At 44.7% G+C, this 72089-nt stretch overlaps 2 protein-coding genes across 5 annotated transcripts in view; both read right to left on the reverse strand.

The window, feature by feature from the left end:
* Nucleotides 1-2202: 2202 nt before the first annotated feature.
* Nucleotides 2203-34879, reverse strand: LOC123993770 (protein FAM193B-like). Its single transcript, XM_046296251.1, has 11 exons — nucleotides 34575-34879; nucleotides 31693-31971; nucleotides 28390-28576; nucleotides 27447-27659; nucleotides 22826-23609; nucleotides 18158-18347; nucleotides 8648-8884; nucleotides 7900-8145; nucleotides 3830-5078; nucleotides 3043-3118; nucleotides 2203-2851 (listed from the first exon to the last, which is right to left on the reverse strand). Exons 1-11 carry the CDS (start codon nucleotides 34719-34721, stop codon nucleotides 2755-2757), a joined length of 3705 nt encoding a protein of 1234 aa, XP_046152207.1. The 5' UTR covers nucleotides 34722-34879; the 3' UTR covers nucleotides 2203-2754.
* Nucleotides 34880-51956: 17077 nt separating this feature from the next.
* LOC123993771 (PRELI domain-containing protein 1, mitochondrial-like) overlaps nucleotides 51957-72089 on the reverse strand; it is a 23542-nt gene continuing 3409 nt past the window's right edge. For all 4 annotated transcript variants that reach the window (XM_046296252.1, XM_046296255.1, XM_046296254.1 and 1 more), the window contains 4 exons: nucleotides 68453-68678; nucleotides 66266-66379; nucleotides 57552-57630; nucleotides 51957-54445 (listed from right to left, as the gene is read on the reverse strand). In XM_046296252.1, coding sequence (XP_046152208.1) covers nucleotides 54321-54445; nucleotides 57552-57630; nucleotides 66266-66379; nucleotides 68453-68678 — 544 coding nt within the window. In that variant the 3' untranslated portion in view covers nucleotides 51957-54320. The remainder of the gene's footprint in view (nucleotides 54446-57551; nucleotides 57631-66265; nucleotides 66380-68452; nucleotides 68679-72089) is intronic.

The following is a 72089-nucleotide window of genomic DNA, read 5'->3' on the forward strand; positions in this document are numbered from 1 at the left end:
ACCAACCCACACATGGTGGTGGTGTCTATGACAGTATGGATAACCAACCCACACATGGTGGTGTCTATGACAGTATAGATAACCAACCCACACATGGTGGTGGTGTCTATGACAGTAGATAACCAACCCACACATGGCGGTGGTGTCTATGACAGTATGGATAACCAGCCCACACATGGTGGTGTCTATGACAGTACAGATAAACAACCCACACACAATGGTGGTGTCTATGACAGTAGATAACCAACCCACACATGGTGGTGGTGTCTATGACAGTATAGATAACGAACCCACACATGGTGGTGGTGTCTATGACAGTAGATAACCAACCCACACATGGCGGTGGTGTCTATGACAGTATGGATAACCAGCCCACACATGGTGGTGTCTATGACAGTACAGATAAACAACCCACACACAATGGTGGTGTCTATGACAGTAGATAACCAACCCACACATGGTGGTGGTGTCTATGACAGTAGATAACCAACCCACACATGGTGGTGGTGTCTATGACAGTATAGATAACCAGCCCACACATGGTGGCGGTGTCTATGACAGTATAGATAACCAACCCACACATGGTGGTGGTGTCTATGACAGTATGGATAACCAACCCACACATGGTGGTGTCTATGACAGTATAGATAACCAACCCACACATGGTGGTGGTGTCTATGACAGTAGATAACCAACCCACACATGGCGGTGGTGTCTATGACAGTATGGATAACCAGCCCACACATGGTGGTGTCTATGACAGTACAGATAAACAACCCACACACAATGGTGGTGTCTATGACAGTAGATAACCAACCCACACATGGTGGTGGTGTCTATGACAGTAGATAACCAACCCACACATGGTGGTGGTGTCTATGACAGTAGATAACCAACCCACACATGGTGGTGTCTATGACAGTATGGATAACCAGCCCACACATGGTGGTGTCTATGACAGTACAGATAAACAACCCACACACAATGGTGGTGTCTATGACAGTAGATAACCAACCCACACATGGTGGTGGTGTCTATGACAGTAGATAACCAACCCACACATGGTGGTGGTGTCTATGACAGTATGGATAACGAACCCACACATGGTGGTGTCTATGACAGTATGGATAACCAGCCCACACATGGCGGTGTCTATGACAGTATAGATAACCAGCCCACACATGGTGGTGGTGTCTATGACAGTATGGATAACCAGCCCACACATGGTGGTGTCTATGACAGTATGGATAACCAACCCACACATGGTGGTGTCTATGACAGTATGGATAACCAGCCCACACATGGTGGTGGTGCCTATGACAGTATGGATAACCAACCCACACATGGTGGTGTCTATGACAGTATGGATAACCAGCCCACACATGGTGGTGGTGTCTATGACAGTATAGATAACCAGCCCACACATGGTGGTGGTGTTTATGACAGTATAGATAACCAGCCCACACATCTTGGTGTCTATGACAGTATGGATAACCAGCCCACGCATGGTGGTGTCTTTGACAGTATGGATAACCAGCCCACACATGGTGGTGGTGTCTATGACAGTATAGATAACCAGCCCACACATCTTGGTGTCTATGACAGTATAGATAACCAGCCCACACATGGTGGTGGTGTCTATGACAGTATAGATAACCAGCCCACACATGGTGGTGGTGTCTATGACAGTATGGATAACCAGCCCACAGATGGTGGTGGTGTCTATGACAGTATAGATAACCAGCCCACACATGGTGGTGTCTATGACAGTATAGATAACCAACCCACACATGGTGGTGCCTATGACAGTATGGATAACCAGCCCACGCATGGTGGTGTCTATGACAGTAGATAACCAGCCCACGCATGGTGGTGGTGTCTATGACAGTATATTGTGTTTTAACAGTTTTTTTTAAATGCCCGTGTCCTCCACACCATAAATCAGAAACCTTGTTAAAAACCTTGTAAAATAATTCAGAGGCGATCCATCATCTTAACAGTGCCTATCCACAGACACAGACAGATATCCACAGGGTCGTGCGTTGAGGGAGAGATACCCTAAACCTCGTGGGTCAGTGCCTATCCACAGACACAGACAGATATCCACAGGGTCGTGCGTTGAGGGAGAGATACCCTAAACCTCGTGGGTCAGTACCTTTGGAGAACAGAAGCACCAAATAAAACCAACCAATGACAATCCAAGAGGTTTTCAACCATGTTAAAATGTGCCACAATTGCAATAAAAAGACATTTTTTATTGTATAAGGTAACTGTTTTCCATACTACATAGTGAAGTACACAGTAGATTAGATCTGATAAACTAAAGGGTGTCAGTTCTCCATGTTTCAACCTGGATCTCTTCTCCCTCGTTGCAAAACAGCAAAGTCTAGTCTCAGTCGCCCCTGTGTGTGAATGATCCCTAGCTGTTAGCCAATAGCAACGCAGTATCGCAGTCCTGAATGGAAAATGGTGTTGCACCCAGGGTCCCTCGGCTTGGTGAGGAAAACGAGGAGGAGGACGAAGAGTGGGAATGAGAGAAGGCCTCAGGCCGTCGCGGTTGTGTGGACATAGTTGTGTTGGGGGGGGGGGTTCTGCATTCTAGAAGCCGTCAGTTACTGGGCTGGTTCTGCATTCTAGAACCCCGTCAGTTACTGGGCTGGTTCTGCATTCTAGAACCCGTCAGTTACTGGGGCTGGTTCTGCATTCTAGAACCCGTCAGTTACTGGGCTGGTTCTGCATTCTAGAACCCGTCAGTTACTGGGCTGCGTTGGAAGGAACCTTTTTGAGGGTAAAGTTGGACCAGTTTACTGCAACCTTCTGGCGGGGCTGTTTGGCAGAGTCGAGGCAAAACCTACAGAGAGACGAGAGGTATATCAGTATCTGGTTCAATGAACAGGAGGCTGGTGGAGGTAAAACAACAAACAAAACAAGGGCCAGTTTCCCAGACAAAGACCAAGTTTAGTCTTCTTAGGCTAAGAATCACTTGTCTGCTTGGTAAAGCGGCACTAAATATTTCGGATTGTCACAGAGGCTGAGCGTTACCTTTTAAAGTATTCCACCTCACGATCAATCTCATCCATTTCTTTTGGGTCCACGTCTTTAGGGAGAAACACATCGTCTGGGGAAGAAAGAAACAGGACAGAAACATCACAACCAACGAACGGTCACAACCAGAGACAGACAACTAGAGGGTTATCTAAACTAACGTACCTGTCTCCTCTCCGACAACATGTATAACACAAGAGACAGACAACTAGAGGGTTATCTAAACTAACGTACCTGTCTCCTCTCCTAAAACATGTATAACACAAGAGACAGACAACTAGAGGGTTATCTAAACTAACGTACCTGTCTCCTCTCCTAAAACATGTATAACACAAGAGACAGACAACTAGAGGGTTATCTAAACTAACGACAACTAGAGGGTTGTCCTACCTGTCTCCTCTCCTACAACATGTATAACACAAGAGACAGACAACTCTAAAAACGTACCTGTCTCCTCTCCTACAACATGTATAACACAAGAGACAGACAACTAGAGGGTTGTCTTGTCTCCTCTCCTACAACATGTATAACACAAGAGACAGACAACTAGAGGGTTGTCTAAACTAACGTACCTGTCTCCTCTCCTACAACATGTATAACACAAGAGACAGACAACTAGAGGGTTGTCTAAACTAACGTACCTGTCTCCTCTCCTACAACATGTATAACACAAGAGACAGTCAACTAGAGGGTTGTCTAAACTAACGTACCGTCTCCTCTCCTACAACATGTATGACAGACAACTGGTTTTCTCTCCCTTGTTCTTGTTCTTCTTATTCTTCCCCGATGTTGCGGCTGGTTTTCTCTCCCTTGTTCTTGTTCTTCTTATTCTTCCCCTTGGGTTGCTGCTGCTGCTGGGCTTGGTTGTGATTGGTTGAGGTGACAGAGTGACCTTTGGCCTCTTGCTCCTCCCCCTTCCCTCTTTGGGTGCTGAGAGCACCAGAGCTACTCACTGTCCCGTTGATGGCCTGCTGACGGGTGGGTCTGGTCTCCTCCGCCCTCCTTGCCCCGGTTCTCTGGCTCTCAGCCGAGTGAGGTGGTGGTTTGGAACCAGAACCAGCCTTAGAACCCACAGCATCAGAACCAGTTTTCTGCGACTCCGCAGCTGCTTTGGATCCGGGTCTGGTCTGGTTCTGTTCTGGAGGCAGCTGGTCCTGACGTTGCTGCTTCTTGCCCTTCTTCAGCTTACCAGCCCCAACATTAACCCCAGACCCAGGAGTAGCAATGTTCTTACCAGCCCCAGCATTAACCCCAGACCCAGGAGTAGCAATGTTCTTACCAGCCCCAGCATTAACCCCAGACCCAGGAGTAGCAATGTTCTTACCAGCCCCAGCATTAACCCCAGACCCAGGAGTAGCAATGTTCTTACCAGCCCCAGCATTAACCCCAGACCCAGGAGTAGCCATGTTCTTACCAGCCCCAAAATTAACCCCAGGAGTAGGGGTAGTAATGTTCTTACCAGCCCCAACATTAACCCCAGGAGTAGGGGTAGTCATGTTCTTACCAGCCCCAACATTAACCCCAGGAGTAGGGGTAGTCATGTTCTTGAGCTCCGCTGGGGTCTCCTCTTTAGGCTTAGCTACCTTAATAGAGGCCTGGGTCTGGATCGAAGCAAGGGCATGGTGTTTATTCTCAAGCCTAGCAGAGGGGCACCTCTCTGGGGAGCGCACCCGGATCAGCTTGGAGAGGCTGGGGGTGGTGTGGAGCCTCTGAACATCCTTCGCCCCAGTACCAGCCGCAGCCCATGGTCCCCCTACTCCAGGTACAGTAGCACAAGCTGGGGGTGAGATGGGGCCGATGGGGGAGTTGTCCCGGGGGTGGGCCTCCTCCCAGCCGCTGACCAGGTCCAGATGGCTCTTGAAGGTACCCAGGGAGAGAGGGGCCAGGTCGAGGTCTATCTGCTGCAGGTCAGAGCAGGAGGAGCCGTTGAGGTGGGAGAGAAGATGGTTGCCCTCCAGAGTAGCCGCTTTTTTGGGGAAGTCATTCACATCCAGGTTGAGGTCGTACATGGAGAACGAGGCCCGGATAGAGTCCTGCAAGGTCAACGGTCAACATTTTTATTTTAAGAAAAGCGGCAATAAGTTTAATAAACCAACATTTAAAACAGCTAAAAATGCCTCAAACCATAGACTAGTGTCCTGTCCAGGGGGTGTCAAGCTGCCTCAAAACAATAGGCCCTGCCATAGACTAGTGTCCTGTCCAAAACAGACAGGGGCATTCCCGTGTTAGCATCATCGCTAACGGCTACACAAAATGGTAGAAAAACAGACAGGGGCATTCCTGTGTTAGCATCATCGCTAACAGCTACACAAAGTGGCAGAAAAACAGACAGGGGCATTCCTGTGTTAGCATCATCGCTAACGGCTACACAAAGTGGAAGAAAAACAGACAGGGGCATTCCCGTGTTAGCATCATCGCTAACGGCTACACAAAGTGGCAGAAAAACAGACAGGGGCAAATCATGCTAACAGCTACACAAAGTGGAAGAAAAACAGACAGGGGCATTCCCGTGTTAGCATCATCACTAACAGCTACACAAAGTGGCAGAAAAACAGACAGGGGCATTCCTGTGTTAGCATCATCGCTAACAGCTACACAAAGTGGCAGAAAAACAGACAGGGGCATTCCTGTGTTAGCATCATCGCTAACAGCTACACAAAGTGGAAGAAAAACAGACAGGGGCATTCCTGTGTTAGCATCATCGCTAACAGCTACACAAAGTGGTAGGAAAACAGACAGGGGCATTCCTGTGTTAGCATCATCGCTAACGGCTACACAAAGTGGAAGAAAAACAGACAGGGGCATTCCTGTGTTAGCATCATCGCTAACGGCTACACAAAGTGGAAGAAAAACAGACAGGGGCATTCCCGTGTTAGCATCATCACTAACAGCTACACAAAGTGGCAGAAAAACAGACAGGGGCATTCCTGTGTTAGCATCATCGCTAACAGCTACACAAAGTGGTAGGAAAACAGACAGGGGCATTCCTGTGTTAGCATCATCGCTAACAGCTACACAAAGTGGTAGGAAAACAGACAGGGGCATTCCTGTGTTAGCATCATCGCTAACGGCTACACAAAGTGGTAGGAAAACAGACAGGGGCATTCCTGTGTTAGCATCATCGCTAACGGCTACACAAAGTGGTAGGAAAACAGACAGGGGCATTCCTGTGTTAGCATCATCGCTAACGGCTACACAAAGTGGTAGGAAAACAGACAGGGGCATTCCTGTGTTAGCATCATCGCTAACGGCTACACAAAGTGGCAGAAAAACAGACAGGGGCATTCCTGTGTTAGCATCATCGCTAACGGCTACACAAAGTGGTAGGAAAACAGACAGGGGCATTCCCGTGTTGCCTCTTCAGAAAGTTGAAGGACAATACGCATCACTGATGAATTTTGTCCATGTCTTGTCATAATCTTGGGTAAATTAATACATTTTAAAATAAATTCAATACATTTATACTGAACGAAAATATAAAAACGCAACTTGCAACAATTTCAAAATATTTTACCAAGTTTACATTTCATATTCAGTCAATTTAAATAAAATCATTAAACCCTGGATTTCAATTGACTGGGCAGTGGCGCAGACATGGGTGGGCCAAACCATTGAGGAGCCAGGCCAAACCATTGAGGAGCCAGGCCATTGAGGAGCCATGTCCAGCCAATCAGAATGAGTTCTTCCCCATAAACAAGGCTTTATTACAGACAGAAATGCTCCTCAGTGTCATCAGCTGTCCAGGTGGCTGGTCTCAGACGATCCCGCAGGTGAAGAACCCGGATGTGAAGGTCCTGGACTGGTGTGGTTACAACGTGGTCTGCGGTTATGAGGCCGGTTGGACGTACTGACAAATTCCCTAAAACGATGTTGTAGGCGGCTTATGGTAGAGAAATGAACATCAAAAACCAACAGCTCTTGCTGTCATTCCTGCAGTCAACATGACAATTGCACAAGCCGTCAAAACTTGAGCCATCAGCAGCATTCTGTTCTGTGACAAAACTGCACATTTTAAAGTGGCCTTTTACTGTCCCCAGCACAAGGTGCACCTGTGTGATAATCATGATGTTCAATCAGCTTCTTTGATATGCCACACCTGTCAGGCGGATGTTAACAAATTTGTGCAGAAAATTTGAGAGAAATGAGCTTTATCTGCATATGGAACATTTCTGGTATCTTTTATTTCAGTTCATGAAACATGAGACCAACACTTTACATGTTGTGTTTATATTTATGTTCAGTACAGTTGATTTCCTACTAAATTCGATCAAAAATGTTATTGAATTCCTTCCGCCTTCCGGATTTTATAGTGCCCTACATATGGACAACGATCATATGAGTCCCAGATGGCTCCCGGACAACGATCATATGAGTCCCAGATGGCTCCCAGACAACGATCATATGAGTCCCAGATGGCTCCCAGACAACGATCATATGAGTCCCAGATGGCTCCCGGACAACGATCATATGAGTCCCAGATGGCTCCCAGACAACGATCATATGAGTCCCAGATGGCTCCCGGACAACGATCATATGAGTCCCAGATGGCTCCCGGACAACGATCATATGAGTCCCAGATGGCTCCCGGACAACGATCATATGAGTCCCAGATGGCTCCCGGACAACGATCATATGAGTCCCAGATGGCTCCCGGACAACGATCATATGAGTCCCAGATGGCTCCCGGACAACGATCATATGAGTCCCAGATGGCTCCCGGACAACGATCATATGAGTCCCAGATGGCTCCTTATTCCCTATATAGTATTAGTATTAGTTTTGCCCATGGGCCCTGGTTAAAAGTAGCGCACTATTTAGGGAATAGGGAGTTATTTGGGACGCAGATATCCTTACCTTGATGGTGTTCTTGATCTCCTCTAGCCGAGAGGTCAGGAAGGAGTTGACCCTCTCTAGTTCCAGCTGGGGCCACTCCAGCAGCCGACTAGCCTCCGGGCCCTCACCGTACTCCCCATCCACATCCTCCTCCTCTTCCTCCTCCAGGCTAAGGTGGTCTGGGTCCTCACTGGGCTCTGGAGGGGTGGAGGGGGGGTCGCTACCAGCTCCCTCACCATCACCACTACCCGCCTGGGTCTGCTTCTCCTGAGGTGGGGAGAGACAGACAGATGGTTCGATAGGAGGCTGTCATTGTAAATAAGAATTTGTTCTTAACTGACTTGCCTAGTTAAATCAAGGTTAAACAGGACAGACAGTCTCACTACAGAAACAGGAGATAGACTAGTGTCCTGTCCAGGGGGTGTCCTGTAAATCAAGCTGTCTCACTACAGAAACAGGAGATGGACTAGTGTCCTGTCCAGGGGGTGTCCTGGTACATCAAGCTGTCTCACTACAGAAACAGGAGACAGACTAGTGTCCTGTCCAGGGGGTGTCCTGTAAATCAAGCTGTCTCACTACAGAAACAGGAGATGGACTAGTGTCCTGTCCAGGGGGTGTCCTGTACATCACGCTGTCTCACTACACAAACAGGAGATTACTACTGATATTACTTACACAAATACATATTTAGATGTTCTGAACAAATACCAATACTTTAATATGTATTAACTGTATTGGTGACTATTCCCACCACGTCATGTGACATCACCTTCTTCTTCTGTTTATGGCGTGCCCGCTTGGCAGCCTTAGCGCTGTTGGCTGGTTTGTGCTCTGAGGAGTTGATGAAGTCCAACAGCTCGTCCACGTCTCGGTGATCGATGGAGGTGGACACGGCCGGGTCAGAGTCCCGTCTCTGGGGAAGACACTCCTCCTTGCGACGCGTCAGACGGGACCGGAGCTTCTCTCGGATCTCTGTGTAGTTACGGCTGGTCGGAGCCGCCGGGGGCTAGAGGGAGGAGAGATTACCCTTATTTAATAGGATGTGTTTCATTTCAATGACTTGCTGCCTTCCTTTGCCCTTTGTTCAACCCCCTTAGGTGACAGAAACAGAAACAAGCCATCTCAGATTTAGGGGAAGGATGGCAGACGGGAGGAGAGCATCTTTATGGATTGAAACCCAGCCACAATCTGATTTAGCTTTTTGTATGTTTATTGGCTAGAGAGAGAGAGACCGAGATGAAAGGTAGGGCAGAGAGTGCTGAAATAGCTGTCTGATTCCAACCCATGCTGGCAGTGGTATATCGTCCATGTCCTCCACGGGTAGCAGCTTAGACTGCTAGACCACCCCAGGTCACCAGATTTCACTATCCTTTATTTAACCAGGCAAGTTAAGAACAAATTATTATTTACAATGACGGCCTTGTTCAGGGGAAGAACGACATATTTTAACCTTGTCAACTCAAGGATTCGATCCAGCAACCTTTCAGTTACCGGTCCAACTCACTAACCACTAGGCTACCTGCCGCCTCTACACTCTAACCACTAGGCTACCCTGCCACCTCTACACTCTAACCACTAGGCTACCTGCCGCCCCTACACTCTAACCACTAGGCTACCTGCCGCCCCTACACTCTAACCACTAGGCTACCTGCCGCCTCTACACTCTAACCACTAGGCTACCTGCCTCCTCTACACTCTAACCACTAGGCTACCTGCCTCCTCTACACTCTAACCACTAGGCTACCTGCCTCCTCTACACTCTAACCACTAGGCTACCTGACACCTCTACACTCTAACCACTAGGCTACCCTGCCACCTCTACACTCTAACCACTAGGCTACCTGACACCTCTACACTCTAACCACTAGGCTACCTGCCTCCTCTACACTCTAACCACTAGGCTACCTGACACCTCTACACTCTAACCACTAGGCTACCTGCCGCCTCTACACTCTAACCACTAGGCTACCTGCCGCCTCTACACTCTAACCACTAGGCTACCTGCCACCTCTACACTCTAACCACTAGGCTACCTGCCACCTCTACACTCTAACCACTAGGCTACCTGCCACCTCTACACTCTAACCACTAGGCTACCTGCCACCTCTACACTCTAACCACTAGGCTACCTGCCACCTCTACACTCTAACCACTAGGCTACCTGCCGCCCCTACACTCTAACCACTAGGCTACCTGCCGCCCCTACACTCTAACCACTAGGCTACCTGCCACCTCTACACTCTAACCACTAGGCTACCTGCAACCTCTACACTCTAACCACTAGGCTACCTGCCACCTCTACACTCTAACCACTAGGCTACCTGCCACCTCTACACTCTAACCACTAGGCTACCTGCCACCTCTACACTCTAACCACTAGGCTACCCTGCCCCCTCTACACTCTAACCACTAGGCTACCTGCCACCTCTACACTCTAACCACTAGGCTACCTGCCACCTCTACACTCTGACCACTAGGCTACCTGCCACCTCTACACTCTAACCACTAGGCTACCTGCCACCTCTACACTCTAACCACTAGGCTACCTGCCGCCTCTACACTCTAACCACTAGGCTACCTGCCTCCTCTACACTCTAACCACTAGACTACCCTGCCGCCTCTACACTCTAACCACTAGGCTACCTACCTCCTCTACACTCTAACCACTAGGCTACCTGCTGCCTCTACACTCTAACCACTAGGCTACCCTGCCGCCTCTACACTCTAACCACTAGGCTACCTACCTCCTCTACACTCTAACCACTAGGCTACCTGCCACCTCTACACTCTAACCACTAGGCTACCTACCTCCTCTACACTCTAACCACTAGGCTACCTGCCACCTCTACACTCTAACCACTAGGCTACCTGCCGCCTCTACACTCTAACCACTTTTATTGCGAATCGATGTTCCAAACAGGCCTACGAGGACCCCCCGGGTGACTAATTATTGGGGGAAAAGCCCAAATGTAAACGAAAATCTGTTTTTGTGGGAACATTACATTTACATTTAAGTCATTTAGCAGACGCTCTTATCCAGAGCGACTTACAAATTGGTGCATTCACCTTATGACATCCATTAGCGAGCTAGCTAGTAAATGTTGTAGTATAAAAGTTGTCATTGACAATCATTTTGGGCAACAAGTAGCCTCGGGGAGGTATACTGCTCATAAAAACAGGTTTCTTACATTTCTTGATGAAAAGTGAACCCAAATACATTAACAGTATTTCAATAGTTCTGAATGATTTTAGATTTCAGGTAGCAAAGTAATCAATATCCTATTCTACAACTTCCTGTCATTATCGGTCATTCTGAGCCACGTCCCATTTCTTGCAGGCCACTTGCCTTTCCTCCTAGATGGAAAAAAGCAACACAAAGCGTGTGCGTGTGTGTGTGCGTGTGTGTGCGTGTGTGTGTGCGTGTGTGTGCGTGCGTGTGCGTGCGTGTGTGTATATATAAAAACCACAGACGATGCTACTGCGCACCACTGTACCAATGTCAACCATCTCTCACCTTCCTCCCTTCGTAACCACAGAAGGATGTCCACATTTGACCAAGTAGAGGGGACAGTGTAGTAAACTAACACAGAGGGACTTCTTTTTGTTGGCGAGTGCTCCAACTCATTTCTACCTCGAATGAATCCTTCTGGAAGTTTTTCCTTGGTAAGCCCGTCACACAATACATTAATAAAACTAAAATCAGGCCTTCACTACCTGCTTGTATTTTGTTGTCTCCTGACCCCTCCTGTCTCAGCCTCCAGTATTTATGCTGCAGTAGTTTATGTGTAGGTGGGCTTGGGTCAGTCTGTTATATCCGGTGTCCTGTGTGAATTTAAGTATGCTCTCTCTAATTCTCTCTTTGTCTCTCTCGGAGGACCTGAACCCTAGGACCATGCCTCAGGACTACCTGGCCTGATGACTCCTTGCTGGCCCCAGTCCACCTGGCCCTAGGACCATGCCTCAGGACTACCTGGCCTGATGACTCCTTGCTGTCCCCAGTCCACCTGGCCCTAGGACCATGCCTCAGGACTACCTGGCCTGATGACTCCTTGCTGTCCCCAGTCCACCTGGCCCTAGGACCATGCCTCAGGACTACCTGGCCTGATGACTCCTTGCTGTCCCCAGTCCACCTGGCCCTAGGACCATGCCTCAGGACTACCGGGCCTGATGACTCCTTGCTGTCCCCAGTCCACCTGGCCCTAGGACCATGCCTCAGGACTACCTGGCCTGATGACTCCTTGCTGTCCCCAGTCCACCTGGACGTGCTGCTGCTCCAGTTTATAATTATTTGACCATTTCTAGGGAGTTTTTCCTAGCCACCGTGCTTCTACACCTGCATTACTTGCCGTTTGGGGTTTTAGGCTGGGTTTCTGTACAGCACTTTGAGATATCAGCTGATGTACGAAGGGATTTATAAATACATTTGATTTGATATTGTTCAAGGTAGGCTATAGCCCCCGTTGCTGGAATGACAGTACTATTGAAGACAAGCTGCTCTAGCTAACGTTAGCCTAAATGCTTCACTGCCTATTTCACCAGCTGTGGTATTCTTCATCCCTGTATCCCACAAAACAAAATGAGCTAGCTAACAAGTTCATGTTAATTCATTGAGGGAGATAGGAAGAGAATCCCCTTCGTCTGTGTGTGCGTGAAAACATTTTTAATCTCTGTGACAATTTACTTTATTGAAGAGCCAAATAAAAAAGACTGATGAAGTACTGTAAGATGTTTTTGGTGAAGGGCAGAGGCTCATAATGTATAATATGGCTGATGTGTAGCTGTATAACATGGAGCCAGGCTCATAGATCTGGTGTCCAGCACTGGATCCAAGATGGCCGTCACCATGGAACCCTCAGCTTAGGTAAGAGCGATGACCTAGTGGTTTGTAAGTGATCTCTGTGTTCGTTTGTCAAAGAGAGCTCTGTCAGGTCGCTGCTATTTTCAGGTCTCCCCAGAGACGTTCGATCGGGTTCAAGTCCGGGCCACTCAAGGAAAACAGTCCTTTAGGTGCCTTTTGGTAAAACTCCAAGCAGACTGTCATGTGCCTTTTACTGAGGAGTGGCTTCCGTCTGGCCTGATTGGTGGAGTGCTGCATAGATGGTTGTCCTTCTGGAAGGTTCTCCCATCTCCACAGAGGAACTCCATAGTCTTCCTGGTCACCTGACCAGCCTTCTCCCCTGATTGTTCAGTTTGGCCGGGAGGGCCAGCTCTATAAATAGTCTTGGTGGTTCCAAACTTCATCCATTTAAGAATGATAGCTGTACATAGTCCATCTGTAAATAGCCCATCCAATCTACCTACCTAATAATAATAATAATATGCCATTTAGCAGACGCTTTTATCCAAAGCGACTTACAGTCATGTGTGCATACATTCTACGTATGGGTGGTCCCGGGAATCGAACCCACTACCCTGGCGTTACAAGCGCCATGCTCTACCAACTGAGCTACAGAAGGACCATGCTACCTCATCCCCATATTGTTTTTATTTACTTTCTGCACACCGGTATTTCTACTTACACATCATCCTCTGCTCATCTATCACTCCAGTGATAATCTGATACATTTTAATTACTTTGCTACTATGGCCTATTTATTGCCTTACCTCCTCACACCATTTGCACACATATAGACTTCACTCTATTGTGTTGACTGTATGTTTGTTAACTCCATGTGTAACTCTGTGGTGTCACACTGTATATAGACTTTCTTTTTTCTATTGCGTTATTGACTCTACATTTGTTTATGTGTAACTCTGTGTCGTTTCTGTCGCAGTGCTTTGCTTTATCTTGGCCAGAGGTCTCAGTAAATCAGAACTTGATCTCAACTGGCAAAGGAGATCTGATCTACCTGGTTAAATAAAGGTGATCTGGTTAAATAAAGGTGATCTGATCTACCTGGTTAAATAAAGGTGATCTGGTTAAATAAAGGTGATCTGGTTTAAATCTGGTTAAAAAGGTGATCTGATCTACCTGGTTAAATAAAGGTGATCTGGTTAAATAAAGGTGATCTGATCTACCTGGTTAAATAAAGGTGATCTGGTTAAATAAAGGTGATCTGGTTAAATAAAGGTGATCTGATCTACCTGGTTAAATAAAGGTGATCTGGTTAAATAAAGGTGATCTGATCTACCTGGTTAAATAAAGGTGATCTGGTTAAATAAAGGTGATCTGGTTAAATAAAGGTGATCTGATCTACCTGGTTAAATAAAGGAGATCTGGTCTACCTGGTTAAATAAAGGAGATCTGGTCTACCTGGTTAAATAAAGGTGATCTAATCTACCTGGTTAAATAAAGGTGATCTGGTTAAATAAAGGTGATCTGATCTACCTGGTTAAATAAAGGAGATCTGGTCTACCTGGTTAAATAAAGGTGATCTGGTTAAATAAAGGTGATCTGATCTACCTGGTTAAATAAAGGAGATCTGGTCTACCTGGTTAAATAAAGGTGATCTGGTCTACCTGGTTAAATAAAGGTGATCTGGTCTACCTGGTTAAATAAAGGTGATCTGGCCTACCTGGTTAAATAAAGGTGATCTGGTCTACCTGGTTAAATAAAGGTGATCTGGTCTACCTGGTTAAATAAAGGTGATCTGGCCTACCTGGTTAAATAAAGGTGATCTGGCCTACCTGGTTAAATAAAGGTGATCTGGTCTACCTGGTTAAATAAAGGTGATCTGGATCTGATCTACCTGGTTAAATAAAGGAGATCTGGTCTACCTGGTTAAATAAAGGTGATCTGGTCTACCTGGTTAAATAAAGGTGATCTGGTCTACCTGGTTAAATAAAGGTGATCTGGCCTACCTGGTTAAATAAAGGTGATCTGGTCTACCTGGTTAAATAAAGGTGATCTGGTCTACCTGGTTAAATAAAGGTGATCTGGCCTACCTGGTTAAATAAAGGTGATCTGGCCTACCTGGTTAAATAAAGGTGATCTGGCCTACCTGGTTAAATAAAGGTGATCTGGCCTACCTGGTTAAATAAAGGTGATCTGGCCTACCTGGTTAAATAAAGGTGATCTGGCCTACCTGGTTAAATAAAGGTGATCTGGTCTACCTGGTTAAATAAAGGTGATCTGGTCTACCTGGTTAAATAAAGGTGATCTGGCCTACCTGGTTAAATAAAGGTGATCTGGCCTACCTGGTTAAATAAAGGTGATCTGGTCTACCTGGTTAAATAAAGGTGATCTGGTCTACCTGGTTAAATAAAGGTGATCTGGTCTACCTGGTTAAATAAAGGTGATCTGGTCTACCTGGTTAAATAAAGGTGATCTGGTCTACCTGGTTAAATAAAGGATATCTGGTCTACCTGGTTAAATAAAGGATATCTGGTCTACCTGGTTAAATAAAGGATATCTGGTCTACCTGGTTAAATAAAGGTGATCTGGTCTACCTGGTTAAATAAAGGTGATCTGGTCTACCTGGTTAAATAAAGGTGATCTGGTCTACCTGGTTAAATAAAGGTGATCTGGTCTACCTGGTTAAATAAAGGTGATCTGGTCTACCTGGTTAAATAAAGGTGATCTGGTCTACCTGGTTAAATAAAGGTGATCTGGTCTACCTGGTTAAATAAAGGTGATCTGGTCTACCTGGTTAAATAAAGGTGATCTGGTCTACCTGGTTAAATAAAGGTGATCTGGTCTACCTGGTTAAATAAAGGTGATCTGGTCTACCTGGTTAAATAAAGGTGATCTGGTCTACCTGGTTAAATAAAGGTGATCTGGTCTACCTGGTTAAATAAAGGTGATCTGGTCTACCTGGTTAAATAAAGGTGATCTGGTCTACCTGGTTAAATAAAGGTGATCTGGTCTACCTGGTTAAATAAAGGTGATCTGGTCTACCTGGTTAAATAAAGGTGATCTGGTCTACCTGGTTAAATAAAGGTGATCTGGTCTACCTGGTTAAATAAAGGTGATCTGGTCTACCTGGTTAAATAAAGGTGATCTGGTCTACCTGGTTAAATAAAGGTGATCTGGTCTACCTGGTTAAATAAAGGTGATCTGGCCTACCTGGTTAAATAAAGGTGATCTGGCCTACCTGGTTAAATAAAGGTGATCTGGCCTACCTGGTTAAATAAAGGTGATCTGGTCTACCTGGTTAAATAAAGGTGATCTGGCCTACCTGGTTAAATAAAGGTGATCTGGCCTACCTGGTTAAATAAAGGTGATCTGGCCTACCTGGTTAAATAAAGGTGATCTGGCCTACCTGGTTAAATAAAGGTGATCTGGTCTACCTGGTTAAATAAAGGTGATCTGGTCTACCTGGTTAAATAAAGGTGATCTGGTCTACCTGGTTAAATAAAGGTGATCTGGTCTACCTGGTTAAATAAAGGTGATCTGGTCTACCTGGTTAAATAAAGGTGATCTGGTCTACCTGGTTAAATAAAGGTGATCTGGTCTACCTGGTTAAATAAAGGTGATCTGGTCTACCTGGTTAAATAAAGGTGATCTGGTCTACCTGGTTAAAAAAGGTGATCTGGTCTACCTGGTTAAATAAAGGTGATCTGGTCTACCTGGTTAAATAAAGGTGATCTGGTCTACCTGGTTAAATAAAGGTGATCTGGTCTACCTGGTTAAATAAAGGTGATCTGGTCTACCTGGTTAAATAAAGGTGATCTGGTCTACCTGGTTAAATAAAGGTGATCTGGTCTACCTGGTTAAATAAAGGTGATCTGGTCTACCTGGTTAAATAAAGGTGATCTGGTCTACCTGGTTAAATAAAGGTGATCTGGTCTACCTGGTTAAATAAAGGTGATCTGGTCTACCTGGTTAAATAAAGGTGATCTGGTCTACCTGGTTAAATAAAGGTGATCTGGTCTTACCTGGTTAAATAAAGGTGATCTGGCCTACCTGGTTAAATAAAGGTGATCTGGTCTACCTGGTTAAATAAAGGTGATCTGGTCTACCTGGTTAAATAAAGTTGATCTGGTCTACCTGGTTAAATAAAGGTGATCTGGTCTACCTGGTTAAATAAAGGTGATCTGGTCTACCTGGTTAAATAAAGGTGATCTGGTCTACCTGGTTAAATAAAGGTGATCTGGTCTACCTGGTTAAATAAAGGTGATCTGGTCTACCTGTTTAAATAAAGGTGATCTGGTCTACCTGGTTAAATAAAGGTGATCTGGTCTACCTGGTTAAATAAAGGTGATCTGGTCTACCTGGTTAAATAAAGGTGATCTGGTCTACCTGGTTAAATAAAGGTGATCTGGTCTACCCGGTTAAATAAAGGTGGAATAAATAAATAAATAGAACCCCCAATCTACACACAGTATCCCATAAGGATGTAGTGAAAACAGGTTTTTAGAATTATTTGCAAATATATATATTTTTTTAAGAAAGTTTATTTACGTAAGTATTCAGACTCTTTGCTATGATACTCTAAATTGAGGTCAGGTGCTTCCTGTTTCCATTGATCATCCTTGAGATGTTTCTACAACTTGATTGGAGTCCACCTGTAGTAAATTAAATTGATTGGACATGTATAACATGGCTGATGTGTAGCTGTATAACATGGCTGATGTGTAGCTGTATAACATGGCTGATGTGTAGCTGTATAACATGGCTGATGTGTAGCTGTATAACATGGCTGATGTGTAGCTGTATAACATGGCTGATGTGTAGCTGTATAACATGGCTGATGTGTAGCTGTATAACATGGCTGATGTGTAGCTGTATAACATGGCTGATGTGTAGCTGTATAACATGGCTGATGTGTAGCTGTATAACATGGCTGATGTGTAGCTGTATAACATGGCTGATGTGTAGCTGTATAACATGGCTGATGTGTAGCTGTATAACATGGCTGATGTGTAGCTGTATAACATGGCTGATGTGTAGCTGTATAACATGGCTGATGTGTAGCTGTATAACATGGCTGATGTGTAGCTGTATAACATGGCTGATGTGTAGCTGTGTAACATGGCTGATGTGTAGCTGTGTAACATGGCTGATGTGTAGCTGTATAACATGGCTGATGTGTAGCTGTATAACATGGCTGATGTGTAGCTGTATAACATGGCTGATGTGTAGCTGTATGTATTTCCCCATCACTACTATAATGACATCACAACACCCCATAATGACATCACAACACCCCATAATGACATCACAATACCCCATAATGACATCACAACACCCCATAATGACATCACAACACCCCACAATGACATCACAACACCCCACAATGACATCACAACACCCCACAATGACATCACAACACCCCACAATGACATCACAACACCCCACAATGACATCACAACACCCCTCCATCACTACTATACATACCGCGTTGTGTCCGAAGAACTCACAGTAGCAGCAGTCACAGTACTTCCCATCCTTCTGGTTGTTTGAGGAGGAAGCACAGGAGCTCCTCTCAGAACTAGAGTCCTCGTCTTCTCCCTCCTCCAGCTCCGAAGGGGGGTGACACAACCCCCCCGCCCCGTTAGACAGCTTATGTCCTTTACACGCCTGGTCCCTGGAGCATGGACACGGGATGCAGAGAACAGACAGACCATGCTTAGTGAGGTGACATTTTTAATTGAGGAGACAGCAGACAGTGATGACAGGTAGAACACAGACCATGTCTCATCACTACATTCTAGAGCAGTGATGACAGGTAGAACACAGACCATGTCTCATCACTACATTCTAAAGCAGTGATGACAGGTAGAACACAGACCATGTCTCATCACTACATTCTAGAGCAGTGATGACAGGTAGAACACAGACCATGTCTCATCACTACATTCTAGAGCAGTGATGACCGGTAGAACACAGACCATGTCTCATCACTAGATTCTAGAGCAGTGATGACAGGTAGAACCACGACCATGTCTCATCACTAGATTCTAGAGCAGTGATGACCGGTAGAACACAGACCATGTCTCATCACTACATTCTAGAGCAGTGATGACCGGTAGAACACAGACCATGTCTCATCACTACATTCTAGAACAGTGATGACAGGTAGAACACAGACCATGTCTCATCACTACATTCTAAAGCAGTGATGACCGGTAGAACACAGACCATGTCTCATCACTACATTCTAGAGCAGTGATGACCGGTAGAACACAGACCATGTCTCATCACTACATTCTAGAACAGTGATGACAGGTAGAACACAGACCATGTCTCATCACTACATTCTAGAGCAGTGATGACCGGTAGAACACAGACCATGTCTCATCACTACATTCTAGAGCAGTGATGACAGGTAGAACCACGACCATGTCTCATCACTACATTCTAGAGCAGTGATGACAGGTAGAACACAGACCATGTCTCATCACTAGATTCTAGAGCAGTGATGACCGGTAGAACACAGACCATGTCTCATCACTACATTCTAGAGCAGTGATGACAGGTAGAACACAGACCATGTCTCATCACTAGATTCTAGAGCAGTGATGACAGGTAGAACACAGACCATGTCTCATCACTACATTCTAGAGCAGTGATGACAGGTAGAACACAGACCATGTCTCATCACTACATTCTAGAGCAGTGATGACAGGTAGAACCACGACCATGTCTCATCACTACATTCTAGAGCAGTGATGACCGGTAGAACACAGACCATGTCTCATCACTACATTCTAGAGCAGTGATGACCGGTAGAACCACGACCATGTCTCATCACTAGATTCTAGAGCAGTGATGACAGGTAGAACCACGACCGTGTCTCATCACTATATTCTAGAGCAGTGATGACAGGTAGAACCACGACCATGTCTCATCACTACATTCTAGAGCAGTGATGACCGGTAGAACCACGACCATGTCTCATCACTACATTCTAGAGCAGTGATGACCGGTAGAACCACGACCATGTCTCATCACTAGATTCTAGAGCAGTGATGACCGGTAGAACCACGACCATGTCTCATCACTAGATTCTAGAGCAGTGATGATCGGTAGAACCACGACCATGTCTCATCACTAGATTCTAGAGCAGTGATGACAGGTAGAACCACGACCATGTCTCATCACTAGATTCTAGAGCAGTGATGATCGGTAGAACCACGACCATGTCTCATCACTAGATTCTAGAGCAGCAGCGATATTTCACTCTTTATTTGTCATTAAAACAGTCTCCATATACAGTATACTTCCCATTCATTTTATTCCCAAATGGTACCGGGGGACAATCAGGGGCACAGAAATCGACTCTCGGGTGTAAAACAGCATGATCATTACACAGGTGGACCTTGTGCTGGGGATAATAAAAGGCCCACTGAAATGTCCAGTTTGTTCTCACAACACCACAGATGTCTCATGTTTTGAGGGAGCGTGCGATTGGCATGCAGACTGCAGGAATGTCCACCAGAGCTGTTGCCAGAGATTTTATGTTAATTTCTCTACCATAAAATGTTGTTTTTGAGAATTTGGCAGTGTGTCCAACCGGCCTCACAACCGCAGACCATGTGTAGCCACGCCAGCCCAGGACCCCCACATCCAGCTTCTTCACCTGCGGGATCATCTGAGGAGTATTTCGGGAAAAACTCATTCTGATTGGCTGGGCCTGGTAAAATCTTTGAAATTGTTGCATGTTGCGTTTTTATTTAGTGTATAATCAACTTCCATGATTATACTAGACAAGGTGTCTATTACTGTACATTCCATGAAAACAACCTATCAACGGAACACCATTACCGTAGAAACATCAACGGAACACCATTACCGTAGAAACATCAACCTATCAACATAACACCATTACCGTAGAAACATCAACCTATCAACGGAACACCATGACCGTAGAAACATCAACCTATCAACAGAACACCATTACCGTAGAAACATCAACCTATCAACAGAACACCATTACCGTAGAAACATCAACCCATCAACGGAACACCATTACCGTAGAAACATCAACCTATCAACGGAACACCATTACCGTAGAAACATCAACCTATCAACGAAACACCATTACCGTAGAAACATCCACCTATCAACGTAGAAACATCAACATCAACATTAACCGTAGAAACATCAACCTATCAACGAAACACCATTACCGTAGAAACATCAACCTATCAACAGAACACCATTACCGTAGAAACATCAATCTATCAACGAAACACCATTACCGTAGAAACATCAACCTATCAACGAAACACCATTACCGTAGAAACATCAACCTATCAACGGAACACCATTACCGTAGAAACAACAACCTATCAACGGAACACCATTACCGTAGAAACATCAACGGAACAACATTACCGTAGAAACATCAACGGAACACCATTACCGTAGAAACATCAACCTATCAACGGAACACCATTACCGTAGAAACATCAACCTATCAACGGAACACCATTACCGTAGAAACATCAACGGAACACCATTACCGTAGAAACATCAACGGAACACCATTACCGTAGAAACATCAACGGAACACCATTACCGTAGAAACATCAACGGAACACCATTACCGTAGGAACATCAACGGAACACCATTACCGTAGAAACATCAACGTATCAACAGAACACCATTACCGTAGAAACATCAACGTATCAACGGAACACCATTACCGTAGAAACATCAACCTATCAACAGAACACCATTACCGTAGAAACATCAACCTATCAACGGAACACCATTACCATAGAAACATCAACCCATCAACGGAACACCATTACCGTAGAAACATCAACCCATCAATGGAACACCATTACCGTAGAAACATCAACCTATCAACGAAACACCATTACCGTAGAAACATCAACCTATCAACAGAACACCATTACCGTAGAAACATCAATCTATCAACGAAACACCATTACCGTAGAAACATCAACCTATCAACGAAACACCATTACCGTAGAAACATCAACCTATCAACGGAACACCATTACCGTAGAAACAACAACCTATCAACGGAACACCATTACCGTAGAAACATCAACGGAACAACATTACCGTAGAAACATCAACGGAACAACATTACCGTAGAAACATCAACGGAACACCATTACCGTAGAAACATCAACCTATCAACGGAACACCATTACCGTAGAAACATCAACCTATCAACGGAACACCATTACCGTAGAAACATCAACCTATCAACGGAACACCATTACCGTAGAAACATCAACGGAACACCATTACCGTAGAAACATCAACGGAACACCATTACCGTAGAAACATCAACGGAACACCATTACCGTAGAAACATCAACCTATCAACAGAACACCATTACCGTAGAAACATCAACCTATCAACAGAACACCATTACCGTAGAAACATCAACGTATCAACAGAACACCATTACCGTAGAAACATCAACGTATCAACGGAACACCATTACCGTAGAAACATCAACCTATCAACAGAACACCATTGCCGTAGAAACATCAACCTATCAACAGAATACCATTACCGTAGAAACATCAACCTATCAACAGAACACCATTACCGTAGAAACATCAACCTATCAACGGAACACCATTACCGTAGAAACATCAACCTATCAACAGAACACCATTACCGTAGAAACATCAACCTATCAACAGAACACCATTACCGTAGAAACATCAACCTATCAACGGAACACCATTACCGTAGAAACATCAACCTATCAACAGAACACCATTACCGTAGAAACATCAACCTATCAACAGAACACCATTACCGTAGAAACATCAACCTATCAACAGAACACCATTACCGTAGAAACATCAACCTATCAACGGAACACCATTACCGTAGAAACATCAACCTATCAACGGAACACCATTACCGTAGAAACATCAACGGAACACCATTACCATAGAAACATCAACCTATCAACGGAACACCATTACCGTAGAAACATCAACCTATCAACGGAACACCACTAAGAGCTGTCTTATCACTAGATAGATACTATCACTACATTTTATGAACCTACATAGTTTCACAGGAATCTGGATGGAGAAGAACAATCTATCAAACTACCAACCTGCAGGCGCCAGCAGTCAGGTGTTGCCCAGCAGTCAGGTGTTGCCCAGCAGTCAGGTGTTGCCCAGCAGTCAGGTGTTGCCCAGCAGTCAGGTGTTGCCCAGCAGTCAGGTGTTGCCCAGCAGTCAGGTGTTGCCCAGCAGTCAGGTGTTGCCCAGCAGTCAGGTGTTGCCCAGCAGTCAGGTGTTGCCCAGCAGTCAGGTGTTGCCCAGCAGTCAGGTGTTGCCCAGCAGTCAGGTGTCCCACGTTGGGAGAGGGCAGCGCCCCCCCACTGTGGCCATTACAGGGGTGGTTACAGCCCATCTGGGAGGGGCCCAGTTTGCTGTGCTGGCCGTTCACGGGAGGAATGTGTGAGTTCTTACATGCCAAGGGCTTATGGAGGGCCGCTGCTGAGCAGTCAGGGCCACTCAGGGCCCCCAGCTTGGCCCCTGTTGGGCAGTCAGGGCCACCCAGGGCCCCCAGCTTGGCCCCTGTTGGGCAGTCAGGGCCACCCAAGGCCCCCAGCTTGGCCCCTGCTGAGCAGTCAGGGCCACCCAGGGCCCCCAGCTTGGCCCCTGCCGCGGGGACGTGAAGGTTTGGTACCAGCGGGGAGAAGGGGGCGTGAGCAGCTAGACCGGGAGAGGAGGAGGAGGATGTGACATGGCCGTGCTGCTGCCCTCCGGAGCTCTGCTTGAGGGGCAGGAGAGAGGAATGCTGAGAAGAGGAGGAGGAGAGGCCAGTGGGGCTGTTGGGGGGGACAGACAGGTCTGAGTGTTGGTGGTGGTCGCTGGGGTGGAATGCTTCACCTGGAGGAGAGACAAAAGTGTTGAGTGGAATATTGGACAAATATATTTGTGATTCCCGGTGGATACAGATGTCTGCTTCTCTCTAGATTAAAAATCCATGGGCCATATCTCTGCTTCTCTCTAGAGGTGTAATCTATGGGCCATATCTCTGCTTCTCTCTAGAGGTGTAATCTATGGGCCATATCTCTGCTTCTCTCTAGAGGTGTAATCTATGGGCCATATCTCTGCTTCTCTCTAGATTAATAATCTATGGGCCATATCTCTGCTTCTCTCCAGAGGTGTAATCTATGGGCCATATCTCTGCTTCTCTCTAGATTAATAATCTATGGGCCATATCTCTGCTTCTCTCTAGATTAATAATCTATGGGCCATATCTCTGCTTCTCTCTAGATTAATAATCTATGGGCCATATCTCTGCTTCTCTCTCTAGAGGTATAATCTATGGGCCATATCTCTGCTTCTCTCTCTAGAGGTGTAATCCATGGGCCATATCTCTGCTTCTCTCTCTAGAGGTGTAATCTATGGGCCATATCTCTGCTTCTCTCTAGAGGTGTAATCCATGGGCCATATCTCTGCTTCTCTCTAGATTAATAATCTATGGGCCATATCTCTGCTTCTCTCTAGAGGTGTAATCTATGGGCCATATCTCTGCTTCTCTCTAGAGGGGTAATCTATGGGCCATATCTCTGCTTCTCTCTAGAGGTGTAATCTATGGGCCATATCTCTGCTTCTCTCTAGAGGTGTAATCTATGGGCCATATCTCTGCTTCTCTCTAGAGGTGTAATCCATGGGCCATATCTCTGCTTCTCTCTAGAGGTGTAATCTATGGGCAATATCTCTGCTTCTCCCTAGATTAATAATCCATGGGCAATATCTCTGCTTCTCTCTAGATTAATAATCTATGGGCCATATTTCTGCTTATCCCTCTAGAGGTGTAATCTATGGGCCATATCTCTGCTTCTCTCTAGAGGTGTAATCTATGGGCCATATCTCTGCTTCTCTCTAGAGGTGTAATCTATGGGCCATATCTCTGCTTCTCTCTAGATTAATAATCTATGGGCCATATCTCTGCTTCTCTCTAGATTAATAATCTATGGGCCATATCTCTGCTTCTCTCTAGATTAATAATCTATGGGCCATATCTCTGCTTCTCTCTAGATTAATAATCTATGGGCCATATCTCTGCTTCTCTCTAGATTAATAATCTATGGGCCATATTTCTGCTTATCCCTCTAGAGGTGTAATCTATGGGCCATATCTCTGCTTCTCTCTAGAGGTGTAATCTATGGGCCATATCTCTGCTTCTCTCTAGAGGTGTAATCTATGGGCCATATCTCTGCTTCTCTCTAGATTAATAATCTATGGGCCATATCTCTGCTTCTCTCTAGATTAATAATCTATGGGCCATATCTCTGCTTCTCTCTAGATTAATAATCTATGGGCCATATCTCTGCTTCTCTCTAGAGGTGTAATCCATGGGCCATATCTCTGCTTCTCTCTAGAGGTGTAATCTATGGGCCATATCTCTGCTTCTCTCTAGAGGTGTAATCTATGGGCCATATCTCTGCTTCTCTCTAGAGGTGTAATCCATGGGCCATATCTCTGCTTCTCTCTAGAGCTGTAATCTATGGGCCATATCTCTGCTTCTCTCTAGAGGTGTAATCTATGGGCCATATCTCTGCTTCTCTCTAGATTAATAATATATTGGCCATATCTCTGCTTCTCTCTAGATTAATAATCTATGGGCCATATCTCTGCTTCTCTCTAGATTAATAATCTATGGGACATATCTCTGCTTCTCTCTAGAGGTGTAATCTATGGGCCATATCTCTGCTTCTCTCTAGATTAATAATCTATGGGCCATATCTCTGCTTCTCCCTCTAGAGGTGTAATCTATGGGCCATATCTCTGCTTCTCTCTAGATTAATAATCTATGGGCCATATTTCTGCTTCTCTCTAGAGGTGTAATCCATGGGCCATATCTCTGCTTCTCTCTAGAGGTGTAATCTATGGGCCATATCTCTGCTTCTCTCTAGATTAATAATCTATGGGCCATATCTCTGCTTCTCTCTAGATTAATAATCTATGGGCCATATCTCTGCTTCTCTCTAGATTAATAATCTATGGGCCATATCTCTGCTTCTCTCTAGAGGTATAATCCATGGGCCATATCTCTGCTTCTCTCTAGAGGTGTAATCTATGGGCCATATCTCTGCTTCTCTCTAGATTAATAATCCATGGGCAATATCTCTGCTTCTCTCTAGATTAATAATCTATGGGCCATATCTCTGCTTATCCCTCTAGAGGTGTAATCTATGGGCCATATCTCTGCTTCTCTCTAGAGGTGTAATCTATGGGCCATATCTCTGCTTCTCTCTAGATTAATAATCTATGGGCCATATCTCTGCTTCTCTCTAGAGGTGTAATCTATGGGCCATATCTCTGCTTCTCTCTAGAGGTGTAATCCATGGGCCATATCTCTGCTTCTCTTTAGATTAATAATCTATGGGCCATATCTCTGCTTCTCTCTAGAGGTGTAATCTATGGGCTATATCTCTGCTTCTCTCTAGAGGTGTAATCTATGGGCCATATCTCTGCTTCTCTCTAGAGGTGTAATCTATGGGCCATATCTCTGCTTCTCTCTAGAGGTGTAATCTATGGGCCATATCTCTGCTTCTCTCTAGAGGTGTAATCTATGGGCAATATCTCTGCTTCTCTCTAGATGAATAATATATGGGCCATATCTCTGCTTCTCTCTAGATGAATAATCTATGGGCCATATCTCTGCTTCTCTCTAGATTAATAATCTATGGGCCATATCTCTGCTTCTCTCTAGAGGTGTAATCTATGGGCCATATCTCTGCTTCTCTCTAGATTAATAATCTATGCGCCATATCTCTGCTTCTCTAGAGGTGTAATCTATGGGCCATATCTCTGCTTCTCTCTAGTGGTGTAATCTATGGGCCATATCTCTGCTTCTCTCTAGATTAATAATCTATGGGCCATATCTCTGCTTCGCTCTAGATTAATAATCTATGGGCCATATCTCTGCTTCTCTCTAGATTAATAATCCATGGGCCATATCTCTGCTTCTCTCTAGATTAATAATCTATGGGCCATATCTCTGCTTCTCTCTAGAGGTGTAATCTATGGGCCATATCTCTGCTTCTCTCTAGAGGTGTAATCTATGGGCCATATCTCTGCTTCTCTCTAGAGGTGTAATCTATGGGCCATATCTCTGCTTCTCTCTAGAGGTGTAATCTATGGGCCATATCTCTGCTTCTCTCTAGAGGTGTAATCTATGGGCCATATCTCTGCTTCTCTCTAGAGCTGTAATCTATGGGCCATATCTCTGCTTCTCTCTAGAGGTGTAATCTATGGGCCATATCTCTGCTTCTCTCTCTAGAGGTGTAATCTATGGGCCATATCTCTGCTTCTCTCTAGATTAATAATCTATGGGCCATATCTCTGCTTCTCTCTAGATTAATAATCTATGGGCCATATCTCTGCTTCTCTCTAGATTAATAATCTATGGGCCATATCTCTGCTTCTCTCTAGAGGTGTAATCCATGGGCCATATCTCTGCTTCTCTCTAGAGGTGTAATCTATGGGCCATATCTCTGCTTCTCTCTAGATTAATAATCTATGGGCCATATATCTGCTTCTCTCTCTAGAGGTGTAATCTATGGGCACAATCCTTCCCTGAGATTTGTGTGTGTATGCATTAATAATGCGCCATTGTCAACAGGACACGTGAACAGTAATTCAGGTTAGATGCCAGTATGTCTTGAATTCTCTGTGTCCTAAAAAGGGTGGAGAGAAAAAGAGAGATCTCACCAGGCGGTGTTGGTCGTCGGCACATGGTCTTGAAGTGCTTTGGGGTGGTCTTACAGAGGTCCCCGGAGGTAGAGAGCGGGTTCCCGGGGGAAGAACCACTGGAATTCTGGGAAGGGTGGCTGTAGGGGCACACTTTGGCCCCAGGCGTTTTAGCAGATTTCCCAGGAGCCTCATGAGAGCCTCGCTTCTCGTGACACGCTGGTCCCCCTGTTCCTATTGGACCAGAGGAGGAGGGGGTAATGAAAAGGAAGATGAACGTTTGAACATCTTGGCCATGTTCTGTTATAATTTCCACCCGGCACAGTCCAGAAGAGGACTGGCCACCCCTCATAGCCTGGTTCCTCTCTTTCCACCCCTCATAGCCTGGTTCCTCTCTAGGTTTCTTCCTAGGTTCTGGCCTTTCTAGGGAGTTTTTCCTAGCCACCGTGCTTCTACACCTGCATTGCTTGCTGTTTGGGGTTTTAGGCTGGGTTTCTGTACAGCGCTTTGTGACATCAGCTGATGTAAGAAGAGATTTATAAATACATTTGATGTGATTGAAGAAAGTTTTACTCAGAGGAGTAACAGGTTGTGTTTCAGTAGACACACACTGGAGTACAGTTCCCTCCATGTTGTCAGTGTAAATGGCTGTGTTACAATTCCTTTACAGTAAATGAACTGAAAACCAATTTTTGTTTTACATTTATTTTACCAGGCAAGTCAGTTCAGAACAAATTCTTATTTTCAATGACGGCCTAGGAACAGTGGGTTAACAGGGGCAGAACGACAGATTTGTACCTTGTCAGCTCGGGGGTTTGAACTTGCAACCTTCCGGTTACTAGTCCAACGCTCTAACCACTAGGCTACCCTGCCGCCCCGGTAGCCTAAATAATGAAATGTCTACAGTAGTTTGCATCCGTGTATGACTGAACCTGGAGTGACCCGAGCAGAGAGGTGTGTTTACCTTGCTGTGCGTGCGAGGCAGTGCTGTGGTTGCAGTGGATCCCTCCATTGTTGTGAGCCGAGTTCCAGAGACCAGAGAGCTTGTGGGCTGAGAGGAAGGAGGATGGGTCCCAGTCTACCGAGCTCTGCTCTGGGTAACCTTCACTACAGCTCTGAGCCCTACACAACGATGAGTGGGACAACGGAACCTGGGGGGGGGAGAAGATGCTAGTTCAGGACATGGTTGATCAGGTATAGCCCCCCCCCACCCCACTAACATTTGATGCTGTAGACAGAGCAGAAATGGAGGAAGATACAATGCTATTAAATGGAGCTGTCTGACTAGTACCTGGGAGAGGAGGAGACAGGAGAAACAAGATATGTTGGTTCAATTGTGTCTGTGTCTTCTGTTCATAAGTTTGGGGTTACTCAGAAATGTCCTTTTTTTATTTTGAAGAAAGACATTTTTTGGGTCCATTAAAATAACATCAAATTTATCAGAAATACAGTGTGGACATTGTTAATGTTGTAAATGACTATTGTAGCTGGAAACGGCAGATTTGGGGGGGAATATCTACATAGGTGTACAAAGGTCCATTATCAGCAACCATCACTCCTGTGTTCCAATGGCACATTGTGTTAGCTTATCCAAGTTTATCATCTTAAAAGGCTAATTGATCATTACAAAACCCTTTTGCAATTATGTTAGCACAGCAGAAAACTGTGGTGCTGATTAAAGAAGCAATACAACTGACCTTCTTTAGACTCATTGAGTATCTGGAGCATCAGCATTTGTGGGTTCAATTACAGGCTCAAAATGGCCTGAAGAACTTTCTTCTGAAACTCGTCAGTCTATTCTTGTTCTGAGAAATGAAGGCTATTCCATGTGAGAAATTGCCAAGAAACTGAAGACCTCGTACAACGCTGTGAACTACTCCCTTCACAGAACAGCACAAACTGGCTCTAACCAGAATAGAAAGAGGAGTGGGAGGCCCCGGTGCACAACTGAGCAAGAGGACAAGTACATTAGAGTGTCTAGTTTGAGAAACAGACACCTCACAAGTCCTCAACTGGCAGCGTCATTAAAAAGGACCCTCAAACACCAGTCTCAACGTCAACAGTGAAGAGGCGACTCCGGGATGCTGGCCTTCTAGACAGAGTTCCTCTGTCCAGTCTCAACGTCAGCAGTGAAGAGGTGACTCTGGGATGCTGGCCTTCTAGGCAGAGTTCCTCTGTCCAGTCTCAACATCAACAGTGAAGAGGCGACTCCGGGATGCTGGCCTTCTAGGCAGAGTTGCAAAGAAAAAGCTATATCTCAGACTGGCCAATAAAAAGAAAAGATTAAACTGGGTGAAAGAACACAACCACTGGACAGAGGAACTCAAGAGTCGCCTCTTCACTGTTGACGTTGAGACTGGTGTTTTGTGGGTACTATTTAATGAAGCTGCACCACAGTTCATAACATTAACGAGCCCCACAGTTCATAACATTAACGAGCCCCACAGTTCATAATATTAACAAGCCCCATATTTCATAACATTAACGAGCCCCACAGTTCATAACATTAACGAGCCCCACAGTTCATAACATTAACGAGCCCCACAGTTCATAACATTAACGAGCCCCACAGTTAATAACATTAACGAGCCCCACAGTTCATAACATTAACGAGCCCCACAGTTCATAACATTAACGAGCCCCACAGTTCATAACATTAACGAGCCCCACAGTTCATAACATTAACGAGCCCCACAGTTCATAACATTAACAAGCCCCACAGTTCATAACATTAACAAGCCCCACAGTTCATAACATTAACGAGCCCCACAGTTATTTTTTTAATATAATCCCTTTAAACTAATACTACCAGTCTGGTGGTTGTAGGCATTCACTGTCTCATTAACAATCACCCATATTAGCAAACGCATTTAATTTCAAAACTTGACATTTCTCTAGTATAGAGCTACTCATCATAAACAATATCGGCTAAACGCCTCTGATAAGTGATCGGTCGTGTCGATCGTTTTGGGCTCGTCACCCTCTTCTCAAACCCTATGGGGCCATTCTGTCTCTGACAACACTAATATAATAATTATAATATAATATATAATATATGCCATTTAGCAGACACTTTTATCCAAAGCGACTTACAGTCATGTGTGCATACATTCTACATATGGGTGGTCCCGGGAATCGAACCCACTACCCTGGCGTTACAAGCGCCATGCTCTACCAACTGAGCTACAGAAGGACCACACACTAGTTATGTACCTTACCTTGAGCACAGAGCAATCTCTTAGATTTGTATGGCATTTAAATACGGATATTGTTTTATATATATTTTATATATATATATATATATATATATACAAAAACGCCACTTTTAAGACAAAAATAATGTTTTCTCCAGAATCCACATGAATAAGACTTCCTCTGCTTGTGACGAGAGAAGGCCCAGTGTGACAGAGAACAAACAGCTTTAGAAGAGACTAATCTTATGTCAGGATGCTTAGATGTGGTATTCATTTAGCCGTGCAGAATGAAGCACTGTAACACCATAAAGAGTCACGGCATAGCTGCCTGTCTCCATCACCACCAAATCCAGTGCCTTTCAGCTTGTTGGCGTACCAGCTGACCAAACACACACACACTATTGTAAAAACATTTTATTTTATTTTAAAGACGTTCAGAACACAGCCATAAACACAACCCATAGCTAGCAGGCTGGAACATGGGTGCTGTGAAACATAACTGTAGCTAGTGCTAATACTAGGCTTGAGGTGCATGCATGGTCTTGTCATATGCAGCAGTGCAGACGTCTCCTCTCCTCACCTCCCTTCTCTCCTCTCCCTCGCCTAACTCTTCCACTCCCCTACGTTCCCCACCTCCTACCAGCTCAGTCTCCCCCCCCTCCACCTCACTCATTCTTCTCCTTACAGTGCAGACATCTCCTCACCTCCCTTCTCTCCTCTCCCTCGCCTAACTCTTCCACTCCCCTACGTTCCCCACCTCCTCATCTTCTCCCCTCCCTACCTCCTCCCCCTCCTCCCCCTCCCTCCCTACCTCCTCCTCACCCCTCCCTCCCTACCTCCTCCTCCTCACCCCTCCCTCCCTACCCCCCCTTACCGGTGCAGGTGTCTCCTGGGCGCTCAGTCTCTCCTCATCTTCCACACTCTCCCCATACCACCTCCTCCCCCCTCCCTACCTCCTCCCCCCTACCTCCCTTCTTATCGGTGAAGGCGTTTCCTGGGTGCTCAGTCTCTCCTCATCTTCCTCCTCGCATACCACCTTCTATCCCCTTCCCCCTCCTCCCTCCCCTTCTTACCGGTGCAGGCGTTTCCTGGGTGCTCTGTCTCTCCTCTTCCTCAACACTCTTCCGGCAGCTCTGGCAGATCCAGAGCGGAACCTCTCCCAGTAGAGACTGGCTCAGCGAAGGCACGGTGTCGGACAGCTTCTGGCCCGGCACCTCTCGGAGCAGGGCCTGGGACAGGGCTGGGACAGCGTCAGCTAGCTTCGCCCCGTGACCCCCAGGCAGACCGTTGGCAGAGCTCGCCCCCCAGTCCTTAAACTCACGGTGACACAGGAGGCAGCAGGTGTGCCTCGGCTGGGGGAGAGCGACAGAGAGGTGAGCCAGTGACATTAGGAATGCAGTGGAGAGGAGGAGAGAGAAAGGTCAATCATCTAGGTGAAGGGCAGGAGAGGAAGAGAGAAGGGTATGAGAAGAGAGGGTTGGAGAGGACGGGGGAGAGGAGAATGTATTTGGTCAATAAGATTAGGTGTGGGGGGGAAAGGATGGGATCTGAGGAGAGGTGGATGTCAGTGAGATAGACATGGAGCATGATGAAGTTGCCCTCTGGACACTGATCTGAGGTCGGGTTTTTAACAGACAAAAATTTCACTAGTAAGATCTGACTATGTTGACCACGATCACAACATCTAGGGAGTTTTTCCTAGCCACCGTGCTTTTACACCTGCATTGTTTGCTGTTTGGGGTTTTAGGCTGGGTTTCTGTACAGCACTTTGAGATATCAGCTGATGTACGAAGGGCTATATAAATAAATTTGATTTGATTTGATTTGATTTGATTTATATAGCAAAGAGGAGCTTGGCACATGCACAGTGGCAAGTTTGTAATGATTTAATGTGGCCCAGGTCCACACTAGCTAGTGGTCCGCTGGTAAAGTAAGCTTTGTTGACCACAAAACCCCATACACCTACAAGGGCGTCCATGTAATGTTTAGGTAACAACTTCGACTCATGCACATGACACTTCAGAGTAGAAATGCGCGCAGAGAAACTGTATGAAAATACAACAGACGCTGATCTCGCATGCAAAGTGCAAACATAACAAAACAAGCCATGCATGGTGCTAGCCAAACGTTAAAACCATTTACAGCTGACCAGATGAATACCCCCGGGATGTAGTGTGTTGGCCAACTAGCTACAACATGTAGTAACAGCACCGGTGCTCAGTATATGGTGTACCAACTGCGGTTAAAATGTAAAGCAAACTTGCAATACCAAGGCGAGCTAGGAGCTAACAAGCTAGATACAAATTAGATGGCAACATTTTACAACTTATCCGTGGCAGGCGATTGCAACAATGTCAATCTTGTGTATGACACCAACTACTACCAGCAAATGTAGACTGGATGTAGTTGGTTACTGTAGCTAGACTAGTTGGTTAAATGTAGACTGGATGTAGTTGGTTACTGTAGCTAGACTAGTTGGTTAAATGCAGACTGGATGTAGTTAGTTACTGTAGCTAGACTAGTTGGTTAAATGCAGACTGGATGTAGTTGGTTACTGTAGCTAGACTAGTTGGTTAAATGCAGACTGGATGTAGTTAGTTACTGTAGCTAGACTAGTTGGTTAAATGCAGACTGGATGTAGTTAGTTACTGTAGCTAGACTAGTTGGTTAAATGTAGACTGGATGTAGTTGGTTACTGTAGCTAGACTAGTTGGTTAAATGCAGACTGGATGTAGTTAGTTACTGTAGCTAGACTAGTTGGTTAAATGCAGACTGGATGTAGTTGGTTACTGTAGCTAGACTAGTTGGTTTAATGCAGACTGGATGTAGTTGGTTACTGTAGCTAGACTAGTTGGTTTAATGCAGACTGGATGTAGTTAGTTACTGTAGCTAGACTAGTTGGTTTAATGCAGACTGGATGTAGTTAGTTACTGTAGCTAGACTAGTTGGTTAAATGCAGACTGGATGTAGTTAGTTACTGTAGCTAGACTAGTTGGTTAAATGCAGACTGGATGTAGTTGGTTACTGTAGCTAGACTAGTTGGTTAAATGCAGACTGGGTGTAGTTGGTTACTGTAGCTAGACTAGTTGGTTAAATGTAGACTGGATGTAGTTGGATACTGTAGCTAGACTAGTTGGTTAAATGCAGACTGGATGTAGTTAGTTACTGTAGCTAGACTAGTTGGTTAAATGCAGACTGGATGTAGTTGGATACTGTAGCTAGACTAGTTGGTTAAATGCAGACTGGATGTAGTTAGTTGGTTTGCAGACTGTAGCTAGACTAGTTGGTTAACTGCAGACTGGATGACTGGTTAGTTTACTGTAGCTAGACTAGTTGGTTAAATGCAGACTGGATGTAGTTGGTTACTGTAGCTAGACTAGTTGGTTAAATGCAGACTGGATGTAGTTGGATACTGTAGCTAGACTAGTTGGTTAAATGCAGACTGGATGTAGTTGGATAGACTAGTTGGTTAAATGCAGACTGGATGTAGTTGGATACTGTAGCTAGACTAGTTGGTTAAATGCAGACTGGATGTAGTTGGTTACTGTAGCTAGACTAGTTGGTTAAATGCAGACTGGATGTAGTTGGTTACTGTAGCTAGACTAGTTGGTTAAATGTAGACTGGATGTAGTTGGTTACTGTAGCTAGACTAGTTGGTTAAAACTGATGCTTAAATGGGTCCTTATTGTCGACTTGCTGGCTAAGTTTTAATGATGTATTATGCTAGTGAAGCTAGCTATAATTCCGCCCCGATCACAAATAGTAAATGAACGAAAATACAAAAAACCTGGAGCACAAGCTAGTTATACAACTGAGCTAGAATCAACCATCCCAAACCCCCCTCTCTCTAAAGAAATAAGCAGAACTACAGGATGTCTCTAACAGATCGGTAGGTTTAGCTATAACCTATTTAACTAGCCCGCTGGTAGTTTTCTCTGCTCGCTAGGCTAGTTACCTGGTTCGCCCTGGCCGCCAGTCTATCCAGCCCTGCATCCCCGCCAGCTGCATCTCCGGGAGAAACGGGGCTCTTCGATATGCTCTGTTGTCCGGACACTAACTCCTTGCTCGCGACTCCTTGTTGTTTGTTTTTCTTCCTCGCCATCACGCAGATCTCGGATTATATCCTTTGGTCACGGTTGCACTAGTTTAGAGATGTTTAAAAGCACGGTTTCTATTTGTTCTAGGATCACAAATGATGTTTCCCTATCTTCTCCAGTCGAGACAACAGTCAATATGGCGGAGCGCTGCCACACTCTGGGGGTTCATAGGTCAAAGATAGTGCTGGCAAAATGGCTTCACCGTTATGACGCTAAGCAGTCGCCATGTTGAATGAGGGCAACCGTTCCAGGTTCGTCTCACACAGTATAGCATGTTGTACAAAATCTCTGGTTACAGGCCACAAATTAGTGCATTTATTGGCATAATGAATATATCAATGATTGGCTACCACATCATTCAACGTCATGTTATTACACACGTTCTTATATGAATTGCAATATATGTCTAAGATATCTAAATGTTGTCTAAGATCTAAATGTAAACTAGAAAATAACAATTCAGATTTTATGCAGCCATTCATTTGCATATGCGTTTCAATATGTCAGTGTAATCTTGTAAAATGTTGCTCAAGTGTTCAAACCATAGAGTTGGGGCCATGTCATGTCTATGTTCCCTGGGCCTTATATGTTCCCGGTGGCTGAGGGAACATAGGGGTGTACCGTACCTAAAGGTCATTCAATTTTTGCATTAGGAGAACATTTTGTAGCAAGCTATTGATGTCAGTGTACAATTAAATACTTTGTATCTTTATCGCAATAATGCTCAGATTAGTTGGTCCTTTGGATGACCATGGCAGCCATAGAGATGAGGGTTCCCCCAACTCTCGGTTTTATTTGGACCCCAAAGTTTTTTGGAGAAAAAAATATATTTTCATTGTTGGACATAAAAGACTGTATAAAAAAAAAAAGAAGCTCCAAGTGATTTTCATTTAAGAAATCCTTTCCCAAGTATTCCCACGCATAATAGACAAGGGATGGATACAAATGTAAGCAAGGTTTGAAATGATTATGTTTTAGTCAAACATTATATCTGTTTGTGTTCCTTGTGGTCAATTTGCAGTGTAGAAATGATTTGTAATTATGTTCTGGCCCCCCGACCTGCTCAATAAACAAATCGTCCAGCAGCTGAAACTAGTTGATGATCCCTGCCCTAGACTTGTGGAACAGTTATTGATATGAAAACACAATTCAAATCAGAAGACCAAACGACTGACTGGGCATAACAATTTCTCTCTTTAAATTGTTTTCAGTTTCAATATGCATAAAAACTGTAGGTACAATGTCTCATTATAAAGAACAAAACATTGAAAACGGCTATATCTTTTTTTTAGATGTCAATACAACCATGTTCTGGATTTTAAAAAACGTTATCGTTCAAGGTCGTATTTCGAGAATGTCAGTCGATCAATGCTGTTCTATTAATAGGCTGCTCATAATTCAAAGTCAAAATCGCGCCCGCTCCGACTGAGGCGGATGGAAAACAAGAGAGCGCTTGTCGAGGAGGACGGGAGGGGATGACGTCATTACGTAGCGGAAGAAGGCGATTTCTTTGCTGAAGTGCAGAAGACGTAGAACATCGTCTTGTAGCACTCTGTCGTCGAGATGCATCTTTCTTGGTATATTTACCGATATTTCAACCAGTGGCGATTTTAGCATGTAGATCTTGGTGGGGCAAAAAAAAGAAAATGACAAAAAAGTGGGACGCAAGCCAGCAAAGTCACTACACAAAAGAACACTAAACAAAACATTAATTGCACTATAAGGTGACAAATGATGCCCACAAACTGTTAGGGCCTACAGTACATAACGCCATCCCAACAGCGGAGTCACAACAGTAGTCCCAACACCCCCTACACCTGGCTATCAGCAGAGGCTTGACTGGCAGCGAAGTTCATTGAGCCTCATTTACTGCCTTTAAAAAAAACATAGCTGACATGGCTGACTTGCTTAAACAAATGTGGTTTCTACTGACAATTGAGATGAACAAACTATGGCCTAAGGTATCAGAGACCATCCGTAATTTTGATTAAGACATTAATGAGTGAGCCAGGATTGACATAGTTAATATAACTATTTGTTCAGCACTTTTGAAATGTACAGTGACAGAATTCAGAACATGGGCCGTTCTTAGTGTTCTCTCTGTACACCAAGTCTGAACCGTAGGATAAATAAAGGGGGCATATAAGCAGACATCGAAACTCTTACAATATTCAATGATTACATTTCTCAAAACAGATTATAGGCTACATGTGCACCACCGAGTCAGAACAGTAACGTCAGGTGAAATTAAGAGGTGAAAATAGACCAAGTTATTAGGGTGAGGCACATGGGCTACTAACAACTTACTACACAACATACACTTAGTATTACTTTCTTAGCTACAGTATACACATCTCCCTGGCATATTACATCATTTATGCAACAGCATACAATACAATTTTGGACTCACCTTGTTGTCATGTGCTCACTTGAACAGGAAGGAGACGTGGCAGTCCTTTGTGGGCAAATTTTGTCATCAAAGAAAGTCAAAGAGGCCGGATTTACAATTCCAAGTTGGATTTGAATGACTGTTCAAAACGTATGATGATGACTGCTAGCTAAGATTTTGAAAGTAAGATGTTAACCTGATCCGTCCAATCAAAGCTACTGTACATTTAACGTGATTTGACATAATTTTATCCGTTAGCCAATGACCTTGAGCCTTCTTGGAAGGGCACTACTAATGTAAGTCTATTGCAGGAGCCAAAGGGCTTGAATGTTCGATGAATATCTAATCTACTTGGCTGTGACATAAAGTCCCCATGAGTGACAGAAGACTGAGCCAATCACAGCGCAACGCTCCTATTTTCTGCTGGCTTGACCCACCACCCCAGAAAGCACTGAGCTAGGCTGAAACACCTGTATTTTGGAGCTGCCTTACTCAAGAAAACAAAAAAGAGCCCATGTTTGTTCGCAGCTTTTTAACTCCATGATTTATATATATATATATATATTTTACATTGTTTGCCAAGTGGTATGTGACTCGTATTAATGCCAAAATAATGTGCAAAAACAGGTAAGCCCCCCCAAAATATATATATATATATAAAGAAAATACAAAAAATGTGGGGCTCAAAACCTGTCCTGAATGACGGGTCACCACTTATTTAAAATACTTACAATGGACGCACACATTCAGGTTCTCCTGCAAGCTGTTGAATTCTTGGAGAGAAGAAAACGAGGTAGTTTTCTATTCTGTCTATCAAATTCACTTGTCAATCAGCTAGGGCACAATAACGAAAATCAAATAATCTCCGTGAAAACAAATCCACAATAATGTAGGCCTATGCCATTGCACAATCTAACAGAAAGAGTCAACTACAGGCCTGCTGTCATTAACGTGTACTTGTTGGATGGATTGGATGTGCATTGGTGTCTAGCTGTATGCTAGTTGTCTAGTGATGTTGGTGTCTAGTGATATTGGTGTCTAGTGATGTTGGTGTCTAGTGATATTGGTGTCTACCTGTAGGCTAGTTGTCTAGTGATGTTGGTGTCTACCTGTCGGCTAGTTTACTAGTGATGTTGGTGTCTAGTGATGTTTGTGTCTAGTGATATTGGTGTCTACCTGTCGGCTAGTTGACTAGTGATGTTGGTGTCTAGCTGTCGGCTAGTTGTCTAGTGATGTTGGTGTCTAGTGATGTTGGTGTCTAGTGATGTTGGTGTCTAGTGATATTGGTGTCTACCTGTAGGCTAGTTGTCTAGTGATGTTGGTGTCTACCTGTCGGTTAGTTTACTAGTGATGTTGGTGTCTACCTGTCGGCTAGTTGTCTAGTGATGTTGGTGTCTAGTGATATTGGTGTCTAGCTGTTGGCTAGTTGTCTAGTGATGTTGGTGTCTAGTGATGTTGGTGTCTACCTGTCGGCTAGTTGTCTAGTGATGTTGGTGTCTACCTGTCGGCTAGTTGACTAGTGATGTTGGTGTCTACCTGCCGGCTAGTTGTCTAGTGATGTTGGTGTCTAGTGATATTGGTGTCTAGTGATGTTGGTGTCTAGTGATATTGGTGTCTACCTGTCAGCTAGTTGACTAGTGATGTTGGTGTCTAGTGATGTTGGTGTCTACTTGTCGGCTAGTTGTCTAGTGATGTTGGTGTCTAGTGATGTTGGTGTCTAGTGATGTTGGTGTCTACCTGTAGGCTAGTTGACTAGTGATGTTGGTGTCTAGTGATGTTGGTGTCTATTGATGTTGGTGTCTACCTGTCGGCTAGTTGTCTAGTGATGTTGGTGTCTACCTGTCGGCTAGTTGTCTAGTGATATTGGTGTCTACCTGTCGGCTAGTTTACTAGTGATGTTGGTGTCTACCTGTCGGCTAGTTGACTAGTGATGTTGGTGTCTACCTGCCGGCTAGTTGTCTAGTGATGTTGGTGTCTAGTGATATTGGTGTCTAGTGATGTTGGTGTCTAGTGATATTAGTGTCTAGTGATGTTGGTGTCTAGTGATGTTGGTGTCTAGTGATATTGGTGTCTACCTGTTGGCTAGTTGACTAGTGATGTTGGTGTCTACCTGTCGGCTAGTTGACTAGTGATGTTGGTGTCTAGTAATGTTGGTGTCTACCTGTCGGCTAGTTGTCTAGTGATGTTGGTGTCTAGTGATATTGGTGTCTAGTGATGTTGGTGTCTAGTGATGTTGGTGTCTACCTGTCGGCTAGTTGTCTAGTGATGTTGGTGTCTACCTGTCGGCTAGTTGTCTAGTGATATTGGTGTCTACCTGTCGGCTAGTTGTCTAGTGATGTTGGTGTCTAGTGATATTGGTGTCTAGTGATGTTGGTGTCTAGTGATGTTGGTGTCTACCTGTCGGCTAGTTGTCTAGTGATGTTGGTGTCTACCTGTCGGCTAGTTGTCTAGTGATGTTGGTGTCTAGTGATATTGGTGTCTAGTGATGTTGGTGTCTAGTGATGTTGGTGTCTACCTGTCGGCTAGTTGTCTAGTGATGTTGGTGTCTAGTGATGTTTGTGTCTAGTGATATTGGTGTCTACCTGTCGGCTAGTTGACTAGTGATGTTGGTGTCTAGCTGTCGGCTAGTTGTCTAGTGATGTTGGTGTCTAGTGATATTGGTGTCTAGCTGTTGGCTAGTTGTCTAGTGATGTTGGTGTCTAGTGATATTGGTGTCTACCTGTCGGCTAGTTGACTAGTGATGTTGGTGTCTAGTGATGTTGGTGTCTAGTGATATTGGTGTCTACCTGCCGGCTAGTTGACTAGTGATGTTGGTGTCTACCTGTCGGCTAGTTGACTAGTGATGTTGGTGTCTAATGATATTGGTGTCTACCTGTCGGCTAGTTGTCTAGTGATGTTGGTGTCTAGTGATATTGGTGTCTAGTGATGTTGGTGTCTACCTGTCGGCTAGTTGTCTAGTGATGTTGGTGTCTACCTGTCAGCTAGTTGTCTAGTGATATTGGTGTCTACCTGTCGGCTAGTTGTCTAGTGATATTGGTGTCTAGTGATGTTGGTGTCTAGTGATATTGGTGTCTACCTGTCGGCTAGTTGACTAGTGATGTTGGTGTCTACCTGTCGGCTAGTTGACTAGTGATGTTGGTGTCTAGTGATGTTGGTGTCTACCTGTCGGCTAGTTGTCTAGTGATGTTGGTGTCTAGTGATATTGGTGTCTAGTGATGTTGGTGTCTAGTGGTGTTGGTGTCTACCTGTCAGCTAGTTGTCTAGTGATGTTGGTGTCTACCTGTCGGCTAGTTGTCTAGTGATATTGGTGTCTACCTGTCGGCTAGTTGTCTAGTGATATTGGTGTCTAGTGATGTTGGTGTCTACCTGTCGGCTAGTTGTCTAGTGATGTTGGTGTTTACCTGTCGGCTAGTTGTCTAGTGATGTTGGTGTCTAGTGATATTGGTGTCTAGTGATGTTGGTGTCTAGTGATGTTGGTGTCTACCTGTCGGCTAGTTGTCTAGTGATGTTGGTGTCTAGTGATGTTTGTGTCTAGTGATATTGGTGTCTACCTGTCGGCTTGACTAGTGATGTTGGTGTCTTGGCTAGTTGTCTAGTGATGTTGGTGTCTTGTGATATTGGTCTAGTGATTGGTGTCTAGTCTAGCTGTAGACTAGTTGTCTAGTGATTGTTGTTAGTGTCTACCTAGTGATATTGGTGTGCTAGTGATGTTGGTGTGTAGTGATGTTGGTGTTGAGTTGTCTAGTGATAGTGATGTTTGTGTCTAGTGATATTGGTGTCTACCTGTCGGCTTGTTGACTAGTGATGTTGGTGTCTAGCTGTCGGCTAGTTGTCTAGTGATGTTGGTGTCTTGTGATATTGGTGTCTAGCTGTTGGCTAGTTGTCTAGTGATGTTGGTGTCTAGTGATATTGGTGTCTAGCTGTCGGCTAGTTGTCTCGTGATATTGGTGTCTAGTGATATTGGTGTCTAGCTGTAGACTAGTTGTCTAGTGATATTGTTGTCTAGCTCTAGACTAGTTGTCTAGTGATAATGTTGTCTAGTGATATTGTTGTCTAGTCATATTGGTGTCTAGTGATATTGTTGTCGATCTTCAGCTGATTCAGGAAATACAACAAATATTGATATACATTTATATACAAGGTCGTTAGGAGAATGAGGAACAGCTGGGAGCAGGAACGGAACGATAGAGAGAGAGAGGAATAGAGAGAGAGAAAGAAACCTAATAAGACCAGCAGGGGGAAACGAAGAGAAGAGAAAGCACAGGGACAAGACATGACAATACAATACATGACATATATATATTGATATATATTTATAAATAATCAGCTAAATAAAAGGTCTCCTACTTCTGGTCACGGATGGCACGGAGCAGACCAGTACCCACGATGCACCTGAAAAAACAATGAGCACTCTAAACAGCTGACTGACAAAAGCAAACAATGATACATTAACGGATACATCTACTGGAATAAAGGCAGAGGCTATTTTTATCAAGGACGCATGGCAAACAAATGGCGAAAATTAGGAATTTCAAACTGAAATATATTATTTTAAAGGATCTCAGCATAGGCCCAAATTCAGCACTACTGAGTGTGTTCGTGGACAAGGAGACGGTTTGTGCAGCCACATAGAAATAAATGATTTATTATTATTATTATTATTATTATTATTTAAACTTTTACATTTTAGTCATTTAGTCATTTAGCCATTTAGCCATTTTTCAAAGTGATTTATAGGAGCAATTGGGGTAAAATGCCTGGCTAAACCATGACAGAGAGGTGAGTGTGTTAGTTTCATAGTTACATAAAACATATGTACCACTGCATTTTAAATACATAGTAGAATGGTTCAATGTTATTATTTAGAGACCACCAAAAACAAATCCGCTTTGACATTATGGCATATTGTGTTTACGCCAGTGACCCAAACATCTCAATTTAATACATTTTAAGTTCAGGCTGTAACACAACAAGATGTGGACAAAGACTAGGGTATCAATACTTTCTGAAGGCTCTGTGAGTGTCAATTAAAACTAGTCCTTTCGCTCTTTTCTATCCAGAGGCAGAACATGGCTATGCATCAGTCAAACGCCTAAAATTAAACCTTGCGTTTACAATATCATTGATTTCTTCGTTTTGCCTGTCATTGATTTCCCAAGGCAATAGTCTATGAAAACATGAGTTTATGTCATGGTCTTGGCACGGAGCGGACCAAGGCGCAGCGTGAATATAGTTCCACATATTTATTTAAGTGAAACTAACAAAACCAAAATAACAACGACCGTGAGGGACGTAGTGCCCAAACACACTAACAAACAATCAATATCTCACAAAACACAGGTGGAGAAATAGCTACCTAAATATGAACCCCAATCATAACGACGGCTGAGAGGCTTATGCTGCCAACTTCCCTTGCTTCATTTGGACCAACGATAAATATGGCAACGCGGTTTCCCCGAAGGGCACAAGGTTAAGGAGAGGAGGGGGTTTTATGACTTTGAAACGCAGCACAGATTTCAGTCCTGGAGGTGTGATCCCTGGCAGATTTGGTTATTGATGATTGTCCCCCATGAGCCACTGTACACGTGATAGCCTATTTCTCAATCTAAGATGATTCAAGAAATGTATACATTTTTACATTTTTTTTGTTGCCAAGGATGTTTTATTTGCACAATTTTACAACTAACTAAGTTGTTTTGGTGCAGTATTTCTCAAGTAAAATAAAACAGGTTTGCCTCACTGTCTGTGCTAGTGGATAGAGAGCTGCAGCTGTTCACCTTATGTTAGTGAGCAAATGGACATCGTCAAAATCCAAATCCAACTGTCATTTACCCGTTGTGACTCACGGCTCTTCCAAACTCTGTTTTAGACAGACTGACTTGATCCTATTTACACTTTGTAGTCAAGGTTGACCCTAAAACAATTGTTTGTGAATCATATCGATGCCTGTTGTCAAAGGGATTTGTTGCTTTTTAAGGTCTTAATTCATTTCATCTCTAATTGCAACTGGGCTTTTGTTTTATTTAGTAAAGTAAGTAGCCTTATCCGAGTCAGAACGGCCCGTAGGGCAGGAGTCCATCTCCTGTTTCTGTAGAGTGAACCAGAACGGCCCGTAGGGCAGGAGTCCATCTCCTGTTTCTGTAGAGTGAACCAGAACGGCCCGTAGGGCAGGAGTCCATCTCCTGTTTCTGTAGAGTGAACCAGAACGGCCCGTAGGGCAGGAGTCCATCTCCTGTTTCTGTAGAGGGAACCAGAACGGCCCGTAGGGCAGGAGTCCATCTCCTGTTTCTGTAGAGTGAACCAGAACGGCCCGTAGGGCAGGAGTCCATCTCCTGTCTCTGTAGAGTGAACCAGAACGGCCCGTAGGGCAGGAGTCCATCTCCTGTTTCTGTAGAGTGAACCAGAACGGCCCGTAGGGCAGGAGTCCATCTCCTGTTTCTGTAGAGTGAACCAGAACGGCCCGTAGGGCAGGAGTCCATCTCCTGTTTCTGTAGAGTGAACCAGAACGGCCCGTAGGGCAGGAGTCCATCTCCTGTTTCTGTAGAGTGAACCAGAACGGCCCGTAGGGCAGGAGTCCATCTCCTGTTTCTGTAGAGTGAACCAGAACGGCCCGTAGGGCAGGAGTCCATCTCCAGTTTCTGTAGAGTGAACCAGAACGGCCCGTAGGGCAGGAGTCCATCTCCAGTTTCTGTAGAGTGAACCAGAAAGGCCCGTAGGGCAGGAGTCCATCTCCCGTTTCTGTAGAGTGAACCAGAACGGCCCGTAGGGCAGGAGTCCATCTCCCGTTTCTGTAGAGTGAACCAGAACGGCCCGTAGGGCAGGAGTCCATCTCCCGTTTCTGTAGAGTGAACCAGAACGGCCCGTAGGGCAGGAGTCCATCTCCCGTTTCTGTAGAGTGAACCAGAACGGCCCGTAGGGCAGGAGTCCATCTCCTGTTTCTGTAGAGTGAACCAGAACGGCCCGTAGGGCAGGAGTCCATCTCCTGTTTCTATGTTGTGAGGCAGCTCAATGTACAGTACACCTCTTGGATAAGACACTCGTCTATGGCAGGTTCTAGTTTACAAATAGTTGAACTTTGCGACCTTTTGCCACATTTCAGGTTTCAAACATAAAGATATAAAACTGTATTTTTTTGAGAAGAATCAACAACAAGTGGGACACAATCATGAAGTGGAACGACATTTATTGGATATTTCAAACTTTTTTAACAAATCAAAAACGGAAAAATTGGGCGTGCAAAATTATTCAGCCCCTTTACTTTCAGTGCAGATGATGAGTCTCCTCCTGGGCAGCTCCCAGTAAAGGTCTGTTCTGGATGGGTCCTCGTCCTCTTTTGGTCAGATGGGAATTTCCCTCACAGACCTCCACTGGAAAGCTACGCCGGCAGAATCAATCATCCTGTTCGTTGACGCCAAATTGTCGTGGAAATTCGTACACAGGGACACTCTAATTCAAATCTAAGATTAATAATTGTTTATTTGTCGGCGAGCTGGAGAGTTTCCAACCAACATGGTAAACATGTCATCAGGAGCTCTTCCTGGGCAGTCCCAGTCATCAGGAGCTCTTCCTGGGCAGTCCCAGCAGTTGTTTTATATACGGCTATACAGAGACAAGTTGTATGGTTTAGCATAATTAATGAATCATTACCATTTTGCTTCATAACATGTAACAGACCAATACTGGGTCATAACATGACAGACCAATACTGGTTCATAACATGACAGACCAATACTGGTTCATAACATGACAGACCAATACTGGTTCATAACATGACAGACCAATACTGGTTCATAACATGTGACAGACCAATACTGGTTCATAACATGTGACAGACCAATACTGGTTCATAACATGACAGACCAATACTGGTTTATAACATGACAGATCAATACTGGTTCATAACATGACAGACCAATACTGGTTCATAACATGACAGACCAACACTGGTTCATAACATGACAGACCAATACTGGTTTATAACATGACAGACCAATACTGGTTTATAACATGACAGACCAATACTGGTTTATAACATGACAGACCAATACTGGTTCATAACATGACAGACCAATACTGGTTCATAACATGACAGACCAATACTGGGTCATAACATGACAGACCAACACCTCACCAGTCTTCTCTCTAAGCTGAGACCTTGAAACGGAGATATCTCTTTCTCTAAACAAGGTTGTGGGCATACTGCCATATTGCAGATACTGATAGTTAGGATTCGTTAAATCAGTCACTTGCATGAACACTGACATTAGTTATTAGAACTGCACATGAATAGAACACAGAAATAGGTTATTAGAACTGCACATGAATAGAACACAGACATTATTTATTAGAACTGCACATGAATAGAACACAGACATTAGTTATTAGAACTGCACATGAATAGAACACAGACATTAGTTATTAGAACAGCACATGAATAGAACACTGTGCTCAGTTGAGACAATGTTGTATTGTGTTACGCACTATATAGGGCAGGGTTTCTCTCAGGACCTCCCTAACAAATCAGAGAACACCCCCCCCCCTAATAAATTAGAACACCCCCACCCCAATAAATCAGAACACAACACCCCCCCCCAAATAAATCAGAACACCCCCCCAATGAATCAGAACACAACACAATAAACCCCCCCAATAAATCAGAACACAACACCCCCCCCCCAATAAACCTGTACACAACACCCCCCCAAATAAATCAGAACCCCCCCCCCAATAAATCAGAACACAACATCAGAACCCCCCCCAATAAATCAGAACACAACACCCCCCCCAAATAAATCAGAACACCCCCCCCCCAATAAATCAGAACTCAACCCCCCCCCCCCCCAATAAATCAGGACACAACACAACCCCCCCCCCCCCCCAATAAATCAGGACAACACGACTGGAGATAAAAATAATAGCATACAAGTAGTTCTATTACGACGAACCAGTGCATGGCCCGACGAACCAGTGTATGGCCCGACGAACCTGTGCATGGCCCGACGAACCTGTGCATGGCCCGACGAACCAGTGCATGGCCCGACGAACCAGTGCATGGCCCGACGAACCAGTGCATTGCCCGACGAACCTGTGCATGGCCCGACGAACCAGTGCATGGCCCGACGAACCAGTGCATGGCCCTACGAACCTGTGCATGGCCCGACGAACCTGTGCATGGCCCGACGAACCTGTGCATGGCCCGACGAACCAGTGCATGGCCCGACGAACCAGTGCATGGCCCGACGAACCTGTGCATGGCCCGACGAACCTGTGCATGGCCCGACGAACCAGTGCATGGCCCGACGAACCAAGTCTCGGGCCCTTGGAAGGAATATTTTACAGGGCCATCTCTTGGCATCGGAGGGAGCATTGAGCAGTTTAAGCAAATTTCGTGCGCAATTCTACACATTTTGCCATGAGTGAAGAGTTTTAAAGCTTAAATTACAGTGCATTTAAAAATATCTATATTTTTTTAATGGAATACAAGAAGTATCGAGCTGAAAAATGTATAGATGGTGGAGTACTGTGGATATCAATGTCCTTGTGAGTCTCCCAGGTCTTGTTGCCCAGGGTTAAAGGTGCTGCATGGTCAATCCGACGTCTGCATTGGTCGTACAGCATTTACGGTGATACGGCCTCTGCAGAAGTCAGGGCATTCATATTTCTTGCGCTTCACGGAGCAGAGCTGTTGGGGAAGGAATTTATCAAAGAAGTGAGTGTGTGTTTATAAAGGACCTCCCGCCCTTACCTACCGTCAACCAATCAAAGCCCTAAGGCATTGTTACAAAATTTGGGAGCTGCACGACGATGCGGAGATCCATTTGGCTTCTGCATGCCTCCGGAGGATCCAAAGTTACTTCACATCTCCATACGGAGTCTCCGATCGGATCGAGCATAAATTTCCTCCTAAGAACATAACATACCAATTTGTAAGTCGCTCTGGATAAGAGCGTCTGCTAAATGACTTAAATGTAAATAACTTTGTAGACTTGATCTCTAAACTTATTCCACGGATCTCTTGGCCAAAATTAATCAAATCTGTAGTCCGTAACATTCATATGAATATCAGGCTGCTGACCCCCTGCAGTACAGACCCCACTTTGAGAACCCCTGGTACAGGGGATAGGGTGCCATTTGGTGATGTACCCCTTATATCTTGTAAGGGTTGTGGGTAATATCACCCTGAGCAATGCTTCTACTGAACTGGGGTAAATTTCTGCAGAAAACAAACTATATTTAGCATTAAGATCATGGTCTACCAATGGATTTAAGATGTTCTTTATGTTCTTAAGAAACACATCCCGGACACCGATTAAGATTACTGTACCTGTCCCGCAGGTGGGATGGTCGGATGAACCGATCCTGTGCAGGTGTTGTTACACGTGGTCTGCCACCAGATTTGGAAGGATGGCTCTGCGAGACGCTGCCTGCCTTCAGGATGTTACCTACTGAGGTGTGCTGAGTGACTGCCTGTTACCTACTGAGGTGTGCTGAGTGCCTGCCTTCAGGATGTTACCTACTGAGGTGTGCTGAGTGACTGCCTGTTACCTACTGAGGTGTGCTGAGTGCCTGCCTTCAGGATGTTAACTACTGAGGTGTGCTGAGTGCCTGCCTGTTACCCACTGAGGTGTGCTGAGTGCCTCCCTTCAGGATGTTTATACCCCAACAAGATGCCTTATGACCTTGTCATTGCAACAACAACATGTCTATCTAAGGCACCCAGTGTTGCTCTGTCCCAGTCTTCCTCTGTCCCCATGCTATCTATCTAAGGCACCCAGTGTTGCTCTGTCCCAGTCTTGCTCTGTCCCAGTCTTCCTCTGTCCCCATGCTATCTATCTAAGGCACCCGGTGTTCCTCTGATCCCAGTGCTATCTATCTAAGGCACCCAGTGTTCCTCTGTCCCCATGCTATCTATCTAAGGCACCCAGTGCTCCTCTGTCCCAGTCTTCCTCTGTCCCAGTGCTATCTATCTAAGGCACCCAGTGTTCCTCTGATCCCAGTGCTATCTATCTAAGGCACCCAGTGCTCCTCTGTCCCCATGCTATCTATCTAAGGCACCCAGTGCTCCTCTGTCCCAGTCTTCCTCTGTCCCAGTGCTATCTATCTAAGGCACCCAGTGCTCCTCTGTCCCAGTGCTATCTATCTAAGGCACCCAGTGCTCCTCTGTCCCAGTGCTATCTATCTAAGGCACCCAGTGTTCCTCTGATCCCAGTGCTATCTATCTAAGGCACCCATTGTTCTTCTGTCCCCGTGCCATCTATCTAAGGCACCCAGTGCTCCTCTGTCCCAGTCTTCCTCTGTCCCCGTGCCATCTATCTAAGGCACCCAGTGCTCCTCTGTCCCAGTCTTCCTCTGTCCCAGTGCTATCTATCTAAGGCACCCAGTGTTCCTCTGATCCCAGTGCTATCTAAGGCACCCAGTGTTCCTCTGTCCCAGTGCTATCTATCTAAGGCACCCAGTGTTCCTCTGATCCCAGTGCTATCTAAGGCACCCAGTGTTCCTCTGTCCCAGTGCTATCTATCTAAGGCACCCAGTGTTCCTCTGTCCCAGTGCTATCTATCTAAGGCACCCAGTGCTCCTCTGTCCCAGTGCTATCTATCTAAGGCACCCAGTGTTCCTCTGTCCCAGTGTTCCTCTGTCCCAGTGCTATCTAAGGCACCCAGTGTCCCAGTGCTATCTAAGGCACCCAGTGTCCCTCTGTCCCAGTGCTATCTAAGGCACCCAGTGTTCCTCTGTCCCAGTGCTATCTATCTAAGGCACCCAGTGTTCCTCTGATCCCAGTGCTATCTATCTAAGGCACCCAGTGTTCCTCTGTCCCAGTGCTATCTATCTAAGGCACCCAGTGTCCCAGTGCTATCTAAGGCACCCAGTGTCACTCTGTCCCAGTGCTATCTATCTAAGGCACCCAGTGTTCCTCTGTCCCAGTGCTAAGGCACCCAGTGTTCCTCTGTACCAGTGCTATTATGTATCAGGGCATGCCTTCTGTATGAATACATATTTAATACTAATCACTTCCTTGTTATTCAAGTTACTATGCGATTATTTGAGGGAAAACAAATTGAAAACAGGATCCATGTAACGTAGAATATTTTATTGGTATTCATCAATAAGCCGATACTGTTGCTCAAACATAGCGCATTCATTTAAAAACAAAACAAATAATTAAACAGTACTTTTAGTTTACCTTTCAGCCAGTGGTTCTGATAGGAGCACTCACAAGGCAAAAGTGGTCCCCGAATATTGTGTACTACATCATGTATGTGCACCACGCCATCGCTCCTCTCTCTGCTGCGTTAGCATCTTGCTAGCCGTCACTCAAAATGGCAAAAGGGGCTGAAGTCCGCGGACTACAACTAATTGCTCATGTGTCGGGAAAGGGTTAGAAACTAGGGATTTCATGGCTAATTGAGGTAAGACCGTAATTCTGCATGTTTATAAACTGGGTGGTTCGAGCTCTGAATGAGGATTGGCTGACAGCCGTGGTATATCAGACCGTATAGCATGGATATGACAAAACATTATGTAATTTTTTTACTGCTCTAATTACGTTGGTAACCGGTTTCTAATAGCAATAAGGCACCTCTGGATTTGTGATATATGGCTTAAGAACAGCTCTTAGCTGTGGTATATTGGCCACGTGCCAACGACCCCGCGAGCATTATTGATGAAACTACAGACACACAGGCCCAAAGCGGGAGGTTGAACAAAAAAAAACCCAGTGACACCCAGGATGTCTTTAAGTGTCATTTACAACTTCAGCAATTTGACTCACTTTCTCGCGGCTAATTTCTTCAAGCATGCCTCATACAGACATCGATGTCGACAGCACTCCTGTCTGTTCACGATGTCAAGAGCGAGGTTCACTTTCAAGCAACGAGGACCCCCTCTTCACACTCGTAACAATTTTAAATCTGAAGCAATGAAATGAAAACGCCATAACTAAAAATCAATGAATAAATCAGCGAAGAGAGACGAATCAAGAGATTTATTTTGAGATGTGCTTTTTTTGAGCAGTCTAGCTAGCAGAAACAAAAGATTGGATTTTGAACTGAAAAGAAAAAACAAATATTTAAAATCGCTAAAACACAAATGTAAATGTAGATATTTAGTCAGTCTCATCTGCAGTGTGAGAAACACAACTATACGAAGGTCAAGGAATTACAACAGACAGCAGACATGCTTCTTGTGACAGAGAAGACAGAAGAGCACAAGATGTTAAAGAGCCGAAGAGAGCACTGAGGCTCAGTCCCAAAATGGCACCCTATTCTCTATTTAGGACACTACTTTATATCAGAGTCTATAGGACTCTGGGACACTACTTTATATCAGGGTCTATAGGACTCTGGGACACTACTTTATATCAGGGTCTAAGGGACACTACTTTATATCAGGGTCTATAGGACTCTGGGACACTACTTTATATCAGGGTCTATGGGACACTACTTTATATCAGGGTCTATAGAACTCTGGGACACTACTTTATATCAGGGTCTATAGAACTCTGGGACACTACTTTATATCAGGGTCTATGGGGCTCTGGGACACTACTTTATATCAGGGTCTAAGGGGCTCTGGGACACTACTTTATATCAGGGTCTATGGGACACTACTTTATATCAGGGTCTATAGGACTCTGGGACACTACTTTATATCAGGGTCTATAGGACTCTGGGACACTACTTTATATCAGGGTCTATAGGACTCTGGGACACTACTTTATATCAGGGTCTAAGGGGCTCTGGGACACTACTTTATATCAGGGTCTATAGGACTCTGGGACACTACTTTATATCAGGGTCTAAGGGGCTCTGGGACACTACTTTATATCAGGGTCTATGGGACTCTGGGACACTACTTTATATCAGGGTCTATAGGACTCTGGGACACTACTTTATATCAGGGTCTATAGGACTCTGGGACACTACTTTATATCAGGGTCTATAGGACTCTGGGACACTACTTTATATCAGGGTCTAAGGGGCTCTGGGACACTACTTTATATCAGGGTCTATAGGACTCTGGGACACTACTTTATATCAGGGTCTATGGGGCTCTGGGACACTACTTTATATCAGGGTCTATGGGACACTACTTTATATCAGGGTCTAAGGGGCTCTGGGACACTACTTTATATCAGGGTCTATGGGACACTACTTTATATCAGGGTCTATAGGACTCTGGGACACTACTTTATATCAGGGTCTATAGGACTCTGGGACACTACTTTATATCAGGGTCTATAGGACTCTGGGACACTACTTTATATCAGGGTCTATAGGACTCTGGGACACTACTTTATATCAGGGTCTATAGGACTCTGGGACACTACTTTATATCAGGGTCTATAGGACACTACTTTATATCAGGGTCTATAGGACACTACTTTATATCAGGGTCTATAGGACACTACTTTATATCAGGGTCTATAGGACACTACTTTATATCAGGGTCTATAGGACACTACTTTATATCAGGGTCTATAGGACACTACTTTATATCAGGGTCTATAGGACACTACTTTATATCAGGGTCTATAGGACTCTGGGACACTACTTTATATCAGGGTCTATAGGACTCTGGGACACTACTTTATATCAGGGTCTAAGGGACTCTGGGACACTACTTTATATCAGGGTCTATAGGACTCTGGGACACTACTTTATATCAGGGTCTAAGGGGCTCTGGGACACTACTTTATATCAGGGTCTAAGGGGCTCTGGGACACTACTTTATATCAGGGTCTATAGGACTCTGGGACACTACTTTATATCAGGGTCTATAGGACTCTGGGACACTACTTTATATCAGGGTCTATAGGACTCTGGGACACTACTTTATATCATCAGGGTCTTTATATCAGGGGACTCTGGGACACTACTTTATATCAGGGTCTATAGGACTCTGGGACACTACTTTATATCAGGGTCTATAGGACTCTGGGACACTACTTTATATCAGGGTCTATAGGACTCTGGGACACTACTTTATATCAGGGTCTATAGGACACTACTTTATATCAGGGTCTATATGACTCTGGGACACTACTTTATATCAGGGTCTATGGGGCTCTGGGACACTACTTTATATCAGGGTCTATAGGACTGGGACACTACTTTATATCAAGGGTCTATGGGGCTCTGGGACACTACTTTATATCAGGGTCTATAGGACACTACTTTATATCAGGGTCTATGGGGCTCTGGGACACTACTTTATATCAGGGTCTACGGGGCTCTGGTAAAAAGTAGTACACTATATAGGGAGGGAATAAGGGTGCCATTTGGGATACAACCTTTTGAGTTGGGAGGGAATGGTGGGTCGGCCTCCAGGTCTAGGATCAGCTTCCCCCAATCCTAACCGTAGACATTAGTGGGGGGGGGGGGGTGGAAATGGTAAACTGACCCAATATCAGCGTCTAAGGACCTGCTTCCCTGTGCGGAACTACATCCTCGTGGTGGTTAGACTTTAAGACGATGACAGTATTCATTTGGTCACGAAAACAGCCAGATGGAAACGAGTCATTTCTAGAGACACGAACCAGGCTCTTATACTCACTCCCGATAAAAAAAACAAGAGGACAAGACCGACCAAGACCAACGTCGGCCACGTGCACAGTAGACCACCTGCTGGGTGAGACTGGCGTCGTCCTGTCCCTAATGCTGTCGCATACCTTCAACCATTACAGTCAGTTTACATTCTGTGATGTACAGTCACCACTTCCATAGCGTTTAGCCTTGTCACGGCCACTTCCTGCTACTAGTATGGAACCTTTATTCCTGCAGGTTCGTCTCATTGAGATAAACATCTCTACACCCCAACTGATAAGGACCACGGACACGTGGAGGAAGTAGAATGTAAACAAGCCCAGTGCCTTCACCTACCCGTCCTGAAGGAAAGGAGACAAGGACGCTAGCTAGGACTATTGTGACCCTAGACACTGTGGTAGAAGACAAAGTCTAAAAAGCTCTGCACGGTCAAAACGACATCTGTAGTGGCCCATATGCCGCTTACTGTGTTGCAGCCTCTGCAGAAGCCAGAACTGCTGTGAAGGAAGTTGTCATGGCAGTGAGTTTGTGTTAATACAGGACCCCCGTCCCCCCCCCTCTTACTGTCAACCAATCATGTCAATGCGGAGCTATACCGAGCCCTTTGCATTGTTGCAACATTTAAGAGGCGGAGTTTTATTAAGACTCCGCCTCCGGAGGAGCAGTAATTACGTCTCACCCTCCAAGCACATTTGAATCAAATCAAGCTTTTAACTGTAATGGTCCTGAGCTCAGTCACACCGAGCAACATTTCTTCAAAGCATTCAAAACATTTCCCAGAAACGTTCCAGAAATCCTGGTTGGAGGATTTCAGATTTCCAGCTTATTACCTTATTATACTATATATATTAATATATTTTATTAATGTATTATATATATTATATTGTTCCGGGAATCTTCCAACTGGTATTTCTGGAAGTTACCGGAATTTTGCAACCTTAATCACAGATCTGGGATCAGATTCCCCTACCTCTAAATGTAATCATTAGGTAAATAAGATCTGACTCTGGACCAGCAGTTAGGACCAAACAGATCTGGGATCAGATTCCCCTACCTCTAAATGTAATCATTAGGTAAATAAGATCTGACTCTGGTCCAGCAGTTAGGACCAAACAGATCTGGGATCAGATTCCCATACCTCCAAATGTAATCATTAGGTAAATAAGATCTGACTCTGGTCCAGCCGTTAGGACCAAACAGATCTGAATGTAATCATTAGGTAAATAAGATCTGACTCTGGACCAAGCAGATCTGGGATCAGCAGTTAGGACCAAACAGATCTGGGATCAGATTCCCCTACCTCCAAATGTAATCATTAGGTAAATAAGATCTGACTCTGGTCCAGCAGTTAGGACCAAACTGATCTGGGTTCAGATCCTATTCAACATTCTTTTGTAATTGCTTGAGCCTGCCTGGAGTGCCAGATGAACAGGGGTTTTCAGCATTCTATTGGTTCCAGGCATACTTAAAATCGATCCCAGATAAAGTAGTTGAAATTATTCTTGAATAGTCTTTGAATCCAGGCAGGTCTGACAGGGGCCAATGTCTACTTCCTCCCACTGGCACCTCGGGCTCCAGGATAAAGTTTCTAGGAAGACATTTAGGATCAGCTTCCCCTGCCCCAATCCTAACCATATCAGCATCTAAGGGAAACTTCACCCTACACTGGCAGCTCAGACATACTGTTGTTTCTTGTGAGCTTGTGAGGCCAGGCCTTTGGCTTTCTCTTTAGCTACCAGAGCCGTCTCCCTGGCCCTCTCTGCAGCATGCTCAGCCAGGGTCCTGGAGGGGGTATCACCTGGAAAGAGAGAGATAGAGAGAGAGAGAACGTGGTGGTTAGAACATGGCTGGAGTCAAGGAGTCTTAATGCCTCAAATTCAAACCTGACCTGGAAGCCAGTTCCACTGCTTTGTTCTATTGTTCCCTGTAATCAGGGCCTGGTTTAGACCTGGGACACCAGCCATTGCTCCCCTGTAATCAGGGCCTGGTTTAGACCTGGGACACCAGCCATTGCTCCCCTGTAATCAGGGCCTGGTTTAGACCTGGGACACCAGCCATTGTTCCCTGTAATCAGGGTCTGGTTTAGACCTGGGACACCAGCCATTGTTCCCCTGTAATCAGGGCCTGGTTTAGACCTGGGACACCAGCCATTGTTCCCTGTAATCAGGGCCTGGTTTAGACCTGGGACACCAGCCATTGCTCCCCTGTAATCAGGGCCTGGTTTAGACCTGGGACACCAGCCATTGTTCCCCTGTAATCAGGGCCTGGTTTAGACCTGGGACACCAGCCATTGTTCCCTGTAGTCAGGGCCTGGTTTAGACCTGGGACACCAGCCATTGCTCCCCTGTAATCAGGGCCTGGTTTAGACCTGGGACACCAGCCATTGTTCCCCTGTAATCAGGGCCTGGTTTAGACCTGAGACACCAGCCATTGCTCCCCTGTAATCAGGGCCTGGTTTAGACCTGGGACACCAGCCATTGTTCCCTGTAATCAGGGCCTGGTTTAGACCTGGGACACCAGCCATTGTCCCCTGTAATGAGGGCCTGGTTTAGACCTGGGACACCAGCCATTGTCCCCTGTAATCGGGGCCTGGTTTAGACCTGGAACACCAGCCATTGCTCCCCTGTAATCAGGGCCTGGTTTAGACCTGGAACACCAGCCATTGTTCCCTGTAATCAGGGCCTGGTTTAGACCTGGGACACCAGCCATTGCTCCCCTGTAATCAGGGCCTGGTTTAGACCTGGGACACCAGCCATTGCTCCCCTGTAATCAGGGCCTGGTTTAGACCTGGGACACCAGCCATTGCTCCCCTGTAATCAGGGCCTGGTGTAGACCTGGGACACCAGCCATTGCTCCCCTGTAATCAGGGCCTGGTGTAGACCTGGGACACCAGTAATCAGGGCCTGGTTTAGACCTGGGACACCAGCCATTGTTCCCCTGTAATCAGGGCCTGGTTTAGACCTGGAACACCAGCCATTGCTCCCCTGTAATCAGGGCCTGGTTTAGACCTGGGACACCAGCCATTGCTCCCCTGTAATCAGGGCCTGGTTTAGACCTGGGACACCAGCCATTGTCCCCTGTAATCAGGGCCTGGTTTAGACCTGGGACACCAGCCATTGTCCCCTGTAATCAGGGCCTGGTTTAGACCTGGGACACCAGCCATTGTTCCCCTGTAATCAGGGCCTGGTTTAGACCTGGGACACCAGCCATTGCTCCCCTGTAATCAGGGCCTGGTTTAGACCTGGGACACCAGCCATTGCTCCCCTGTAATCAGGGCCTGGTTTAGACCTGGGACACCAGCCATTGTTCCCTGTAATCAGGGCCTGGTTTAGACCTGGGACACCAGCCATTGTTCCCTGTAATCAGGGCCTGGTTTAGACCTGGGACACCAGCCATTGTTCCCTGTAATCAGGGCCTGGTTTAGACCTGGGACACCAGCCATTGCTCCCCTGTAATCAGGGTCTGAAAAGCAGCATCAGTCTGAACCTCATAGGATAAAAATTAAATGTAGTCGTTGGTTGAATATTATTGTAATTGATGCGAAGAATAGACTCCAGCATGTCTTGTTGCTATGAAGGATTCAAGCAAAGAGCCAGTTCATTTTATAGCAAAAACTGTAAAAGTAGAGAGTCTAGCCAGTCTCACTATCTGTACTGAACTAATAAAAACAACTGTTTCCACCTGGGACACCAGCCATTGCCCCTGTAATCCGGGCCGTGTTTAGACCCACCACGCCATTGTCCCCGTGTCTACCCACCACGACCTGTGTCTACCCAGCCATTGCACCGTGTCTAGGGCCCACCACACCGTGCCGTGTTACCCACCACGCCTGGTTTGCCTACCCACCACGCCGTGCCTCCCCTACCCACCACGCCGTGCCTACCCACCACGCCGTGCCGTGCCTACCCACCACGCCGTGCCGTGCCTACCCACCACGCCGTGCCTACCCACCACGCCGTGCCGTGCCTACCCACCACGCCGTGCCTACCCTACCCACCACGCCGTAGGATAAAAATTAAACCACGCCGTTGCCGTTGAATACCCACCAATTGTGCCGTGCCTAGACCCAGCATGTCTTGTTGCCTGAAGGATTCCACCAGAGCCAGTTCATTTTATAGCAAAAACTGCCGTGCCGTGTCTACCACTCCCCCACCACACAGTGCCGTGTCTACCCACCACACCGTGCCGTGTCTACCACTCCCCCACCACACCGTGCCGTGTCTACCACTCCCCCACCACACCGTGCCGTGTCTACCACTCCCCCACCACACCGTGCCGTGTCTACCACTCCCCCACCACACCGTGCCGTGCCTACCCACCACTCCCCCACCACACAGTGCCGTGTCTACCACTCCCCCACCACACAGTGCCGTGTCTACCCACCACACAGTGCCGTGTCTACCACTCCCCCACCACACAGTGCCGTGTCTACCACTCCCCCACCACACAGTGCCGTGTCTACCCACCACACCGTGCCGTGTCTACCACTCCCCCACCACACTGTGCCGTGTCTACCCACCACACCGTGCCGTGTCTACCACTCCCCCACCACACAGTGCCGTGTCTACCCACCACACAGTGCCGTGTCTACCCACCACACCGTGCCGTGTCTACCCACCACACCGTGCCGTGTCTACCACTCCCCCACCACACAGTGCCGTGTCTACCACTCCCCCACCACACCGTGCCGTGTCTACCACTCCCCCACCACACAGTGCCGTGTCTACCACTCCCCCACCACACAGTGCCGTGTCTACCCACCACACAGTGCCGTGTCTACCACTCCCCCACCACACAGTGCCGTGTCTACCCACCACACCACACAGTACTGCTAATAATAAGGAACTGAACTGATCGCCCCACCTTATTTTACTGCGTAATAAAACAACTGGCCTCCATCTTACCTTGCATTTTGGCCAGGACGTATTCAAACCCTTTCATGGTCTTTGTAACACTGGTCTTGAACCGGGCAAGGCCAAATTCCTGTAAAATGAGGCCAGACATTAATGATGGTTAGGCTATGACTGACAGGGAGTGCTGGTCTTGTTGTGTGGCATAACTGACAGTGACATTAGTTCCTATGGTGATATTTGTATTTATTATTGATCCCCATTAGTTCCTGTCAAGGCAGCAGCTACTCTTCCTGGGGTTTATTATGGATCCCCATTAGTTCCTGCCAAGGCAGCAGCTACTCTTCCTGGGGTTTATTATGGATCCCCATTAGTTCCGGTCAAGACAGCAGCTACTCTTCCTGGGGTTTATTATGGATCCCCATTAGTTCCTGTCAAGGCAGCAGCTACTCTTCCTGGGGTTTATTATGGATCCCCATTAGTTCCTGTCAAGGCAGCAGCTACTCTTCCTGGGGTTTATTAAGGACCCCCATTAGTTCCTGCCAAGGCAGCAGCTACTCTTCCTGGGGTTTATTATGGATCCCCATTAGTTCCTGTCAAGGCAACAGCTACTCTTCCTGGGGTTTATTATGGATCCCCATTAGTTCCTGTCAAGGCAGCAGCTACTCTTCCTGGGGTTTATTAAGGACCCCCATTAGTTCCTGCCAAGGCAGCAGCTACTCTTCCTGGGGTTTATTATGGATCCCCATTAGTTCCTGCCAAGGCAGCTGCTACTCTTCCTGGGGTTTATTATGGATCCCCATTAGTTACTGCCAAGGCAGCAGCTACTCTTCCTGGGGTTTATTATGGATCCCCATTAGTTCCTGCCAAGACAGCAGCTACTCTTCCTGGGGTTTATTATGGATCCCCATTAGTTCATGCCAAGGCAGCAGCTACTCTTCCTGGGGTTTATTATGGATCCCCATTAGTTCCTGCCAAGGAAACAGCTACTCTTCCTGGGGTTTATTATGGATCCCCATTAGTTCCTGCCAAGGCAGCAGCTACTCTTCCTGGGGTTTATTATGGATCTCCATTAGTTCCTGCCAAGGCAGCAGCTACTCTTCCTGGGGTTTATTATGGATCACCATTAGTTCCTGTCAAGGCAGCAGCTACTCTTCCTGGGGTTTATTATGGATCCCCATTAGTTCCTGCCAAGGCAGCAGCTACTCTTCCTGGGGTTTATTATGGATCCCCATTAGTTCCTGCCAAGGCAGCAGCTACTCTTCCTGGGGTTTATTATGGATCACCATTAGTCCTGTCAAGGCAGCAGCTACTCTTCCTGGGGTTTATTATGGGTCCGCATTAGTTCCTGTTAAGGCAGCAGCTACTCTTCCTGGGGTTTATTATGGATCCCCATTAGTTCCTGTTAAGGCAGCAGCTACTCTTCCCGTGGTCCAGCAAAATTAAGGCAGTTATGAATGTAATGTTTTTAAAATTGCATAGCAGAATTCACTACACACTAAGTATGTGCCCCCAGGCCTCTACTACCACATATCTGTAACACAAAATTCATGTGTACAAGTGTGTATAGCGCGTATGTTGTCATGTGTCTGTGTCCATGTTTGTGTTGCTTTACAGTCCCAGTTGTTCCATAAGTTGTATTTTCATCTGGTTTTTAAATCTGATTCTACTGCTGCATCAGTTACTTGATGTGGAATAGAGTTCCATGTAGTCATAGCTCTATGTAGTACTGTGGAATAGAGTTCCATGTAGTCATGGCTCTATGTACATTACATGTAGTACTGTGGAATAGAGTTCCATGTAGTCATGGCTCTGTGTAGTACTGTGTAATAGAGTTCCATGTAGTCATGGCTCTATGTAGTACTGTGGAATAGAGTTCCATGTAGTCATGGCTCTATGTAGTACTATGGAATAGAGTTCCATGTAGTCATGGCTCTATGTTGTACTGTGGAATAGAGTTCCATGTAGTCATGGCTCTATGTAGTACTGTGCACCTCCCATAGTCTGTTCTGGACTTGGGGACTGTGAAGAGACCTCTGTTGGCATGTCTAGTGGGGTATTTATTTATTTATTTAACCAGGCAAGTCAGTTAAGAACAAATTCTTATTTTCAACGACGGCCTAGGAACAGTGGGTTAACTGCCTTGTTCAGGTGCAGAACGACAGATTTTTACCTTGTCAGCTCGGTGATTCGATCTAGCAACCTTTCGGTTACTGGTCCAACCCTCGCACCACTAGGCTACCTGCCGGTATGCATGGGTGTCTTTCAACATGTCAATACCTCTCATAAATACCAGTAGTGGAGTGTCAACCTCTCCTCCAGTGTGAGCCAGGAGACATTGACATGCATATTATTAATGTTAGCTCTCAGGGTACTTTTAAGGGCTAGCCGTGTTCTGAGACAATTGCAATTTCAGACTGAACAGTAGTCTCGGTGCGACAAAACAAGGCCCTGTAGGACCTGCCAAGAAGGTAGAGCAGCGCTTTATTATGGACAGACTTCTCCCCATCCTAGATACTGTTGTATCAATATGTTTTGACCATGACAGTCACCCCAACTTGCTCAATTTCCACATTATTCATTACAAGATACAGTTGAGGTTTATGGTTTAGTGAATGATTTGTCCCAAATACAAAGCTTTTAGTTTTTGAAATATTTAGGACTTAACTTATTCCTTGCCACCCACTCTGAAACTAACTGCAGCTCTTTGTTAGGTGTTGCAGTCATTTCAGTCACTGTAGTAGCTGACGTGTACAGTGTTCAGTCATCCGCAAACACTGGCTATACTCAAAACCGTTAGTGAAGATTGAAAAAAGGGGCCTAGACAGCTGCCCTGGGGAATTCCTGATTCTACCTGAATTATGTTGGAGGCTTCCATTAAAGAAAACCCTCTGTGTTCCATAACTCTTTATCCACAATATGTGACCCGTTTCCGGAAACTAGGCATATGTCGCAGCTCACTATTTCGCAGGAGAGCCGTTTGAACGTAAAATAGTTTTTTTTTTAATCAAATTTTTTTTTGGGGGGGGGTGGCAGAAATACCTTCTCGAACATGTGAACTTTCATGTGCCTTAATAACAAACTTGTATGCATATGTAAATACAAATAGAATTGTTAAAATTACGAGGCTAGTAGGTTTAGCCACAGAAAGAGACAGCAACCTTCCCTCAAAGCCACGGTAGGCTGGACATGCCGAGAGATGAGTTTGGATTGGTCTGCCATATAGCACGCTTCTGTCTATTTGAGCTGGTCAGTAAGTCTAGGTAATCCTGTCTAACGCGGCTTTTTAAAAATGCATCTTGTATTAAAACTGCTGAATTGAAAAAAGAATCAGTGTAATTCGAATATTATAGCTAAGGAGAAAACACCTGTCTCCGGATTACATCTTCAAACTAAAGGCAACCATGACATCCAGCTATTGGTAACAGGTCGGCTATTTGAACCAGTAAAGGGGGCTTTAATATTCTTAAGTAGCAGAATGACTTTTGCTTCCCTCCAGGCCTGAGGCCTACTACACTCTCTAGTAGGCTTAAAATGTAAGATATGGTAAATAGAAGTGGCAATATCATTCGCTATCAATAATATAAATTACCTCAGTAATTTTCCATCTAGATGGTCAGACCCCGGTAGTTTGTCATTATTGATAAGACAATTTTCTCACCTCTTCCACAATCATTTTACGGAATTGCAATTGTCGTCTTTCATAATTTGGTCAGATATACTTGGATGTGTAGAGTCAGCGTTTGTTGCTGGCATGTCATGCCTAAATTTGCTAATCTTGTCAACGAAAAAAATAATTAAAGTAGTTGGCAATATCAGTCGGTTTTGTGATGAATGTGCAGAGTCCCCCCCCAACATTTAAGGCGCTCCAAAGCTTTTTACTATCATTCTTTATGTCATTTATTTGTTTCATAGTGTAGTTTAGTTTTATTCAGTTTAGTCTCATGATTTCTACGTTTGCCAATCAGTTGGGCTGCCAGACTTATTCGCCATTCCTTTTGACTCATCCATCTCAACCATACCATTTTTCAATTCCTCATCAATCCACAGGGGATTTAAGTTAACACAGTAATTTTATGACCGTATACACTATATTAGGCCCAGCCTTTGGAACTTTGCTTTTCCTAGATATGGCTTCTATATTGTGATCACTACATCCTATGGATTTGGATACTGCTTTAAAGCACATTTCTGCAGCATTAGTAAAGATGTGATCAATACATGTTGATGATTTCATTCCCTGTTTGTAACTACCCTGGTAGGTTGACTGATAACCTGAACCAGGATGCAGGCACTGGTGACAGTTTGAAACTTTTTCTTGAGTGGGCAGCTTGATGAAAGCCAGTCAATATTTAAAATCACCCAGGAAATATACCTCTGTTGATATCACATACATTATCAAGCATCTCACACATATTATCCAGATACTGAGTGTTAGCACTTGGTGGTCTATAGCAGCTTCCCACCAGAAGGGACTTTAGGTGAGACAGATGAACCTGTAGCCATATATATATACACACAACAGTATTGAACATGAGATCATCTCTAATCTTTACAGGAATGTGGTTCTGAATATAAAACAGCAACACCTCCACCATTGGCATTTCTGTCTTTTCTGTAGATGTTACAACCTTGTATTGCTACCACTGTATCATCTAAGGTATTATCTAAGTGAGTTTCAGAGATGAATGTCATCTGTTACTAGCAAATTATTAATTTTCTAAACCTTGTTTCTTAACTTCATATAGCTGTAGGTGCAGTAGTGAGTAGCTTGGATGAAAAGGTGCCCATTGTAAAACAGCCAGCTCCTCAGTCTCAGTTGCTAATATATGCATATTATTAGTAGTATTGTATAGTAAACACTAAACTTTCCAAAACTGTCAAAATATTGTCTGTGAGTATAACAGAACTGATATTGCAGGTGAAACCCTGAGGAAAATCAAAACAGGAAGTGGCTTCCATTTTGAAAACTCCCATGTTCCATAGCCTCCCTTTGCTGGATTTAAAAGGATATGAATCAGATTCCTTTCCCTATCGCTTCCTCAAGGTGTCAAGTCTTCAGACATAGTTTCAGGCTTTTATTTGAAAAATGAGCCCGAACGATAACGTCGCGTCAAGTGGTCACGAGTTTTGTTCGCGCAACAGAATTTGGATAGTTTTTCCCTCTCCTACTGTGAAAGACATTTGCGGTTGATATATTATTGATTATATATTTAAAAACAACCTGAGGATTGATTATAAATTAACGTTTGACATGTTTCTGTGGACATTATGGAAACTATTTGGAAACTGTCTGCGTTGTCGTGACCGCACTTTCCTGTGGATTTCAGAACATAAACACAACAAACAAACTGAGGTATTTTGGATATAAAATCATCTTTATGGAACAAACGGAACATTTGTTGTGTAACTGGGAGTCTCGTGAGTGAAAACATCCGAAGATGAAAGGTAAACGATTTATTTGTTTGCTTTTCGTGACCGAGCTACCTTGATGACACATATTTCATATTCATGAAATCACAAGTGCAATATTGCAAAACACAGTTCAGCCTTTTGTTAATCCACCTATCGTCTCAGATTTTGAAATTATGCTTTACAGCGAAAGCAATCCAAGCGATTGTGTAAGTTTATCGATCGCACAATAAAACATTAAGTACGCTTAGCATCAGGTAGCTCTGAAACAGGCAAACTGCAAGCTTGTGGTTCCAATATCTTTCTGTAACTCATACATGGCTACATAGCGCTACATACATGGCTACATACATGGCTACATAGCGCTATATACATGGCTACACACATGGCTACATACATGGCTACACACATGGCTACATACATGGCTACACACATGGCTACATAGCTATATACATGGCTACATAGTGCTACATACATGGCTACATAGTGCTACATACATGGCTACATAGTGCTACATACATGGCTACATACATGGCTACATACATGGCTATATACATGGCTACATACATGGCTACATACATGGCTATATACATGGCTACATACATGGCTATATACATGGCTACATACATGGCTATATACATGGCTACATACATGGCTATATACATGGCTATATACATGGCTACATACATGGCTACATACATGGCTACATAGCCATAAAGCTACATACATGGCTACATACATGGCTACATAGCTATATACATGGCTACATACATAGCTATATACATGGCTACATACATGGCTACAAACATGGCTATATACATGGCTACATAGCCATAAAGCTACATACATGGCTATATACATGGCTACATACATGGCTACATACATGGCTACATAGCCATAAAGCTACATACATGGCTACATACATGGCTACATGGCTACATACATGGCTACATACATGGCTACATACATGGCTACATACATGGCTACATACATGGCTACATACATGGCTATATACATGGCTACATAGCTATATACATGGCTACATAGCTATATACATGGCTACATAGCTATATACATGGCTACATAGTGCTACATACATGGCTATATACATGGTTACATACATGGCTACATACATTGCTATATAGCTACATACATGGCTACATACATGGCTACATACATGGCTACATACATGGCTACATACATGGCTACATACATGGCTACATAGCTATATACATGGCTACATAGCTATATACATGGCTACATACATGGCTACATAGCTATATACATGGCTACATAGCCATAAAGCTATATACATGGCTACATACATGGCTATATACATGGCTACATACATGGCTACATACATAGCTATATACATGGCTACATACATAGCTATATACATGGCTACATACATAGCTATATACATGGCTACATACATAGCTATATACATGGCTACATACATAGCTATATACATGGCTACATACATAGCTATATACATGGCTACATACATAGCTATATACATGGCTACATACATAGCTATATACATGGCTACATAGCTATATACATGGCTACATAGCTATATACATGGCTACATAGCTATATACATGGCTACATAGCTATATACATGGCTACATAGCTATATACATGGCTACATAGCTATATACATGGCTACATAGCCATATATACATGGCTACATAGCTGGCTACATATACATGGCTACATAGCTATATACATGGCTACATAGCCATAAAGCTATATACATGGCTATATACATGGCTATATACATGGCTATATACATGGCTACATACATGCCTACATACATGGCTACATGGCTATATACATGGCTATATGCATGGCTATACGCATGGCTACATGGCTATACGCATACATGGCTATATACATGGCTATACGCTACATACATGGCTACATGGCTATACGCTACATACATGGCTACATACATGGCTATACGCATGGCTACACATAGCTGGCTACGCATGGCTACATGGCTATACGCATGGCTACATGGCTATATACATGGCTACATGGCTATATACGCATGGCTACATAGCTATACGCTATATACATGGCTACATAGCTACATACGAATGGCTACATAGCTATATGCATGGCTATATACATGGCTACATGGCTATATACATGGCTACATAGCTATACGCATGGCTACATAGCTATACGCATGGCTACATGGCTATACGAATGGCTACATAGCTATATGCATGGCTATATACATGGCTACATGGCTATATACATGGCTACATAGCTATACGCATGGCTACATGGCTATACGCATGGCTACATGGCTATACGCATGGCTACATAGCTATACGCATGGCTACATAGCTATACGAATGGCTACATAGCTATATGCATGGCTATATACATGGCTACATGGCTATATACATGGCTACATGGCTATATACATGGCTATATGCATGGCTACATGGCTATACGCATGGCTACATGCATGGCTACATGGCTATACGCATGGCTACATGGCTATACGCATGGCTACATAGCTATACGCATGGCTACATAGCTATACGCATGGCTACATAGCTATATGCATGGCTACATACATGGCTACATAGCTACATACACGGCATGGCTACACATACACGGCTACATAGCTATATACATACATACACATGGCTACATACATGGCTACATACATGGCTACATGCTATACATGGCTACATGCATGGCTACATACATGGCTACATACATGGCTACATGCATGGCTACATGCTATACATGGCTACATGCTATACATGGCTACATGCTATACATGGCTACATGGCTACATCCTATACGTGGCTACATCCTATACGTGGCTACATCCTATACGTGGCTACATCCTATACGTGGCTACATCCTATACGTGGCTACATCCTATACGTGGCTACATCCTATACGTGGCTACATCCTATACGTGGCTACATCCTATACGTGGCTACATCCTATACGTGGCTACATCCTATACGTGGCTACATCCTATACGTGGCTACATCCTATACGTGGCTACATCCTATACGTGGCTACATCCTATACATGGCTACATCCTATACATGGCTACATCCTATACGTGGCTACATCCTATACATGGCTACATCCTATACATGGCTACATCCTATACATGGCTACATCCTATACATGGCTACATCCTATACATGGCTACATCCTATACATGGCTACATACTATACATGGCTACATACTATACATGGCTATATACTATATACATGGCTGTAGAAAGATTGTCAAGTCAGGAACTTTCTAGGGACCCCACCCTTCCAGTACCACTTAGTTCCCACTTGCCCTTAAACCCCCCTCCAACACACACCTGTATAGCTCTGGAGAGCCCGTAGAGGTTAGACGAGATCCAGGCCTCTCTGTTAATCTCCGTCCAGCTGGTGTTGTCAGGGTTAATTCTGTACTCACAACGCTCCTCCACAGACTGACAGGGGAATCAAAGCATAGACCTTATTAGGACTAAAAGTACAGTGAAAATAGTGCATTCAGAGAGTATAACATTACAGCCTTATTCTAATGGATTAAATGTTCTTTTCCTCATCAATCTACACACAATATACCCCATAATGACAAAGCGAAAAACAGGTTTAGACATTTTTGCAAAAATATAAAACAGAAATAACTTTACATAAATATTCAGACCCTAGACAGGATCTGCAGAGAAGAATAGGAGAAACTCCCCAAATACAGGTGTGCCAAGCTTGTAACGTCAAACCTAAGGTTGTAATCACTGCCAAAGGTGCTTCAACAAAGTACTGAGTAAAGGGTCTGAATACTTATGTAAATGTGATCGTTTTTTAAAATTTGAAAAACATTTGTAACAATTTCTAAAAACCTGTTTTTTTTGCTTTGTCATTATGGAGGTATTGTGTGTAGATTGAAAAAAAAAAAAACAATTGAATCCATTTTAGAATGAGACTGTAACAAAATGTGGGAAAATGTCAAGAGGCCTGAATATTTTTCAAATGCCAGAGTAGAAGATAAACAGTAATTAGTCATGATTTATTAGGATGCCCATTCGCTAATGCCGGAACGCTGGCTAATCTTCCTGGGGGTCCACATTGTATTAAGAGCTACTGGTTCGTGTCTTCATAGTGACTTCAGGGGGACTCCACCAGAGAAATACTGCTCAAATTCAGATACACTGAGCAAAAGTACGTGGACACTCCGTCAAATTAGTAGATTTGGCCATTTCCGCCAAACACGTTGCCGACAGGTGTAGGTAAAAACAATAATACATGAAAAAAAATATCTAAATAATTAATAAAAATTGAGCACACAGCCATGCAATCTCCATAGACAAACATTGTCAGTAGAATGGCCTTACTGAAGAGCTCAGTGCCTTTCAACGTGGCACCGTCAGAGGATGCCACATTTCCAACAAGTCAGTTCATCAAATATCTTCCCTGATAGAGCTGACCCCGGTCAACTGTAAGTGCTGTTATTGTGAAGTGGAAACGTCTAGGAGCAACAACGGCTCAGCTGCAAAGTGGTAGGCCACACAAGTTCACAGAACTAAAACTTGTCTGTCGTTCTTTGCACTCACTACTGAGTTCCAAACTGCCTCTGGAAGCAACGTCAGCACAACTGTTCGTCGGGAGCTTCATGAAATGGGTTTCCATGGCCGAGCAGCCGCATACAAGCCTAAGATCACCATGAGCAATAACGACCATCGAGTGGTGTAAAGCTCGCCGCCATTGGACTCTCACAGTGGTTCTCTGGAGTGATGAATCATTCTTCACCATCTGACAGTCCGACGGACTAATCTGTGTTTGGCCGATGCCAGGAGAACGCTACCTGCCCCAATGCATAGTGCCAACTGTAAAGTTTGGTGGAGGAGGAATAATGGTCTGTGGCTGTTTTTCATGGTTCAGGCCCCTTAGTTCCAGCGAAGGGAAGTCTTAACGCTACAGCATACAATGACATTCTAGACGATTCTGAGCTTCCAACTTTGTGGCAACAGTTTGGGGAAGGCCCTATCCTGTTTCAGCATGACAATGCCCCCGTGCGAGGTCCATACAGAAATGGTTTATCGAGATCAGTGTGGTAGAACTTGACTGGCCTGCACAGAGCCCTGACCTCAACACCATCAAAAGCCTTCCCAGAAGAGTGGAGGCTGTTGTAGCAGCAATGTTCCAACATCTAGTGGAAAGCCTTCCCAGAAGAGTGGAGGCTGTTGTAGCAGCAATGTTCCAACATCTAGTGGAAAGCCTTCCCAGAAGAGTGGAGGCTGTTATAGCAGCAATGTTCCAACATCTAGTGGAAAGCCTTCCCAGAAGAGTGGAGGCTGTTATAGCAGCAAAGGGGAGGGGACCAACTCCATATTAATGCACATGATTTTGGAATGAGATGTTGGACATGCAGGTGTCCACATACTTTTGGTCATGTAGTGTAGATTCAAAGATGAAGACTTGCGTTGGCTCCCTGAGCTAATACCAAGGCTTTAGCTCAGCAGGCTAGCACAGTCACAGTACGAATCCCAGTCGGTCACACGTACCATCATTCGTGCGTGGCTGATGTTCCAAGTCAGCGTTGTCATGGTTCTGTTCTGGGGGTCCACAATGGAATCCTCGATGATGTAGGCGTGCCTGGCCATGGTAACCGGCAGGTACTTCTCCATCCAGCGAGGGGCGCGGTTAGTTTTGGTCAGCAGTCGCCTAGAGACCAGACGGTTGCCGGGTGTTACATCCCTGAAGATGATGTCCTCCGTTAGGACATGGTTACTGTAGGGAGAGAAGAGAGTTCATTGTAATATTGTAATATTTATAGTTCCTTGTAATATTGTATTACAGTTAGAGACATGCTGGGGAGAAAGGAGATGGGAGGGGTAAATTAGGTATCATTCAGAGACACTGTACAGCTTAAAAGGATACTAAAGGATACTTAAAAGATGAGGTCAAAACGCATCACCACAACAACAAAAAGTGTATTAACCAAAGTCCCAGAATGCCCCTTGATCCAGACAGGTAAACTCAGATACTGCTCAGTTCAATCATTTGGGCATCTTTGAATTCAGTATCATTATATATGTTTTTTTTTTTACATTTCATTTTAAAATAAGAGACAGCCATGTATGCATTAATTCACAAATTATACAAATCTAAGTACACAGTGTCTTCATTAGGTTCAGACCCCTTCACTTTTTCCACCTTTGGTTAAGTTACAGCCTTATTCTAAAATGTATTGAATTAAATATTTTCCTCAATCTACAAACAATACTCAATAATGACAAAGTGAAGTTTTTGCAAATGTATAACAAACAGAAATACTTGATTTACGTAAGTATTCAGACCCTTTGTTATGAGACTTGAAATTCAGCTCAGGTTCATCCGGTTTCCATTGATCATCCTTGAGATGTTTCTACAACTTGATTGGAGTCCACCTGTGGTAAATTCAATTGATTGGACATGATTTGGAAAGGCACACACCTGTCTATATAAGGTCCCACAGTTGACAGTGCATGTCAGAGCAAAAACCAAGCCATGAGGTCGAAGGAATTGTCCGTAGAGTTCCGAGACAGGATTGTGTCGAGGCACAGATCTGGGGAAGGGTACCAAAATGTTTCTGCAGCATTGAAGGTCCCCAAGAAGACAGCGGCCTCCATCAATCTTAAATAGAAGAAGTCTGGTACCATCCAGAATCTTCCTAGATCTGGCCGTCCGGCCAAACTGAGCAATCGGGGGAGAAGGTAAACAGCGTAGCCTAGTGGTTAGAGCGTTGGACTAGTAACCGGAAGGTTGCGAGTTCAAACCCCCGAGCTGACAAGGTACAAATCTGTCGTTCTGCCCCTGAACAGGCAGTTAACCCACTGTTCCCAGGCCGTCATTGAAAATAAGAATATGTTCTTAACTGACTTGCCTGGTTAAATAAATAAAAAATAAAATTAAAAGGGCCTTGGTCAGGGAGGTGACCAAGAACCCAATAGTCACAGTCAGAGCTCCAGAATTCTTCTGTGGTAGAACCTTCCAGAAGGACAACCATCTCTGCAGCACTCCACCAATCAGGCCTTTATGGTAAAGTGGCCAGACTGAAGCCACTCCTCAGTAAAAGGCACATGACAGCCCACTTGGAGTTTGCCAAAAGGCACCTAAAGGACTCTCAGACCATTTGAAACCAAGATGGAATTATTTGGCCTGAATGCCAAGCATCATGTCTGGAGGAAACCTGGCACCTTGCCTACGGTGAAGCATGGTGGTGGCAGCATCAGGCTGTGGGGAGGTTTTTCAGCGGCAGGGACTGGGAGACTAGTCAGGATCGAGGGAAAGATGAATGGAGCAAAGCAAAGAGAAATCCTTCATTAAAACCTGCTCCAGAGCGCTCAGGACCTCAGACTGATCAACAACATTTGCATTAAAGTAGCTTATTTTATATAAATGTGCGCAGTCTTCAACCAGTAATGACATAATTCATGAGGCAAGAGGTGGGCGGCCTGTCAGAGAAGTAAGTTGGCTGAGGCAGTAGATCTCTGGTGCAGACGTGCGAGAGAGACCAAATAAGTGAATTGATAAAGTTTGTGGCTATCAGCTTTGAAAATCTGCATATTTTGCTTTATGGTTTGTATATTACCACAAACAAAGTACCAGGGTGGTGAATTGATGTTAGCTTCAGCTGTCAGCTAGCTAGGAAAGACCTACAAAAGATGGAAAATACCGGTATCTTCTTGCATTGTAAAGGGTTCTAGCCTGTAGGACATTGTTTTGCGAACAGTAAATGAACAGTTTCAACATGCCGTGTTGTATTATTCAAGCGTGTTAACTTCTGTGCAGCATGAGTGGAGAGGTAACATGTGAGCTCACGCTATAAAAAGGGGGACATCTGCTGCGCTGCTAATAGACCGGTTCGATCCGTGAGACACATTTGACAGAAGTACCGAAAGTTCAAAATAAATCTAGTGCCAAAACCAGTGGAGGCCGGCTCATAACAATGCCTTGAAATACAGTCAATGGTTGATACCAGTCGATTGACTCCATTCTAGCCATTACTATGAGCCGTCCTCCCCTCGGCAGCCTCCACTGCACCAAACCATTTTTTCATGTTCTAGTACTGGGAGATTTCCAGTAATTGCGCTAAGCTAACGATATGCTAACTTCAATCATATCCAGACTGCACGCAGACACAGGAAACAAAATGGCTTCCATGAGTTTGTCTGACTGGGTAAGTATCTTGCAGTAAACCTCTGAATCACTGACAGTGAATGTTTTCCAGGTGTGTGTGTGTGTGTGTGTGTGTGTGTGTGTGTGTGTGTGTGTGTGTGTGTGTGCGCACCAACAATGCTTCAACTTCACTATGACTTTAGAGATACAGCAAACAACCTGTTTTCCAGGTTGGGCATTTATACGAGTTAGCCGAGCTCTATTTATAGTACAGCCTAGTGACATTAGGAGGGTTAGTCTAGGACTATTTATAAACAGGGTAGTTTGAGCCCTGAATGCTTATTGGCTGACAGCTGTGGTATATCAGACCACATTTTTTATTTTACCGTTATTTTACTAGGCAAGTCAGTTAAGAACAAATTATTATTTTCAATGACGGCCTAGGAACATACTACGGGTATGACAATTTTTATTTTTTTTACTGCTCTAATTACATTGCCCGGACAGTGTGTGTGTGTGTGTGTGTGTGTGTGTGTGTGTGTATGTGTGCATCTCTCTCTCTGCTTCTATTTTCAATCACTTGATGCATTCGCACCTGATGCACACTACGTAAACAATAGCCGAAAGTAACCGTGAAAATACACACCCGGAAATACAAAGCTACAGATAATTATATAGACCAGCGTTCTGGAAGTCTGTTTAATAACATAATTGGTGGATATTTTGTCTCATATTTCCACCCGAGGATGAAATCAGCAGACAACAGGTAACACAGTAAGTTTAACTTAAGTTTATTCAACATTCGGACTTGTAGATGGGTCTTTTGGGGATTTATGAACACAGAGAAAGGCAGTGGTGGGGAAAGTACCCAACTGTCATACTTCAGGAAAATAAACCTTCACAGAAAGTTGCTCAAGTGAAAGTCACCCAGTAAAATACTACTTGAGTAAAAGTCACCCAGTAAAATACTACTTGAGTAAAAGTCACCCAGTAAAATACTACTTGAGTGAAAGTCACCCAGTAAAATACTACTTGAGTGAA

This window comes from Oncorhynchus gorbuscha, linkage group LG13 (assembly GCF_021184085.1).
Source record: "Oncorhynchus gorbuscha isolate QuinsamMale2020 ecotype Even-year linkage group LG13, OgorEven_v1.0, whole genome shotgun sequence".
Lineage (NCBI taxonomy): Eukaryota > Metazoa > Chordata > Actinopteri > Salmoniformes > Salmonidae > Oncorhynchus > Oncorhynchus gorbuscha.

Bases quoted from the DNA above. Each gene is read 5' to 3' on its own strand.
- LOC123993770 (XM_046296251.1), bottom strand. From the start codon at position 34,721: ATGGCGAGGAAGAAAAACAAACAACAAGGAGTCGCGAGCAAGGAGTTA. The intron at 28,577-31,692 runs GTAAGAAGGGGA...TCCCCCCCCCAG, and splicing joins CCCAGGAAACGCCTGCACCG to GTTCCGTTGTCCCACTCATC. The intron at 18,348-22,825 runs GTTGGTAGTTTG...TCCATGCTCCAG, and splicing joins CTGACTGCTGGCGCCTGCAG to GGACCAGGCGTGTAAAGGAC.